The sequence below is a fragment of the Myodes glareolus genome, chromosome 5 (assembly GCF_982192425.1).
Source record: "Myodes glareolus chromosome 5, mMyoGla1.1, whole genome shotgun sequence".
In the NCBI taxonomy this organism is placed as follows: domain Eukaryota; kingdom Metazoa; phylum Chordata; class Mammalia; order Rodentia; family Cricetidae; genus Myodes; species Myodes glareolus.
Window position 1 is genome coordinate 4,754,173 of NC_142030.1, and position 72,089 is coordinate 4,826,261.

At 46.9% G+C, this 72,089-nt stretch overlaps 1 long non-coding RNA gene across 1 annotated transcript; it reads left to right on the forward strand.

The window, feature by feature from the left end:
• The first annotated feature begins 8,756 nt into the window (after positions 1–8,756).
• LOC146894798 (uncharacterized) lies at positions 8,757–59,414 on the forward strand. The gene is made up of 3 exons (XR_015737789.1): positions 8,757–9,188; positions 57,046–57,120; positions 58,873–59,414. It is a non-coding gene; the product is annotated as an uncharacterized LOC146894798 (long non-coding RNA).
• Positions 59,415–72,089: the final 12,675 nt, after the last annotated feature.

Sequence of the window (72,089 nt, forward strand, 5' to 3'; positions counted from 1 at the left end):
GCCTTTACCCACTGAGTCATCTCACTGGACCAATACCATATTTTGAGCACCCACCTGTAGAGGATGTTTCTGTCCCACAATGAGTACACGGTAAGGTTTCTATGGGAAACGTGAGTCCCTTCTTAGAGAAGCACACAGTCGAGGGCTTTCTGAGGAAGCAAAAAGGAAGCAGTTTTAGGGATTCCTGTCAAGTTCTGACCCCCAAGTTCTGCGACTGCTTTCTTGGAAGCGGTAGTGAAATTTACAGACTTTGAAAGCCAACCATGTTGAAATGTGAGCATAGTAACCCGTGCTGGTATCACCGGGACTCTTATCCCAGTGAACTCAACTTTGGAAGGTGCTTCAGAGTTGCGCATTTGCCATTTCAAATGCCCAACAATGCCTGGCCTTTGTAACAAGGAAAACAACCCCGTGTGACTGGAGAGATGATCCATAGGTAAGATCTGCACAAGCATGGGACCCTGAGTTCAAATTCCCAGCACGCATGTAAAAATCTGGGTGAGATCACACAAGCCTGCGACTTCAGTACTGTGCTGTGGCGGGGTGGAAACAGCTTCCTGGCTGTAGCCTCTCCTTGGGTTCGGTGAGAGACCCTGTCTCAGTGGAGTAAGTTGGAGAGGGATAAGCAAGACAACCAATAGCTTCCTCCACCCCATCTCCACATGGGCATGTGTCTTCACACACAGGTGGACCTGCACCACACACACACTACACTTGTACTCACACAAACATATATATACATATATACAGTTTTAAAATGGCCCTCCCTCAGAACGAAGCAATGGTGTAATTAATAGTGAAGGTGTGCTCATCTTGCCCACTTGTGACACATGTAACCTGGCAATGCCAACAGCCAATGCCAGACTCAATCTCCTGCACACTCAGCCTGGCCCTAGCGGTGACCTCACCTTTTATTTCTCCTCATCAATTACCAATCCACAGACCAACCTGTGGTGCCAAAATCTGTTACTGGAGAGATGTCTCCAAGATAGACCCCGGTAGATCACAGTAGGCACAAGGGTACCTCTTCTACCCTCTGCCTGGCTTCTGCTTCTTGCCTGTGTGAAGGAGTCAGAATGGAATTATGGGATGCCTGCTCCAGTGTGACTGCTTTGCAGTCTTGCCTGTCTGCTGTTCATTGCAAGCTGGGACTGATTTCTACCTGTTTGTTTTAGTTTTGCTAACGAGCTTCTTGTGAGGGATATTTGGTTAGCATGTTGTTTTGCTTTAAGCAAATTGCTAAGAAGAAAAGAAAGCCCTGGTGGTTTTTCAGAGAAAGGAACAGGACAAGTTCTGACCCCCTAAATGCACACATCCCCACACCCATTTCAACAGTCTGGAGATACTGACGTACAGCCATACTTGATTTCTGTCACTCAGGATTTCCATGTCTGCCCCCTTAGACTATGGTGAAAATGGAGTGGGTTTAATCTCGGGACGTTTCCACAGAGACGGCAGGAGTGGCTAGTTGGTCACCTGGGCAGGTGGGGATGAGCAGAGATGACTGGGAGGGCTTCTCAGGGGGAGACACGGAATCATATCTACCTGTGGGAACAGTGGGGCGTCACCTGCTCCAGGTCTGCTCTGAGGTGCAGAGGCAGCTGGACCTCAGCCCCTTCTCAGCATCCCGCACCTTCTATCCCCCTCCTTTAGGGGGTTGGGAAATGTCCATGATTCTCTGAATGTCAGCTCCCCATGGCCCCCACTTTTTCTTTTAAGATCCTGACCACAGGCCTCAGACTCATTTTAGCTCAACTGTTCCTGCACTCAGATTAAGAGGACTCATTTCTCCCATCGGGCTACTGGTGGGTGTTGGGTGGATGTCGACCAGTAGCTTGGCTCTCCTCACCTAGGATCCCAGTCCCCAGCATGGAGACAGCTAGTAGAAGTGACTGAAAGCCCAGAGCAGCCAACGCTCCAACCCCTATCTGAAGGTGCGTGCTTCTGAGAGGAGACATGAGGTTATGTTGTGCGGTTGACTATGGGATGGGACAGGACATCTATTCTTGAAGACACTGCACATGTTTTTGAAGATTATGTGCTCCCAGCCCATTTTTTGTTTTGTTTTGTTTTTTTCAAAGCCATCAGAAATGGCATCAGCAAGGTGGTAAAAATGAGGTGCAATTTATCACGCAGGCCGCGGAGACCTTTCTAGGACACGGCAGGTGTTTCTGTTTGGGTGCAAAGATGTTTAGTTTTGAAATTACTAAACAGCATCACTGTCGTCTTGGTGATTTTGTCCTTTTGGTAATCTGGCAGCACACATATGTATTTGTGTCTGCAAATTACCTCGGAAAATGCATATTATTTACTTGTTCTGAAGAGGCTCTTAGGCTCTGCTGTCTAAATAGGAAATTTGGATCTAATAAAATGAGCCTATTATGGACTCCTGGACAAGTAATAATGGGGACTAATACCCTCAAAAGTCAGAATTTAAAGAAAGATAGTCATTTTGTTAGATATTGGTAGAAAGTTCAAAACAAACCCATACATCTCATCTCTTTCTCCATTCTCTCCCCTGAATGCAGGCAAGGCAACACCCCAGATACGAGACAAAGTATTTTCCTGAGCTCCGAGGGACAGTGGGAAGAAAGGGGCGTTTGATTGGATGGGTAGATCAGGGGAGCCTAACTCGTGCCATCTGGGATGAACTCACAGCCCTGCACTGTAGGGAATGGTGTGGCGGGCACACGGTGCCCGTGACTTAAGATCTACCATGGGTCCTATCTCATCAATTGTCAATTCGGGCTTGTCTTTTGCATTTAGTCACCTATCTCGTACCAGTGTCCAGAATCTAACTTTTCCATTGTCTTTCTTCCTATTCTTTTTTCCTTCTCATGTGTGGAGGTACATGTGTGCATGCATGCACACACATTCACACAGATGCGGACACAGACACACACACACACACACACATTTGAGAGGACAATGTTGAGTGTCATTTCTCAGGCACCATCCGTTGTTTGTTTGAAACAGGATCTCTCACTGGCCCGGGACTCTGGGAAGTAAGCCAGGCTAGGTGGCCAGTGTCCAGGAATCCTCCTGTCTCCATTTTGCAACATAAGGCTTATTATATCTCACTATCCATCATGGTGGGAACAGCATGGCCATCGGAACACAAGGCAGCTGGTCAGTTGCCTCCACTGGACACACAGAGAGGTAGATACTGGTGCTCAGTTCACTGTCTCTTTTTTTATTCAGTCCAGGACCCTAGCCTTTGGGATGGTGCTGCCCACATTTAGGATGATGTTTCCATTGCAGTTAACCTAAGCAAGAAGACATCTCATAGATCTATCCAGAAATCTTCAAGTGATTCTAGATCCTATTGACGGTGCAACCATCACATCATGTAGCCATGTTTCTTTATGAAATTCCTGTAGCTGGGTTACACATTTAGCCTGCTGGTATCTTCTCGGGATCTTGGTTTTGACATCTGTAAAATGAGTATAGGCAGCTTTTCTCTCTCCATGAAATCTTACATACACTTTCAGTCGATGGAGTCACTCATCAGAGGTGGCTTGTCTGAACAGGCTAGGGAAGGAGCCTCAGTGTTGCTCCTTCCCATCCGTCTCTGGGGGCTCCTGAAAGGCCTAAGCACAGGTTTCATGGGCTGCAGGTTTACCCTCAGGACTAGATGAATAATAGCAATTTACTACATCAGTGGCCACTGCTGGCTCTCAGGGTCTGGTTGTGTATGAGGAAAGAGTGTGAGTTCTGGCTTTTGCCCTCCTAAGTTTTCCCACTTTGGATGAAAAGGCTCTGTCTCTTGTAGTCTTCCAATCCACTCTCAGGAAGCTGAACCTTTGGGCAACTCTTCCCCCAAACAGCATAACCCCAGCTGAGTTAGGTGGCTCAGAGTCATTTCCCTGATGATAGCCACCAGCACATGGTCTGGGGCTCCCAGAAATGGGCTGCTTTTCTGAGTGTTGGTGCTGAAAGAGCATAGCACGCCTAGCATAAAAGCAGATCTCACTTTCTAGAAGCTTCCTTGGTAAAGTTTCCTGAAGGAGGGTGGCTTGGCCACTTCTATCTTCTCTGAACAAGTCCCCTTGTGAAGCACGATTAATAAAAACTTAGGGTCAGAAATTGGAGTTTAACCTAAAGATCTGAAAAGTAAAACAGCCAGCCACTGGCTCTTACCTTGACCTTAGTCTGAAATGGCCATCCGGCCCTGTGGAATCTCAGAAGGAGCTGTCTGAGAGCTATCTTGCCCTGTCCTAATATTCCTCTCTAGGGATGGGATCAAAGGCGTGCACCACCCAATTTCTATGGCAACTAGTGTGGCTACTTGGATTAAAAGTGTCTGTCATTGTGGCTACTGTGATTAAAGATGTGTGTTACCATAATCTAATCTGTAAGGCTGCTCAGTGGAACTCTTTTACTCTCAGATCTTCAGGCAGTCTTTATTTATTAAAATACGTTTGAAATGCCACTACATTTCCCCTTTTTGTCTAAAAAAATAAAAAAGAAGGCTATAACTAATATAAGAAAACTATATACAACAAGTAAAATGACTATATACAATATATACAGGTATAATAATGTATGTATAATAAATACATCAACAATATCTAGTTCATTTGCATTTGACATATTCTTATCTATCCTATCTTGGTGAGTCCAAAGTCTTACACCTAATTTACTTTGTATCATAACTTGCTTTCTGTTGTCTGGTAAATTATAACTATAACTATCTAATCTTCAACTCCCTCAGAGACCCAAGGAAATAATATCAACTGAGTAAGCAGGAAGTGCAAGCAAGAGATTTCCAAAATAATGTAATGACAGAAACAGCTGGCTGCCTGGAAAGTCACCCAAAGTTCCTCTGCAATGTTGGGGCATCCATCTTCAGTCTACAGGCCTAGAATATTTGACAGACTTTTCTGAGAAGCAGGATATTTTGTGTCCTGCTTATCTAATTAGGACAGCATAATGTCAGCAGCTGAGGCAGGGGCATTTTCTTACTCAGTAGCTTACTTTTGCCACAAAGAAAGTAAACTCCATGTGTAGTTTCTTTGATGATCATTATCTTCTGTGAAGTAGATTGGTGCTGCCAGGAGCAGAAATGTCTCATTGTTATAAGAAAGAAGAATCTAGGTTATCAAAACATCTTAAATGCCATATTCTGTAGATGTCTGAAGTGTTTGAAGATGATTTATATACCTAAATTATATCTTTGTTTGATCTTGAAAACATACCTAATATGACTACAAGTTTGATTATACTGGGCGATTAACTACTAACCTGTATTTCTTTACTATCTTAAAGAGTTGATAATAATAATTTTCAAAGACTAGAAATTTGCTTTACATTGTTAAATGAGCTACAATACCTTGAACAAGATTAGAAATGTATATACAATATGTGTTAACAAAATTAATCCCAAATTTGTATCAATATGCAAAATTTTCAGACAATATACAAAAGTAAAACCAATGTAAAATATTTAAAACTAATAGTTGCTTTTAAAAAGTAGATTCAATAATCTACCTTTCTATCTTGTCATATTTATATCCCCTTTTTGTTTTTCCTTCCCTCCTTCCTTCCTTCCTTTCTTTTTTCTTGGTTTTTCAATACAGGGTTTCTCAGTAGCTATGGAACCCATGCTCTGTAGACCAGGCTGACCTTGAACTCATGGAGATCTGCCAGCTTCTGCCTCCTAAGTGTTGGGATTAAAGGTGTGCACTACCACTGCCTGACCTTTTTTGTTTTTTGTTTGTTTGTTTGTTTTTTCAAAAAAAAAAAAGGAACCTTGAATCTATAATCCATTTTTTGGGGGAATGTGGGCATAGTTTTCTAGGTTACTTCCTGCCAATTGGGGGCACTGATAATCTTAAGGAGTCCCAAAGTAAATTTATGGTCAAGTTCTTACTGGAGTATTCTGTGAGACTGGATCATTTCAGCCAACAGTCTTGATGCTGTTCTGGATGTAGAACTCAGGGGAAACGGAAACAACTGTGCTCTGAAATGTTGGATCATATGAGTCATCTGTTCCCACTGGAGAATTTTCAGGGGATCTTTCTTGATCAAATCTTTTTTTTTTTCTTAACCCAGAATGAATCCATAGCCTCTCACTTTCTTTGAAAACAAAAGCAAAATCTCTTCTCCAAAGCAACATATCTTTTGACTTAAATTTTGAAGTCAAGGCATTTTCAAAATATATAGGTTGGATTAACCCAGCAGCATTAATAATCAAATGTCTTATAGCAGTTGTTACTCTTTTTCAGTAGTCAATTCAAAGAACAACATAATAACATACAGTATCTGATTCTCTGTGTATTTTCTATCTTGATGTGGCTTTATTTTAAACTATTTCTTTTATTGATATTTTTAATTTTTGACATTGGCTGCTAAATGTAGCATGATTAATAAAAGCACAGGGTCAGAAATTGGGGTTTAACCTAAGATCCAAATAGTAAAACAGCCAGCCACTGACTCTTACCTTGACCTCAGTCTGAAATGGTCATCCTGCCTCCTGGAATCTCAGGTAGCTAATGTATCTAAGAGCTGTCTCTCCCTGTCTTATATTTCTGTCTAGGGCTGGGATTAAAGGCATGCACCACCCGATTTCTATGGCAACTAAGCTGGCGACTGGAATTAAAAATGTGTGTTACCATAACTTGTAGTGAGGGGCTGCAGGCAGGCCTGCTTTTCGCCTCACCCAGCTCCCGCATGGCTAGCTTAGTCCCAGAAATAACAACACACAAATTGTATTCATTTAAGCACTGCCTGGCCCATTATCTCTAGAGAGTTAGTTACTGACTAACTCTCATATCTTGATATTAACCCATTTCTAATAATCTGTAGCACCACGAGGTGGTGGCTTACCGGAAAAGATTCAGCATGTCTGACCTGGTGGCTGGCTCCAAGGCTTCTGCCTCATAGCCCTCTTCCCAGCATTCTGTTCTGTTTTCTCCGCCTACCTAATTTTCTGTCCTATCAATGGGCCAAGGCAGTCTCTTTATTGACCAATGAAAATAACACAATAGACAGATAACCCTCCTCCATCATTTCCCCTTTTTCTATTTAAACAAAAAAGAAAGGCTTTCATTTTAACATAGTAAAATTACATATAACAAAACAGTTATCAAGCAAGAATTACAGTTACAATATTTATAACTATATCTTTATCATATTAATGGAAAACTATAACTATGACTATCCATTCTTCAACTCCATCAAAGACTCCAGAAGGATATATTACCTAAGTAAACAAGAAGTAAGCAACTTCCAAAACTCTAGAAATGACAGAGACATCTCACTGCCTGGACAGTCACCCAAAGTTCCTCTGTATCGTTGGGGCACCCATCTTTGGCCTTCAGGCCCATAATATCCAGAGACATTTCCATGAAGCAGGAAATTTTAAAGGCAGTTCAGTCACTATCTGCTGTGTCCTGTAGAATGTCTCGCAGACTCTTTCATGAATCAGGAACCCCGAAAGATCATCTCACCTTTAGGCAAGTTTAGCAGTCCTCTCTCTGTGGGTTCTCTGTGTCCAGTTTATATAACAGTCCAGGCAAGAGCAGTTTCTTGCCCAAATGGCTAACCAACTCCATAAGGAGCCTCTTCGATGCCCATCTTCCTCTTGAAGTAGATTGGTGCTGCCAGGAGCAGACGTGTCTCATTGTCATGAAAAGTCCTAAGTTATTAAAACATTAAATGCCATGTTTTGTAGTCTTTGAAAGATATGAATGTCTATCTGAAATATATCTATGTACTTTTAGAAAATCAGACTAACATTACTACAAGCTTGACTATTATCGATGATTATCCATTAACAACCTATATTTTTAATTATACATTGCATTTTTAAATGAACTACACAATCAAAATCAGAAATATATACACATATAACAAAATTGACCTTAAAATCCATAACAAAGCAAATTATTCATATCTATATCATACCCCCTATAAATGTAAAAGAACATTTATAAACAATATTTGGGAATATGGGCGTCATTTGTAGTGAGGGGCTACAGGCAGGCCTGCTTTTTGCCTCACCCAGCTCCCGCATGGCTAGCTTAGTCCCAGAAATAACAACACACAAATTGTATTCATTTAAGCACTGCCTGGCCCATTATCTCTAGAGAGTTAGTTACTGACTAACTCTCATATCTTGATATTAACCCATTTCTAATAATCTGTAGCACCATGAGGTGGTGGCTTACCGGAAAAGATTCAGCATGTCTGACCTGGTGGCTGGCTCCATGGCTTCTGCCTCATAGCCCTCTTCCCAGCATTCTGTTCTGTTTTCTCTGCCTACCTAATTTTCTGTCCTATCAATGGGCCAAGGCAGTCTCTTTATTGACCAATGAAAATAACACAATAGACAGATAACCCTCCTCCATCAATAACTGGTCTGTAAGGCTGACCAGTGGGACTGTTGTACTCTCAGATCTTCAGGCAGTCTTTATTTATTAAAGTACATTTGAAATGCTGCTACACCCTTGGCCTTCTGATAGGCCAGCTTGGAGCTTCCAGAGCCCTGGGCTTTCTAAGTGATAGTGGGTGAAATGGCAAACCTTTCCCATACAGGTAATTTTTTTGCTATCTTAATATTTGTTAAGCTTTTTTGATTTATGGTGGCATTGGAGTCATCTCAGGTCACAAAACTGCACATTAGATCTGCTTCATGGAACACCCGAGTGAACAGTTTAATCATTTATTTCACCACCTTTAAATCAATATAGTCGAAGAACTGTGCCCTCCCCTTTATAAATCTTCCTATTTATTCTGACTTGGGTTTATGGGAGGGCTCAGCCGAGCCTGTTCTGCCATTTCATGCATGACCATAGAAACCTGACACGCACTGCTCCTCACAGCGAGCAAACCCAGACCAGATAGGCTAAATCAGCCACAGAGACATTTTGTCTGGGTGGCTGGGGTGGTGTGCTCTGCAGACGATACTTCCTCACACCACTGAAGATCACCTCACCCTCATCTCTCCTCAGCTGTTCCCTTTTGTGTGTGTTCCTGTTGGCCCTTTTCATACTGAGTTTAACTAACAGGAAGTAAACCTTAGCTAGCAAAGGAATCTATTGAGAATCCTTATGAGCTGCCTGGACACAGCCTTTCCTGAGAAAGAACATGAACAGAGCTGACTAGGGAAAAGCTGTGTCCAGAGATGGACACAAAGGCCCTGGCATTTCATCTCTCAGGACAGAAGGAAGGGCTCTGCCCTTGAGGTAAGTCCAAGAGGTGTACTGACCTTTAATGCTGAATTTAGTAAGGGGGATTTGGTGACCAGAATGAAAATGATCTCTATAGGCTCCTGTATTGGAATGTTTGGTTCCCAGTGGTTGGAACTGCTTGGGAAGGATTAGGAGGTGTGGCCTTGGTGGGGGAGGTGTGGCCTTGGTGGGGGAGGTGTAGCCTTGGAAGTGATATGGCCCTGGCAGATGAGCACTGAGGCTGTAAAAGCCATGGCAGGCTCAGTTAGCTTTCTTGCCTCCTATTTTTGAATGAATGGGGATACAAGCTTTCAGCTACCGCTCCAGTGCCATGCCTGCCTGCCTGCTGTCGTGCTCCCCACTGTGATGGTCTTGAACTCACCCTTTGAAACTGTGAGTTTAATGGACTCTTTTCTTCTGTTAGTTGCCTTAAGATAGGAAACCATCTTTCTCACCTTTCCCTAAAGTAATCACCTTTTAATGTAATGTCAAGACATCATCTTTGTGGCATTTTTATGCTTTAGGTATTTCCAGTTTTACCTGTGGTCTAATGTGTGTGTGTGTGTGTGTGTGTGTGTGTGCGTGCGTGCGTGCGTGTGTGTGTGTGTGTGTGTGTGTGTGTGTGTGTGTAATTCCAAGGGTATTTGAAAAGTATAAGCATTCAGTATTCTATTATAAAGTTCAAAAATCTATTTACTATGTTGGGTTTTTGATGTTGATCTTCAAATTTGTTATATCCTTATTTATCTTTTTATCTATTGATTTCTTCTGAAATGTAAGTGAAAATCTCCTACTATTATGGCAGTTTTCTCAGTGTTTCTCTGTGTTTTTAATGGATTTTGTTCTATAAATTCCCTTGGATTTTTGTAAGTGCAAATGCTTATGATGGTTGTGTCTCCTTTATGAATCAGACTTTTAGTGAATATAAAATTTTCTCTTTTATTTTATTTAACCTATAAGTGCAGATATGTATGTATGTTTCACATCATTTATATTAAACATTTTATATGAAAATGAAAATCACAGATGATAAAATAACATCACCCAAAATGAACAAATACTAACATCTTTCATATGAAATTCATATTTTTTAAAAAACATTAAAATATTATGTATGTGCATATCATGGCACATTTGTGGTGGTCAGAGGAAAACTTATAGAAATCTGTTTTCCTTCCACTTTGTGGGCTTTGGGGGATAGAACTCAGATTGTCAGGTATGGCAGCAAGCTTCTCTACACTCTGAGTCATATTTTCAGCACCAAGTAGTACTTTTAAAAGACCTACATTTGGATTTATTCACTTCAGTTGGTGTGGAACATTCTATCAGGAGAGTATCACACATTGTATACCCATTCTCTGTGCTGGACATTTGAATTATTTCTGTTTTTCTTGTAAACAAAGCTTCAGTGTTTTGCTATAATTTTTATTTATTGCTATTATTTTTTTTTTGTTTTTACATCCTAACCATGGTTTAGTTTCTCCTAACCATCCACTTCTCCTCCATTTCTCTTGGCCTCCCGTAGATATCAACCAGCCGTTACATTTCCAGTTGCAGTTAGACTAGGTACCTCCTCTCTTAAGTAGGCCAGATGAGGTAACCAAGTAGGAGGAAAGGGACACAAACAAACAAACAAACAAACAGGCAACAGAGCCAGGAACAGCCCATGCACCTGTTGTTAGGAGTCCCACAGCAAGCTACATATCTGTAACATATATGCAGAGGGGCTAGGTTGGTTTCATGCAGGCTCCCTGGTTGGTGGTTCAGTTTCTATAAACACTAATGAGCCTAGGTTAGTTGATTTTGTAGGTTTTCTTGTGGTGTTGTTGACCCCTTTGGTACCTACAATCCTTCCTCCTCCTCTTCTGCAGGATTGCCCGAGCTCCACCTAACACCTGCTTCCATCAGTTGCTGGGTGAAGCTTCTCTGATGACAACAGGGCTAAGCACTGATCTATGAGTATAGCAGAATATCATTAATAATAATTTCACTGAATTTTTATTTTGCAAGTTGTGTTTGTTTCTAACCTACATCTCTTGGGCCCTGGCCCTCCAGGCAGTGCCAGGGGTGGGCTCCCTCTCATGGTGTGGGTTTCAAGCTGGACCAGTCATTGGTTGGCCAGTCCCACAGTTTCTGTGCCGCCTTTACCCCAGCACATCTTGTAAGTAGGACAAATTGTAGGCCAAACGTTGTGAGGCTGGGTTGATGTACCAATCCCTCCACTGAAAGTCTTGCCTAGTTACAGGAGATGGTTGGTTCATTCTCCATATCTCCCTTGGCTAGGTGTCCTAGCTAGGGTCACCCTCATAGATTCCTGAGAGTTTCCTTTGCACTAAGTTTCTAGCTAATTCCAGAGATGCTCCCAATTCCAGTTGTCTTTCCCAGTACTCTCTGCCTTCATCTTCCCCCATCCTGATCCCTCCTGTTCTTCTCTCCCCCCCTCCCATTTAGACCCCCCCTCTGACCACCAACAATGTTTATGCTACTTCCCCTTGGCAGTGAGATTCATGATTCCCCTCCCACTGAGCCCTCATTGTTATTTAGCATCTCTGAGTTTGTGGAGCACAGCGTAGTTTTCCTTTACATATTTACAACTAAATCTGCTTTTAAGGGAGTACATACCATGTTTGTCTTTCAGAGTCTGGGCTACATCACTCAGGATGATCTCTTCTCATTCCATTCATTTGCCAGCCCCTTTGCTTGCCCTGAGCATGCTAAGACTGTGTCTCTCCACCAAAGTTCCCTGCATGCAGGGAGGCAAATGCTGGAAGGCAACAGGTATCACTTCAACAGTCTCGATACCCTTAGAAGATGACAAGAGCCATCCACCATCATCCTCTCTCCATGGTACCACCACGATCCAGGGAACCAGGCCACATACTGTTGCTTCTTAACTATCTGTGGGGAGAATGCAAGTTGCTGGTGAGGGTGGAGGAACTCCCAGTGCACAGATAGAGGCTGAAGTTCACAGCACAAACCATAAGGCAGCCAGACAAATGCCGTCCTGTGGATATTCCCATGATGCTCTCAGTCTAGGGCAGCAAGGGCTAACTCTGCCGGAAGGGAAGCAGGAGGCTGGAGAAGGTTGTAGTTGAGCTAACTATCTGAGCTAAGGCTTGAATAATATATAGTATTTTGTGATGGGATTTTTATGGCTCATAAAGCAACGCATGAGGAGAAGTCTGTGTGTTAACGGCATCTGCTATTGCTAAGGAGGAGTGAGCATCCTGACAACTGTGTTCAGGTGATGCTTACAGTGCTGTAGTGCTTTGGTGTGCCTGAGGGTTTGTGCCAAGTAAGTCTGTGCCTAGTACTCCACCTTGCCCATGACATCATCACTGGTTTGGTAGTCTGAACATGTGCCTGCTCATTCTCCTCCCTCTGCCCCAGCAAATACACACAGCAGTGATGTCAAGTCTTTACGGCAAAGATAATCTTTCCATGATCTTTGAAAAGGCAGGTGCATAATAAATATTTTCCTTATGTATTTACTGTTTGTAGGAAGGCTACCCTAATCCATCGTTTATTAAAACAGGACAGGATTTATTAAATTGCTTCAAGTTTATCAAATATGAACAGATCTTTACATAAATTAATTTGCTTGTTAAATATTTGTGAAATTCATTAAGACTCTGGAGGAACTTAAATATCTGACGCACCCAGCTTCATTTGTCCAGTTTTTAAAGCCTGAAGGACTGAGGAGGCTGTGAAGTGCGGACAGGACTTGGGGCACTCGAGTGAGTGGAGGCAGTGAGCCTGTCCCCAGCTGGGTCTGTTAGGCAGGCGAGCATGGGTGATACGTAGGACTTGAGGGTGAACACTTTGGTGTCTATGGCCGGGAAATCCTGGTGGTTGTGAGAGCACAGTGGATCTGCCCAGTGTGTGAGAAACAATTGTCAGAGCGGGGAAATGCAGTCTGTGGAGTCCTTTCCTCATGCTCGTGAATGCCACAAGTTCTAGAGCTCATGCCACGTCCCAGGCATGGGCCCCAGAGATACCCAGGAATCCAGGAGAGCAAACTCTAGGTGCAGTGTTTAACACACAGTGTTTGCATTCATAAGGTTGCAGCCAATATAAGAGAAAGCTATATATAATAAGTACAATAACTACATACAATGTATACAGACAATAAGTACATCAACAATGTCTATCCATAGCAATTGACAAATCCAGAGACAATACTCTGTATCTGTCCTATCTTGGTGAGTTCAAAAGATTGTACTTAGTTCACTTTCTATTCTAACTTGCATCATCCAAACTATCTTTCAATGTCTCTCAACCTTAGACACTTACCCCTCATTAGTGAATTTCACCGCAGTGCAGAATGAAAGACCCACATCCCAGGAGTACCACATAGCAGAACTTACCAGATGCAGCAAAAGCAGCAACAGAATTTAAAACATATTGTCTTGAATTCTTTTATCATTAAAAACTAATGAAAATGGGGGCCACAGAGATGGTCCAGAAGTCGCGAGCACTTGCTTTTCTAGAGGATCAGAGTTTTATTCCCGGCACCCACACTACAACTCAACTGTCTGTGACTTCAGTTCCTGGGGCTCTCACACCCCCTTCTGACTCCCACAGGCATTAGGCACGCAATTGGTGTACAGACGCACACGTCGGCAAATGCCTATACATGTCTGATAAAATTTTTAAAAAATCTTTACAAAAAGAATTAATGAAAATAAGTAGATTGTATTTAAGTTTAAAAACTCAGAAATACGATAAAGGAGCCCCAGAAAAAGCAGGCTGAGGTAACTAAAAAAGGTAAAAGTAGAATTTAATAGTAAATTTACTCCTTTAATAGTAAAATGCAGAGTGATTAGAAAGAAGAGCCACAATCTAGGGTTTGATGAGTTTCTATACTTCCTACTTAAGACTTAAAATGTCTTCAGGGTCTCAAAGACAGAATCAGTTACATGGAATCTTAGTTACTGTGCCCCTCCCTTCTGGCATTGTGTCTGAAACGGTTGTTTTCTAGATGGCTGGCAGAGCCATGGGTTGCCTTACGCCTGTCTCTCCTGGGCTCCTCCTCTGTCTTGCTGGAATGGGCCCTCCAGGAACTCCCCAATCTGCAGTATACGAGAGACGCTCTCCACAGCGTAGCTGAAGATGACACACTTGCTCAGTGTCCCGGGTGCGCATATAGCCTCCTGTGGATCCTAAAAGCCATTTTCTCCTTTGTTTTATGGCACGGGTGTTGCATGGGTGGTTGTTGACAATCTTTATTTTTTACAGAACCTTTTCTTGATTCTCACAGATCTGAAAGTTCACACTGAGAGATGCCATGATCACTCTTTACACGCTGCTTGTCCCATTCTCATTCATTTCACACTTACCCTCCTTTACTCAATCACCATTATTAGATGCATCTACCAAAGGTGTGTGTCCTTCAGCGCAGGGATGCCTTCTTCTAGCTCTCAGACCATACCTGTTAAAGCTGCTGGTGCATTTAGATTTGTTTCTCCTAATGTCTTATATTTTTTCTTTTTAAAGTCATTTTATATGAGTTTGCTGAGTTTACCTTTCAAATTTGTTTTGTCTTTTCCATCTTATATGGTGTGTGTATGTGTGCACGTGTGTGTGTGTGTGTGTGTGTGTGTGTGTGTTTAGTTCCCAGAATTTCCTCATGTCTTTTCCTATGAAACAGCACCTTATTTTAGGATCATCTCAAGCATTTAAATACATCACATAGGGTTTTGTCTTATTTGAATTCCCCGTTCATCCCTCAGCTGTCTCTTGTCTTCCCTATGGCTGTCTCTCTGTAAGTCCTCTGTGGACGTCTGGTTGTTAGTGGCACCCGGGAGTTCTCACTGCTCTCTCTGGGTATTTGTGGAGGGCATGGCACCCGTGAAACTTCCTTTTCTGTTCAGCGGCTTGAAGCTCGACCTCCACGCTGCCCCCTAAGTGCCATGGTGTTTCCCATCAGCTGCCGCATCTGCACAGCTCATTCACCTAGTTTATTGATACATTCTTGATGTTTAGGAATCTGGGATCCAACACCTGGGCTGGGGAGGGAAAGTGGGGATGGGACAGTGTCCACTGAGAAGCCAAGTCCTGCTCTCTGCATTTTCAGGCCTTCCCAGCTGTCCAGCTGGTTTCTTCCTGGGCCCAGGCAGGCCCTGCTGAGTACTCTGGAGTTCCCACTTAGGTCGGCCATCCCCAGGCCTTGACCCAAGCGGTCCTTTCTCTTCTCCCGGCGGGGGTGCAGTTGTGCTGAGGTGCACAGTATACTCTGCTTTTCTTTCCACATTCCCTTTCATGCATTCATTTATTGATAATATTGCATTATTTGCTGTCATTTCACATGTTTTGCACACCTCTTATATGAGAAGAAGCAGTCTTTGGGATATATAGGTTTTCTAAATTGATGTTGAGTTAGCATCCAGAGTGACCGATTCGTGAGGGCGCTTTCCGCTTTGTTCCATGGTTCCCTCCCTCCTCAGCCCCACTCCCTTCAGCTGCCCCCTTCCTCTCTCCTAGAGTCTCATTTTCTGCCTTTATTTCACACATCCTCCACTACTCTCTAACTCAGGCACTTCTTAAGTTAGTAGAACACGTACTAATGAGTGCAGTCACGGAGTGCCCACAGGTCACCTTCAAGGGTTGAAGTTTGGGCCCTGGATGGTATAGATAGATAGAAGTCAGCTTCTAATTTCGTCCTCACTCCCTGGCTTGGCCTGTGAGCGGGGCTTCTTGCCCCTCCTCCCCTCACGGTGCAAGGCCCACTTTTACCCATCACACCTGTCTTCTGAAGTTGAGCTCTGTGTAGCACGTGAGTTCCGTCCAGTTCGTAACCAATTCATCTTTAGTGAATCTTTTCCTTTCACAACCACCATTGGAAGAGAGCTGGTGGTGCCTGAGGGTGCTTGGTGACAGTCGGGTGTCCTGCCGTTCTAGAGCTGTTGGATGCGTTTAAGTCCCTCTCCTGGCCTTGCCTGCCCTGTCAACGGCCTCAGGCACAGCATGCTCAGAATGAACAGGAGAACAGTGTTTTATGGGGTTGCTGTATACGGTGTCTGTATGTATATTGTGGGGAGACACTGGCTGGTGTGTCACAGGTGGCCTACAACGATACCTATATATCAGCAGGACGCAGTCCCATGGCAGAGGTACAATAAACAGCCCCAGGAAACCTCGTGTCAAAGGCTCAGCTGAGGTTAGAACACAGAGCTGGTGCCAAAGCTCATGTTCTTGACCTCCTGACCCTTCACTGATGCTTAGCCTTCCTAGACGTCCTGCTTTGGTGCCACTGAAGCCTGTTCAGACACTGCGCCTCTGCCTCTGCTTTCTGTCTCTGCAGTTTTGTCTTTGGCTTCACTAGAGTAAGCGTAGGGGGAGGTTACCCCCTCTGTCGGCTGTTCCATCGGCTGTTGATGCTTGTCCTTGGTCATGTGGCCTCTTCTCTACTCCCTGGAGCTATCACCACTGCTGCAGTGGCTATGACCAGGGACCACGTTTGCCAGGCACCATCGTGTCCTGCAGGGCACTGAAGATCAAATGTGGATCTCATCGTTCATCCCAGGCTTTGAGCAGGTGAGTGTGAGAGGAAGGAAATGGATTTCACATGTGGGGGATGCTGGGCGTGTGTCTTTGGAATCTCAGGCTGTAGTTGAAGGGAAACTAAATCTGAGCAGCCGTCCGTGCCAGTCAGATGTGCTCACCCATTCCAGAAGCAGCTCCCTTTCTTCAAGGGCAGGAGGTGCAATGAGTGTCCTAATGAGCCTCAGAATGGCGTAAATGACAACTGGGTTTGGTTAATTGCACTTTCCCTCAGCCACTCACTTAAGGATCTAGAGGCTCTGCCAGGTCTCAGAGGAGGCAGAAGTGCCCCCATCACCCTGTCATGGATGGGGGTGACTTCACTAAAAAGGAAATCAGAGAATAAACACCTTGTTTTTACCCAGCTCAGTCCAGGAGAGAGGGAGTAGGGCAAGGAGAGACGGAAAGGAGGCCAGACAGGGAGAAGCAAGAGGCCCAGAGATAAAGGTGAGAGAAGTGTGTGTGTGTGTGTGTGTGTGTGTGTGTGTGTGTGTGTGTGTGTGTGCGAGAGAGAGAGAGAGAGACAGAGAGAGAGAGAGAGAGAGAGAGAGAGAGAGAGAGAAGGAGGAGGAGGAGGAGGAAGAGGAGGAGAAGGAGGAGGAGAAGGAGAGAGAGAGAGAGAGAGAGAGAGTGAGAGAGAGGAGAGCGATCTTGTAATTATCATTGTTATCATTGATCATCAACTGGATTTGATGCTGTGGTCCAGCATCTCCGTGGCCTCAGGTTAGTCCCTTGTATTTAAAGTGCTGTAATAATTTAATCCCTGGAGGATTTTCCAGGAATCAGTTGGTGACGGTTCTCCTGCCTGGTGCGTGCGGAGTGTGTTACTTCTAGGCAACTTTCCTTGGTTCTCTGGCTTTCACTTTGCACTCATTGAGCGACTTTCTTGCGATGTGAGGTTGAGAGGTCCTTTGCTCCCGGTGGCCATTGCTCAGGACAGAGTGCCCTGAATGGTCGGTGTGGCATCGCCTGTGAGCTGGAGCTGCCATGGTAAACAGACAAATTAATCCACCTATCAGCATTTGGGCTGGTAAACTTGGCCGCATGAGTAACTTTCCCAAGTAAGGCCCAGGTTCCATCTCCTCCTGGGATGCTCAGATCTGAGGACTATGGTGGGTACGGAACTCCCGCTGGGTGCTCTTTACCCACAAAGACCAGCTTGAGCAGGGCAGCCAACCTGGCAGTGCTGCTCTGTAAAGGGGCCCTGGGGTGCGAGGGGAGGTGGGCTGTAGAAACAGAAAGCCCGTGGGAACAGATGCCCAAGTTTGGCCTCTTGTAGACTTACTGCCAATAGGAGCCAAAGCTGGCTAAGGAGCGTCCACAGCTTCAGAGGACCTGGGATATACGAAGCTAAGCTAGGGTAATTGCTTTTATGACTCTGGAGATGCCCCAGGCCAGTTCTCTCGGTTTCCCCCCATGAACCACTAGCCCTGATGTGCTCTGGGTGGGTAGAGAAGGACCTGGGTGCCATCCACCACCCTAGTGGACACAATGCAGGGTGGGCCACCCCGATGGCTCTCTTATAGCTTCCTAGTGCCTTGATAAAACCCACTACACAATAGTAATCTCAAGTGTGCCCAGGCATGGCTTGTGCGGGACTATACCCCCAGTGTGTATTCATCAACCTTAATAGACCTCGATGTTTGAAACAATGCCTTCATCTTTTTTTTAGAGCCTGCACTAAAGTGTGGCATTGTATGGCGAATGGAAGTGTTAATACAAAGCCTATGAATCAGAGCCCTAAACTACGTTTCAATTACCCTTCTATTATCCAGCTGGTATTTAAGCGTGTTTATTATTCAAATCAGCAGTGGATGTACTGCCTGTTGTGTAAACAACTGTCAATTGCTGAAACAATGATTAGGAGGCAGTGTCCCTTTCAGGTGTAGTTAGTGGTACTTACGCCCCAGCCACTTGTATTTAAATATCATGTAAACACAATGCCTGAGTGACTACTTTCACTCCTGTTCCCGGCGCGGCATGCCAATTCTATTACATTAAGAGGGAAATCTATTAAATTTTTTCATTTATACACATCCGGACACTGTTCTCAGCCATTGTGTCATTAAGGCTCAGATTAATAGAATAGATATGCCGAGAGATACAGGGTGCGCCGAGAAAGCCTGTTCAGAAATAAAAGCCAATTTCTCGGCATTATTTGGGGTGTTGGAAAGCTTTCATGCAAACAATGCGAAGAAAATTATTTTCTGAATAAAAAGGAAGACATGGAGAAGGGAAATTGGCCCCCGGCAAGAACAGTCTTGAACCCTTATTAGCTCCATTACTGATCCAGGGCAGAGGAAAAGGGTTGGGGCGGGTGCTAGAAAATAGGACATTTGTAAAATGACTGGTTTTTTTTTTTTTTTGAAGATCCTTTGCTGGCCTCAGGAAGGTATGTGTTTGCATGTGACTATGTGTACACTTGTTCATGCACATGTATATGTCTATGTTTGTATGTGTGTGTGTACATGCATGCATGTGCTTGTTTGTGGGTATGTGAGTGTGTGTGTACATGCATGAATGTGTGTGCTTGTTTGTATGTGTATGTGAATGTGTGTGTGTGTGTGTGTGTGTGTGTGTGTGTGTGTGTATACTTCTGTTGGTACATGGTTTGTGAGTTGCTAGGCAGAGTTTGGACTTGCCACTAGGCTGTGCTCCCAGTGAGTGGGCTTTGACTCTTTGATTAAGTATCAGTCCTCACATGCGAAAAGCAGATGTATTTTTTCCAGTCCTCAGGGCTGTGTGAAGGTGATCCCAGCCATGATGTCACTACCAGGGATTTGTGCATGTTCTCAGGTATGTTTTCAGGAACCAATAACTGCTTTTTGTTTGATCTCACCTGTTAACTTACAGATAATCTCTACTGTGTCTACTTTTGTCTGGTGAAAAAGGTTGTGACTGCCTGACAGAGGGAAGTAGTCATAGGCTTTGGTTTGGGACTGAAAACACAGGCTTAACCAGCTCACAGATGGAGGCCTCAGTGGACCCCTACATCTGGGGATTCAAACGATAGCAGATGCCAAGACTTAAAATGTAGAAGTGGGTGTGTGAGAATGCATTTAGGTGATGTGGAAGCCTGTGCCTACTTAAGTAGTCTTGAATTTTAGAATCTGCAGGGTGTCCTGGCACCTGTCCCCACAGAAAGGGACAACTGAAGACTATACTCAGGATGCCTCCCAAGTGAGCAGCAGAGTCCTGGGACCTCATGCTGGCGATGATGCAGCTAGCATACTAAACACTGCCTCAAAATGACTTTAAAGTACAATATAGCCTTGGTTCTGTAAATTATCCTCGCTACAGGGTTTCCATGTAATTTATGATATAATTGGAAACATATTGAGAGAGAGGTATATTTAAGAATTATGCCACAGAACTAGTAAGATGGCTCAGTGGGTCAAGGTACCTCCTGGCTTGAGCTCAGTCCCCAGGACCCTTATGGCGGAGGGAGAGAAATGACTCCCACGGTTCGTCCTCTGGTTTCAATGGGTGCTGTGGCATGTCTCCCCTAGTCTTTCTCAAATAAATAAATGCAAACAATTAAAAATGAATGATGTCGGGATATTAGGTATGCCCTGCCCTTTCCTGGCAAGCCTGCATATCAGATGATGCTTTAATCGGGTCACATGGCTAAAGGCTGAATCTAGTGAAGGCCCAAAGCAACAAAAGATGGAAAGCAGTGACCTGGGGTCCCCCACACCCTTCGTTGGAAGTTGCTCATTGTTTCATCTGAGAGATAGCTGATCTTTTTTTTTTTTTAAATCCTATTTGTGAAAGTGGAACCCTCAAAGGCAAATGAAGTGAACTCGATAGTCGGAAAATACAGCAGGTGGAAGGCAAGCTTTCCATAGTCGATAAATACTGAGCGCTTCACTTTTCAAAATAATTACTCTGTAATGAAAAGGCTGGTCAGATTCCTAGCCAGAAACCTGTGTGTCTGTGAGTCCACGCACTGATGCCTTAACTAGGGTATTTGTTGTTCAACTTGTGAGTCGAGACACTCTATACAACTTTAGTTTCTCAGCAGAGATTCTCAGAGTCAAAGAATGACATTTAGCAGCTACCTTTGCCGCTGCAACCCGGAAAGTGCTAGATCTCGGGCACTAAATGGTAAGCAGTAGGGATTGGAGAGAGGGCTCAGTGGCTAAGAGCACTAGCTGTACAGCAATGCACACCTGAGTTCAACTCCCCAGCACCCACATCAAAGTTGGAAGGCGTGCCTGTAAGCCCAGCGCTGTCGTGGACAGAGGTCAGAGAAGGAGTGGGGCTTGAGAGACGTCAGCCTAGCTCCAGGTTCTCTGAGAGACCTTGGCTCAGGGAATAGGTTGAGAGTCATTGGTGTAGGAATTTTATCTGTTTGTGTGTTGCTTTCATTGATTAATGAATAAAGAAACTGCCTTGGCCTAGTTGATAGGGCAGAACTTAGGTAGGCGGAGAAAACAGAGCTGAATGTTGGGAAGAAGGGCAGAGTGAGAGACGCCATGGATCTTCCGCCTGAGACAGATGCTGGTTAGAATCTCTGGTCAGCCACTGCCACATGGCGATACACAGATTAATAAAAATGGGTTAAATTAAGATGTAAGAATTAGCCAATAAGAAGTTAAGGCCAGGCAGTGTTTAAATTAATACAGTTTCTGTGTGGTTATTTCGTTACTAAGCAAGCTGGGCAGCAGGAATAAACAAGGGGCCCGGCTCCTTGTAACAAGTCATAGACAGCCTCTTTGGGCCTTCATATGTACACGTATGAACTCACCTGCGTACCACATACCACAAACATACTGCACGCTCATACACACACACAAATGACAGTTGAATGAACTGTAGAGTGGTCTGACCCGCAGTGGACATCATTCGGGCACTGCAAAGTTTTATACTAGCACATGAAAAACTGTTTCCATGGTTTGTATAACCAGCGTCTATACAGACATCCCAGGATCCCACCATCATTTTTAGCTTGTTTATGGCTGTAGACACCTTTCTTTTATTGAGTGTGTTAGTAAGTTTGCTGGTCTATGTGTACATCAAGCATCAGATGCGTAGCCTCATTCCTTTCTGTGAAGAGTTGTTTCATTGTCTCTTATCTTGGATTGTCTATCTCCCAGGAGCTGTTTGGGTTCTGACTTATAATGGGACACTGATTCATGTACTGACCAGTATTCAAACACCCTCCTTCCACCTCCTAATGAACAGTGGCTGCAGTACTGGCTTTTCATTCACAGGCTATCTTGTCTCCTCAACCTTTCATGCTCCTGCTTCTGTCTGTGAACCTACCATTCCCCAGTGTTGCCCCTGGTGACCCCCAGTGCCAGCCACCAGATCCCGAGTTCTTACATTGCAGCCTTCTGTAGCCCCGGATGCCTGACTGCTTTTACCTAAAATCCAGATGCATTTTTACCTTTAGCACATGAGCCCATTTGGTGGGAGCAAGTGTCCTGGACTGTGATTTGTTATGATGAAAAATCTGTACAGTTTCTGCAGATGCCTGTGCCCCCTCTGCTATCTAATGCTGTGATACTCCAGACTGCTCCGCAGGCTGATATTTGTTCTCTGTGGATTGGTTAAATGGTCTGCCCTGGTTAGTCAGACTAACTAGTCACAAGCTAGAGTCATTTGAGAAGAGGGCAGCTTAACTGAGAAAATGCCTACTAGACTGGCCTTCGGGTAAGCCTGTGGGGCATCTTCTTGTTTAGTGATCCATGTGGGTGGGCACAACCTACAGGTGGGAAGTGTCATCCCTGGACAGGTGGTCCTAAGAACACAGGCTGAGCAAGCCATGATGAGCAGGCCAGTAAGCAGCACACCTTCATGATCTCTCCCTCAGTTTCTGCCTTCATGTTCCTGCCTTGCTTGAGTTCTTGCCCTGGCTTCCTTCAGTGATGGGCCAGGGAGTGTTAGATGAAACAAAGCCTTTCCTCCCCAAGCTGCTTTCGGTCACGTTTTTTCCATCACAGCAATAGAAACCCCGACTAAGGCAAGTCCCCCTCAAAGACCCACATGAGAAGGCTCAGTCTCTACCCTCTGGGGAGACTCAGTAGAAGGAAGTTATGTCACTGGGGACAGGCCCTGAGCATGTGTGGAGACCTGCTTACTCTTCCTTTTCTGCTCTTATGAGATGAGCCATCTCCTCTGCCACATCTGCTACCTTGAGCTTCTGCCTTTAGGACCAAAAGCAGTGGACCAACCTCAACAATGGACTCCAACCTCCAGAATGGAGCCAAGGGTAAACCTTTTGTCTTTTTAAGTTAATGCCAGCGGGTATTCCCGACACTTTGCCATGGCAAGGGGAAAGTGGCAAACGCACTCTCTAATGCCCAAGAAAGGCACGTTCTTCCCATCACCTCGCTTGTTTCTGCCCTGTCAGTGGAGCCTCGTAGCTCTGTCTTGTTAGGGTCTTTTCATTGTTTAGTGTCTCCAGCTCAAATCTTGCTTTTCCCTCGGTCTCGTTCTGCTCTTTGACTCCACCCTGCTGAGTTTATGGGACCCACTGTCATAATGACCAGCTCTCTTACTTACCCAATATTCTACTACTAGGAGATGCTACCCAAAGCTATCCTGGCCTACCAGACATTATGTCCATATACATGTGTGTGTACACATGCATGAGTGTATATGTGAGTATATATTCATATGCATATATGTGCATGCATGTATAAGTATGTATATGTGTTTTCATACATGCATTGTGCTGTGGAACATTTGTTTAATGATGCAAAGATGTGTTGCATTAGAGAATGCAACAAATTATGTTGAATTTGTTTAACTCTGTGAAGCTGTGTTACTTTGCCTGTCTAAAACACCTTATTGATCTAATAAAGAGCTGAACAGACAATAGCTAGGCAGGGGAAAGAAACAGTTGGAGGTGTCAGGCAGAGAGAATAAATAGGAGAAAAAGAGAAGAGAGAGGAGCAAGAAAAGGAGAAGAAGAGGAAGATGCTGGGGGTCATTCACTCAGCCACATAACCAGACACAGAATAAGATGGAAAGAAAAGATATACAGAAATAGAGAAAAATAAAGGCTCAGAGGCAAAGGGTAGGCAGGACAATTTAAGTTAAGAAAAACTACTAATAAACCAAGCTAAGGCCAGGCATTTATAAGTAATAATAAGACTCAGTGTATTTATTTGGGAGCTGAGAGGCAGACCTCAAAGACCAAAAAGTAAAGAGAAAAACATTTTTAAAAACCAACTACAGTGGGGTCTATGTATGTTCATATATGTACATGTGTATGGATAATTGTGCACATTTGTACATATGTATATGCCTGTGCATGCATGTATGTGTGTGCCTTTTATTCAATGATTATTTTGATGCTCATACTGGCTCTGAGATGGAAGAGAATTAACACTCACCAGGCCAGCCAATACCTACTGCACAGTTGCTGTGTGCAGAGTTTGGTGCCCAGTGTTGGGAAACAGCGAATGGCTCCCGTCCACCGCAGGAATTTCCAAGACAGAGTCCATTTAAACAAGAGATTTGAGGCCATAGAACAAGACACCAGATGAATAATGTCCTGGTAGAGAATGGAGCTTTGGATGATAGCAGCAAGAAAAACTTCAATTACAAGATGAACAAACCCATTAGGAATGCTCAAATGTTGGGGAAATACTGTTTTTGTTGAGAATTGCTTTAATGAATATAAAGTGTTTTGGTCAAATCCAATCCCCCGTACCCTCCCCCCTCATTTCCTCCCTTATTCCCCCCCACACTTTTCACTTCCAGCTTTATGTGCTCTTAAAATAAAAACCAAGACCAACACACACACACACACACACACACACACACACACACACACCCCAAAATCGTTTAGTGCTGCCCTATGTACGTGGGTGTAGGACCACCTCCTGCAGCATGGGTTCAGGGGCTACATCCCTAAAGAAAACTGGCCATCATCCCTCCTGCCACCATCATACAGCTTCTGGTGAGGGGTGGGACTCTCTGAAGCCTACCATATAGGAATTTTTGCTGGCTTGATCTTCTGCAGACCTTGTACGTGCAGCCATTGCCGCTATGAGTTCACATGTACAATGGCCAGCAAATAGTTTCACCACCATATTTCTGCCCCTGGGTCCACAAAGATGATACTTGAGCCTTGGTGTGTGTGTGTATGTGTGTGTGTGTGTGTGTGTGTGTGTGTGTGTGTGTGTGTGTGTGCGTGCGCTTATGATATAGGTGTCTCATTTAGAGTCAAACATTGCACAGTCTCTTCTCTGCACTCTGGCAGGTTGTGGGTCTCTTTCTTAATCTTACCATGGCAAGAAGAAACTCCTTTGGAAATGCCTGTTTCAGAAATAGAGGCGTGTTGCAAGGAGCCACTTGTTTGTTTCGGCCTCCCAGAACCGAAATAATCACACAGAAATTGTATTAATTAAATCACTGCTTGGCCCATTATCTCTAGCTTCTTATTGGCTAAATGTTACATCTTAATTTAACCCATTTCTATTAATCTGTGTATCTCCATGCGGCTGTGGCTTACTGGCTAAAGTTCCGTCTGTCTCCGGTGGCTCCATGTCTTCTCTCTGACTCTGCTCTTCTTCCTCTCAGCATTCAGCTTAGTTTTTCCTGCCTAGCTAAGTTCTGCCCTGCTATAGGTCCAAAACAGTTTCTTTATTCATTAAGGGTAATCAAAACGCACAGAGGGAAATCCTACATCAGAGGTGGATACCAACTGACACCAAACCTCACAACTGCAGGAGCTATTCCCAACATGCTCTGAGAGTTTATGTGGAAGCTTTACAGAGAATAGACTCTTCAAAGGCAAGGAGGCCCTGCCCCATGCCATGCTTCAGCAAGCTGAGGCCTTGTTGAGGAGTCAGGGACCAGAGGGCATGGTGACTTCCGGGGCATCCTGGGCTTCAGAATGAGATCTCCCCTCAAAAACCCAACAATAGCAAGGAAAAAATAACAGGCTGATGTAGGTGGTGGAGGCGAGGAGGGGATTCTTCGTGGTGGTGCAGGGGTTTGAACTGAGAGCCTCTAGGAGCTAGGAAAGTACTCTGCTCCTGCAGGCCTTCCTATACAGAAGGAGAAGGTTCTTGATGAGGAGGAGGGCATCATGGGAAAGCAAACCAACTTCATAAACATCTTCCAGAAAACAATGGCCATAAACTCCACTACTATCTGGGGCTTCCCTAGAGCAACTGGGGAGACTTTTAGCACAGAATGTGGTTAAATGAATCCTTAGAAATCTTCTAGGAGCTTCGTTCTTGGAACAAAGACTAAAGATCTTTGTGATATTCTACCAGGATCACATGACCCAGGCTTCTGACCTCTGTGTGTCTTTTACACTCTCTAGTCACAAAGCATCTCTGATTTCTTTAAATAAGAGAGATACCATCCTGCCTCAGGGCCCCCACCCGTGCCTTCACCCATGCTGGATTTTTCTGGCTTGCATCTCTCTTTCTTCAGGCCTTGTTCAGATGTCACCTTCTTGAGGAATTCTCCCCTTTATTCCCCGCATTCCTGAGTCTCCCTCCCTGGCTCTACCCTTCTCCCCGTATGTGGTCACCTCTGAGGGACATTCCGCCACTCGCTGGCCTCTGTTTCTTTTCCGTCTCCCTGCTCATGTGAGCGCCATCCACAGAGGCACAGAACTTTGCCCAGGCGCTCTCTCATGTAGCCCAGGGTGAGAGCGCCACCTCCCATGTGGTAGGCACATCTAGTCAATGAGCCAAGCAAGCAGGTGCGGCTTTGGTTGTGGATGCGGATAGTGAGAGCTGATTTCAATGTTACCCTGATGTCGTTTGCATTCTTAGCTGGCTGTGCTGGGGGACCTCACACTCCAGATGAAAGAAGACTCGACCTTCATCTCCTATCTGTTTTTAAGGAGTAAGCCTCTAGGCCCCATTTTAGAATTTCTCAGTTTCTTACGTGTCTAGAAGAAAGCCATGGTGTGTAAACCATCTCTTCAGCTCTGCCAAGGTAGAACCAGGTAGGGAACTTTGGTACTGCTTTTCACATACGAGAAATCCGCTGGTAACTTGAACAGTGGTTCCTTAATGTATGGAGTCAAATCATTAGCGGAGGGGCAAACACTGCTGCCCCAATTCACACGCCCCCCCGCCCCAGACCAGGAAGACTCGCTTATCTTCAGTGGCTGTAAGCACAGTCAGGAAGCTCCCCAGTCCCGCACTTAAGAAGCTGTTAACAGCCAAGTTGTTAGCCATTAGCGGCTGCACGGGCTCATTAGTGCACAAGTCAGCAGTGCAGACGGCTGGAGTTCAGGCTGGCTTAGGGTTGACTGGCTTGGGCTTTGTGATCTTTTGGCTGGACACTGTCTAAGTGGGCAAGACAAGTTTCCTTACACTGCATTTTACTCTGCGAGGCACACCTTTCCTTCACTTCCCCTGGGGAGGAGTTTTCTGGTTGCCATTTGGGAAGGAGTAGTTTTATTATCGTTGTAATCTGCAGACACTCAAGTGCCTGTGGCCTGACCTTGAGCAACCACCCAGAGGGCTAGGGTGCTACTGCTGAGGTAAAAAATGGATTAATACGCTTATACCTGAGACAGGTCTTTGACCATTGGCCCCTTTTTGGCAGATTTGGTGATGGCAATGCATCTGCTGTCTTGCTTCTCCAGCGTGACTTTGGCTTGCTGACGTCCTCCTCCAGTGTGTGATTAGTCCTCGGTTACCTTGGGCTACCCCAGTCTTTAGCTCCTTCACTGTTCTAATGCATTGCACTTGGGGAAGTTTAATGGGCTTGGAGACCTTTTCACAGTGCCTTACCTTTCCTTTGCTTACTGGGGCAAGTATCTGAGACCATCTCAGTTGCTGTTTTCAGGACTTTAGCAGGGAGTCAACTCACTCACAGGGTTGGCAGCATAGTGCACCCCAATGAGAGTGTGCACATGGTGTACCCCAGTGAGAGGAGTGTGCACATGGTGCACCCCAGTGAGAGTGTGCATTGGAGGACTTCTCGCAGCCAGGCCCTTGGGTAGGGAGTGGGGCAAAGGGAAAGGACTCGGTATGCTTGCCAAGCTCCGTCCTGTGGACCCTTTCTCTCAGCTAGGCCCTGCCTCCTTTAGTCTGTACCACTTTCTAAGAGCAGAAGCAGTTGAGGACCAAGTCTCGGTCCAGCCCCTAACTTTGGGAGCCATTTAGAGCAGAAGCCATCACACCTACTTGATGATGTCTCAGAATTCTCACACGCAGTCCCAATTTAAATCAGACTTTTAAGATCTGTGTAATCAGTAAATGCACAGAAGGCAAGCATTCTTGTAAGCCGTCTTTAACATACTGTAAATTTATCAATTGGGGGTAAGCACTGGGCACAACATACATGCATTTTAAACTCTGTAAAACATGCAGTTCTCAGAATTTACCCCTAAGACCTTGCGACTGTGACCTCTGATGAGGTGGTTAGATCTTGAGGTGAGGTCACTCTCTGTTAACTAATGCAGCAACAGCTGTTCTCACGTGACTCAGGTGGAGTAAACCCAGGGATGGAGGCCGTTGTCATCACATGACTCAGGTGGAGTAAACCCAGGGATGGAGACCGACATCAGAAGGATGCAGCTGGAAGCTGAGGTGCGCCTGGGTAGCCAGACAATGGTTGAGGTGAGACCAGAGCTTTCTTCAGAGCCAACGGGCCTGGAGTGTCAGGGTGAAGTGGGGATAGTCTCCCCACACTTTGTGTGCCAGTATCAGCACACAGCCTTGGCTACAGAGTAAGACCCTGAAAAATAAGCTAGTAATGATAAAATTCACTGGGGACAGTGCTTAGAAAGACGAGAGACAGAAAACTAGGTCCCTGGTGCCAACCAAGCTAGGAAAGCCAAGGAAATACCCCGGAAGGAACTGGATAGTCCTGCTATCCACGTGGATGGCAGCAAGGGACATGGGCTTGTTTCTGATAGGGAGAAAGTTTGACAGGGCTCATTCTATGCTTTTGTACCCATGTAAACTCACAGAACCGGGGATCAGTTAGGAAGTGATAGGGGAGGTGAATTCTGAATAAGACTTGTAACTGCATTCGTCATTGAGGAAAAGGAGGAAAAAATGACTCAGCCATTCTAGAAGAATGTTACTGTCTCCAGCAAGCACTTTCTAAGGATTCTGTTTGAGAGCCCAGCTCTCTGCAGGCAGGCCTTGATGTGGAGATTCAGGTAAAATCACCTATACGGTGTATTTATGGGGTGGGGGATAGGGCAGTGAGTGAACTGCTTGCTATGTAAACATGAGAGCATAGTTTGGTCTCCAGAACATACTTAAAAATGCTGGGTGTGGTGGTAGATGCGTGTAATCCCAGGGCTGGGCAAGGGAGATAGACAGATTCCTGGGTCCTGCTGACCAGCCAACCTGGCTTCGTTGGCAAATTCTAGGTCAAGTAAGAGACCTTATAACAATACCCAAAGCAGATGGCACCTGAGGAATGGCATCTGAGCTTGATCTCTGACCCCAACATGGACATACATGTACATACACATGTATCCGTCTGCACATGCACACCACACATGCATACTGTATGCACAGCGGGGTGAGGCTGCCCGAGACAGAGAGCCTGTCTCACATATGTAAGCCCCAGGTTTCATCCCAGCACTGCAGAAAACAACAAAATAACAATAACAGGTAAGACAAAACACCAAAACAAACGACTGATAGTCCACTCTGGAACTTAGCAGAAACCCTTTGACTATTGTTCTACCGTCAACAGGACTCGTCTAATTGGTGACCATGGCAACAAAATCAGGTCACACGAGGTTTGTGCTGGGATCAAGCATATGCAGATCTCCTAGTTCAAACATATACAGAGATAAGAACCTGTGGGAGAGGGCCTGTAATGGAAGGTTGAAAATGGGCTCACCTACACTGGGCACACAACGCTGAGAAAAGCGACCACATGTTTGTGGCTGCCATACATTTGCAGAGAAGGGAGAAGCTTTGCAAACTCACAGGGTGCAGGGAGATAATTCAAAAATGTGAGCCTGGAATGGCTGCATCTATGCTGCCTCGCAGATCTGTGTAATTTACTCCCTGGGGTTTGTAGTGTGTCTGACTTATATTTTAGACATAATTAAGTAATCAGCAGTGTACATTGTAAAATGAACGTTTAGGCTGCTTGAGGTTAAATTTTCACAGCCATAGCAGCTGCGTGGTACTAGCGACCACCCCTCCCCATAGCCGAATTCTCTCCCCTGCATACAGTCAGCGATTTAAAAATCTGTGAATGGGACTGGAAGGATTCTCAGGCACCATTTTCCAGCAGCTCTAAAGAGCAGCCACAAGGTAACCACTGGATATCAGGATGGGATGACAGCAGTTCGCGCTGGGAGCATTTGTCTGCCCTGGCTCAGGAGCAGGAGCAGCAAGGATAGCATCAATTATAATCTGATTTAGACTTTTATTTATGTGGGCTCTCCTTCTGGCCTCATGAAGCTCCATGAGCAGGGATATTTTCTCCACGACACAGATGGAGACGCTGAGATGGTGATGGCGGAAGGTTCCGTGAGTTCCTGTGCTTTCCGCCTCTCACATGAAGAAGTGCAGATGAGATCCCTGTTTGGACCACGTGAAAGAGGAAGTGCCTGACAGTGGGAGTCGTGTGGCTGTGGCTCCAGAGCTCATGGACAGACCTTCAGTGCATGCACAGGGGAAGACAGGAACTCAGACCTCCTTTAATCTGTCCTTTTTTTTCTTTTTTGTTATATTTCCTGTTTCTGTGACTAAAACCTGACAAGAAGCAGCCTCAAGAAGGAAGGGCTTATCTTGCTTGGCTCACAGTTTGAGGAAATACAGTCTACCATGGTGGCAGGAGTGAGCGTGAAGCCTGCTCATCACAGTGCACCCATAGTCTAGAAGCAGAGGTGGACAGAAAGTAGACCTGGGCTAAAAGAACCTCAAGACCCATTCCCAGTGACTCATCACAAGGGAGACGCCACTTCTGAAGTGTTTCATGACCTTGCCAAACGGCCACCAGCTGGAGACAGGTTTTCAAATGCATGAACCTGTGGGGGGACATTTCATATTTAAATACCAGGCTTCCTCCCTTCCTATTAAACTCAACTCATATTCAGTTCCTTCTTTACCACTTCTCCCCCACCAAACCTAAGAGAAGACCAGCAAAAATGGGGGAACAGACCAGAGGTAGGGTAATGTCTAGTTTACCCTGCCAGAGGGGCAAATGACAGCTTATGCTGGACTGATGAGGCATTTCTAAGAAAAGCTGTCAGTCCCCCAGATTTCCCCCTTTGTGTACACATCTTTGTCATCCTCAGCCTAGTCTCCAAGTTTTTTGCTTTTGCCAGAAAAAGTCCAGCCTTAGTTAAGTTCAGTTCCCTTCTTTTTCTGTGTTTCACAGTCAGGAGAACTGGACTGGAAAGCAAGATCAGTTATAGTGATGGGCAGACCACTTGCTCCCGGGAGTGACCTACCCCTCTGCTGCCCCTTGGAGCTCCCCAGGCATGCTGTTTAGCGTCTGCTGCACTGATCCACCAAGTACTTGCTCTTTCTCCTAGTGAATAAGATCATGGGCACTGAATCCATCCGCTTTCCGACATCCCTTTGGGCTCTGGTGGTGAACTTGCTGTATCCAGGAAACAGAGCCTTCGGGCCATCTCGCCGGTCCCTGACCCTGTGTTTCAAGGGAAAGTTGAGCCCTCCTTTCTTTCTCTTGCTGTCTCTCCTCTTTACTGGACTGATCTTGAAAAGAACCAAACATGTCGTAATATCTACCAACACTACAGGACTCTTTCCTGGCCCTGAATCTCTCAGGAAAAGATCCCATTGTTCCTGTCTTACTAGAAACAGGGCTCTTTACTGAAACCCATTACTCACTAGTTCTTCCTGCCCTCTTGTATTGAATCCTAATTATTGAATCCATTATATTTGGAGTTTTTCTATCATTATTCCAAAGAAAATGGTAAAAACTAACCAAATCAGCCAGTCAACCAATAACCAAACCAACAAATAGCCAAACCAACCAAACAACCAAAGGACCCACAAAACCAACCAACCAAATAAACAAGCCAACAAACTAAGCAACCAACCAAACCAACTAACCAACCAATTCAACTCAACTAACCAACAACCTACCAACCAAACCAACAATCAACCTAGTTGAACAACCAAACGACTCACCAAACCAACCAACCAAATAAACAAACCAGCAAATAATCAACCAACCAATTCAACACAACCAACCAACCAATGAACCAATCCAACAAACATCCAAACCAATCAAATAACCAAATGACCCACCAAACCAACTAACCAACCAATCAACAAAATCATCCAATCAACCAACCAAACCAACCAACTTGCCAATCAAACCAACAAATCAACTCAACCCAACTACTCAAACCATCCAAACAACCAATCAAACCAGACAAACCAAACAAACAAAGAAACCAACTAACCAAACTAATCAACCAAATAAACCAACCAAACAACCAAAGCAGCCAAACTAAACAACAAAGCCAAACAACCAAACAACCCATCATCTGGTGGTTCCTATCCTTGGTCCTCACTCTTCTTCCTCACTCAGTAGCCCCACATCTTTTCAGATGATGGTCACTTCCCTTTACTTTCCTTGTAAGTTGAGGTGTCTTCTCTGCCTTCCACAACCAGACTTCTGCTCTTTATAGATTTTCTGACTTATAAGTGTGGAGAGGAAGAGGGCTTTCTCTGAGGACATTTCATCTACCCCTACGTCTCTTGGCTTTATACATACCTCTCTATACCCAGTTGGGTCTTCTCTCTGAACTCCAGACTTTACATGCAGCTTTCTACTTGAGGCTCCAGATGGAGGGCTAATTTACATCTAAAGTAAGAACTCCTGTGCCTGCTTTGTGTCTGCTTCACCAGCTTCCTACTGTGATTTGTATTTGTCTCGGGGACTTTCTGCAAGTCTCTTGGGATCTGCATCTCCCTGCTGATGCTCTCTGTGTTCTAGACATACTGCTGAGGCTTCTCTAGGGTAATCCTGATACAACACCTTCAGCAGCGCTGGGGCTGTGAGTTACTGTTATGACCATGTCACAGATGTGGAAACTGGGCTTTCTTGTTTTACTCAGGTCCGCCCAGCTCCTCAGTGAAGCTGCTAGGTTATAGGCAGGATGCCTTGACCTAGGAACTGACTTTCAGCTAGGGTTGTGTTTGTGTTTAGTTCACCACAGATCCCTGGGAGGAGGCTCACACTGAGAACATAGTACACATTTTGTGAGTTGGATTGGATTGGTTTCTAGGAGGTCAATACTCCTCTGGGTCTCCTGTGAACCCAAAGTTTGGTCTTGGGAGTTCTATCCCATGTACTCTCTTTATAAGGGTCTAAATGTAAAAAGCCTTTCATTGGCCCCTGCATCTGAATGCTTGGTGTCTGGCTGGCAGTGACATTTGAAGGTCGTGGAACCTTTAGAAGATGAAGTCTTGATGAAGGAGTGGACTGCTGGGGGTGGCCTTCGGGTTTCAGTTCACTCTCTGCTTCCTGAGTGTGATGGTGACCAGCCAGTCTTCTGCCCTTGTCACCGTACCTTTCCTGTTTACTGTTCTCCCCATAAAGGTGGCCTCTCGCCCTCCCGAGTGCTGAGCCCAAGCCCTCTATCCCTGAAGTTGCTTGTGCCAGGCTCTTTCACCATGGCCATCAAAGCACAATCACAACAGCACTGTTCGGTGTCTGGGAGGCTTCAACGCCACTGGAAGTTCTGCGTGCCCATGAACAGCTCCTGCAAGAATTCCCTCACCTCTAAGACTTCTTCCTCCGTGGTCCCCGCATCCTACCCCACATCTTTTTCTCCGCCCCCTCCACCTTAGGAGGGTAGGATTTTGCTTGTGAGTTCTCTTCTAGCATGCCACTCTTTATCACCTTCTGCACCTGCCTTTCCCAGTCCTCAGTCTCCCTTGAGGGAGACCCTTAGGGCTTATGTAAATTCCAATTGTCTGTCAGCTTTCAGCTGGAGAGTTCGGATCGACTTCCCCATCCGGCATCGCCATCGCAGCAGCTTCCAGACCTGTTCCAAGCATGTCACAGACTCTGACAGTCTAATGGGCCACCAGGAATTCTACAAACCCAGCGGTGTCAGAGCACTGCCCAAAGAAGCTGCCCGTGGCCACTGATGTGTCCCTGAGCCCGGTCAGTCAGTATGTCCCAGAGTGCGGTGCCCCTCGCTGGGATGTGGGTCGGTCTTGTTCTGGAGAGCCTGACTGTTGACCAGAGCCTAGGCACTGGCCACAGGCGGAAGGGCAAAGCTCCAGTAGTTACAGCTCTCCAGAGCTGTTTGTTTAGGCCTTTGCAAGGAGGTGTCTGGGCTGGGCTCTTTATGGTGATTTGAGCTCCTTTTGGCTTCTGGGCGAAGAAGCTGAAGAGCAAATGTTACTGTCCCTTGTCAGGACCAACAATGGCAATGACACTTTGCTGACACTGGAGTGTCTGGGGCTGGGTACCTGGAGGCTGAGAGCTTCCTGGATGATTTTTATCTTTCTGAACAGCCCTTGTGGAGGAGTTGGAACGAGAGGGTAGAGAGATTCTGGTGGGCTGAGGCAGGTACTGCTCCTGGGAAGAGGATTTGTAGGGGGCATGTAAACATGAGGGGGTTTCAGAGAGTCCCAGTTCTCCACTTCCTGTTCCCATCCCGTCCTTTCCCCTCCTCTCCTCCACCTTCTGACCTGGGGATGCTCCTGGTAACATGACTCCCAAGGTTTATTCCTGAACCGATGTCTGCCTTTGCACTGGTTTCTGGTAGACTAAAGAAAGAACTGGGGCGGGGAAGAGCAAGGTGGGGAGGGAAGCCCGTGTGTGCCTACCTGTGGAGGTCAGGCACTCCTTGGATTCCTAAGTTAACCCGTCTCATTTCATATTGGGAATGATCCAAGGACACAGGCATAGCTACCTCCATTTTAGGCCTTGGGTCCAGGTAAGTTCAGTGACTTCCTGGAGGTCAGTTTGTCCGTGTGTTGGACTGAGCCCTAAAGCCAGACCTGTCTGACTCTAGAGCTGAGCCGTTGGTGGCTCTCCAAGATGGGTGGGCTCAGACGAGTAGAAACCTCCTGGTAACTTGGACGTGTTGCCAGGGGTCAGCACAGCCTGGCTCTCTCCTGGTCTCTCTCCTCGGGCTTGGCCATAGGGTTTATGTCTGTGGGAATTGTACCTGTGCCACCGCAGTCTCCCAGCTGAGCCCCTTTCCTGAGCATTACAGATGACTCTAGCGAGGGACACACAGGCACGAGCCCCATTGACTGAACCTCTCTGTGACCTTCTGTGACACAAGGAAATCCACGGAGCCTGGGACCCTGAGTGTATCCTTCCTCCTCCTAGGCCCCAGCTAAGGTACACTTTTCTTGGCACCGAAGAGTCAACAGGTGTGAACAAGTACACGGAGACCTGGCTTGCCAGGGCTGGCACCGCTCGTGGCCTTCACTCACAAGAGACGGCAATTGCCACCTTCTGCAGGCTGCCCATCAAAACACATTGTTGCCTGGCACTTCCACAGGCTCCTACCAACTTGTGAGCAGGCACTGTGCCATCGTAGCAGATGGGCAGAAGGGGTGCGGGGTGGCCGAAGCAGACCCATCTTGGAGGTGTGCGTATAAGGGAGAGCGTGAGGGTTTGGTTTCCAACTGAGGGGGTGCCAGCCAAACTCTTTTCACCTTGGATTTAGGGAACAAAAGTTAAAGGGGAAAGAAGCCCACTACAAGCAGGCTAGCTGGCGATTAGTTCTTTGGGGGATGGGATGTCCCGTAAAACCCATCAGGATTGTGTGGCTATGCTGGATTTTAAAGGAACTTAGGAAGTTAGAGAACATTACTGGTAATTGTAGGAGATAAAGGACAAGAGAAGGTTCTAGAGAGAGATTTTTGCCTAGAGTCACCCCTTTGCCACCCTTACCCTCAACTATCCTGACTGCAGACTGACAGAGTCTGACTTCCACCATGTAGAACTCTATCAGGGTAGAAAACACGGCCAGAGAAGCCTTCCTACCCTGTGGTAGGTATTAGGAGCTGGGTCTTTGCAAGCCTTCAAAAAGAAAAAGGCAACGTTCCCGTCACCCAAGCACCTGTGTCATTACCAGTCACATGTAAACATCTTGGAGAAACCACTCATTACTGGCCAGTAGATCTATGGATGTAGCTGTCAAGGTGAGAGTCCCGGGAAAGGCTTGTAGGCCATTTGGGAAGAGCGAAGGCCAATGGAGGGCAGAGGAAGAAAGTAAAGTCCATGCTGGGGCTGTAGCTCAGTGGTAGAGCACCTGCCCAGCATTGGTGAGGCCCTGGGTTCAAATCCTGTGCAACCAATAAATCAAACAAAAGAGGAAACTCTGGAGTTGGGGAGAAGACTCAGTGGATAAAGCATCCGCTATGTAAGTGTGAGGGTCTGTGTTCAAATCCCCAGATCCCATGTAAAACTAGACACAGTCATGCATGTCTCTAATCCCAGCACTCGTGGGTGAGATGGGAAGCAGGAGATAGGAGAATTACCAGAAGCCCGTGGGCCTGCTGTTTGTAGCAGCGAACAGCAAAATAGAGAGCCTGCCTTTAACAGGGTGGAAAATAAGGACCAACCACCAGGGTTGTCTTTTGCTTTCTACACATGTACTGTGGCATTCACATGCACACATGTGCACACTTATACACACACACACACACACACACACACACACACACACACACACACCACACGAGATGGGGGAGGAGAGAGGGACAGAGTCAGAGACACAGAAAGAAAGAAAGAGAGAGAGAAAGAGAGAGAGAGAGAGAGAGAGAGAGGAAGAGGAAGAGAGAGAGAGAGAGAGAGAGAGAGAGAGAGAGAGAGATGGTTTTAAAAGGTGAATGGTGTCCTATGATTTTCAGGGTCCTGGATGACCTGGACAGGCTCCGGCTCCCCCATACAGGCAGAGGACCCTTGGAAGGCTTAGGACAGTGATCAGGGTTCCTTGAGAAATCAGAAAGCTCAGAAAGAGCTACAGTCAGGAAGCCAGGGCTCAGCACTGCACTGCCATGATTGCCCACGTCTTGATGAGTCCGGGGGCAGAGCCTAGGGAAGACAGGGACAGAAGGAAGTCCTTTACTGGGCTCTCCCGAGAAAATTGAGAACCTGGAGGGAGAGAAGACAGAGCAGCTGACAGAATGGCTGTGCTGCTCACTAAGGGGAGCCAGTCTCCCACGGCAGCCAACTCCAGGCACGTTATTCTATGTTCTCACGAATGCTCACCATCCAGACCACTCCTTTCCCTCTAGAATATGGATGACCGCGAGTTTCTGGAGTCACTTATCATTTCCCAAGGAAACCAAAGTCCCTACAGATGAGAGCACACAGACCTCCAGAGCCAGCTTGGAAACTGTTTCATTTTTGCCTAAGGTTCAATCTTCGTCTCCATATAAAGATTTTTGGAATCACCCCTCCTCCGCTCCCCGCCCCCGTGCTCCTTTCAGCTTCTTGTTGCCCTGAACCACCCTCCCCACTTCCACACATTGCGCTCATCTTTGGGTTATCATGTTGAATAATTTACAGTCTCTGCCAGTCTGAAATTGCATGTGGGGTTGCTCTGTTTGTGGCTTATCCAGCAATTAGGCACACACGACTTCATCACTGCAATTACACTGCAGAGGGGGAAAACAGCTCAGCCATCGTCCCGCGGTGGGGTGGGGGAATCTCAAAGCCATGCGTCTGGCAGGGTTCTGATTAAGGATGGACCTGGAATGACACAGGAGGCTTTAGGCAAGCAGACTCCTCTTTCTCATGACTCTCCTGCCTGCCCCCCCAATCTTTGATCTGTTCTTTGAAGATGATCTCATTCCAGGATTGAAAAATAGTTTTCAATTCCCATGCTATGTCTGGAAATCCAGCAGCAGCTGCCTAGAGTGTTGTCCTAGAAGGGGTTTTTAAAGCAACAGTCATACCCAGTGGAAGAGAGTGCTGTGATCAATTAGTGATGTCTGTCACGGGTAGAGACTGTGACAGTAAGGATGGATGCTGCCTGTGTATCTGAAATCGCTCATTAATTCTAACTCAGCCTGTGGAGATACAACGGCATAGTGCCTTGTTCAAGATACCAGGAGCTGTGAGTGTTTAGTAGGCCCCTGGAAGGACTAAACATCTCTCACACAGTCCTCATCTTACAAAGGAGGGAAGAAGAGGCCTCCTTTAAGATAGCAGGCAGAGGAGTAAGTGTCCAAATAGACTTGGGAAGACCTCTGCTTTCTGTCTGTCCAGATGGCATAGTTCCTTAGTAACAGGGCCCAAAGGCTTGGTCTTCATAAGTAAATATATAGGGTCTGGAGAGGTGGTTCAGTTGACAAAATGTTTGCCACACCAGCATCGAGACCCGAGTCTGATTCCCAACACCCATACAAAGACCAGGCATTGATCTGCAGCACCCATGTACAAGTGAGCTCCAAGTTTAGTGAGGGATCCTGCCTCAAAAACTAGGACTAAGGAAGACATTCTGCACAACAGAACACACACACACACACACACACACACACACACACACACACACACGCACTGCATGCTTTCCAGCTTTCATGATTTTATGCCTCAAATTCAGAAGGAAATGAAGTCCAGAATTAAGGGAAAAATGTTTTATTGAATATTCAGGGTGTGGTAGGTGCAGTGGCAGCAGGATTCAAAATGAGTGTGTCCTCAGGTGTCTCACACTTTACACGAGGGTGAGTCAATTGAAAGCCCTGCCTCCTTTCTGGGTTCTGGGCCTGTCATGGGCCCTAAGCTCAGTAAGATCTGTGCTCTTGAGCCCCGTGGCTAGATTCTCCCCTGTGTTCTCAGCATCATGGCCCACTGTCACATCTAATCCCATGGTCAAGTTCACACCGAGGGCACAACTCTAAGCAGCACCCCACATCCCTCTGACCCAACAGCCCTGCATGGCTTCACCTCAAAGGGATTTGTGCATTTTGCTTTCAAAAGCTGATCGGCTTAGGTCGGCAGGCTCCATCTGGAGGCTTATCTCGTTAATTCGTCTTTAGACACTGGCCCTGTGGTTGTGGGACCAGGTTCTACATTCTCATCCCATGTCAGGAAGACTCTGAAGTGACCATGTGGAGTATGGTGAACAGCGCATAATGGAAACAGAAAGTGTTGACTGAGACAGGGAGAGAAGGGAGTCGGTATTCAGAGTCTCAGCTGTGAGATGGCGCTGGGCTGGGAAGTGGGGGGCTGGGGCCGGGGGTGGGACAGGGCTGTGCTTCCTAGCAGCCACAGGAGGATGGAAAGTGAAGTGACAGAAAACACAGCCAGTCTTCAGGGATCTCACCTCACCTAAGAGAGCTGAGCTGACCGTTTCGTGGTCTTATTTGTGTTGACCTCAGTTCTTGTTTGAAAGGCGTCTGCTCCCACATCCACTTCACCCACTGAAGGCACCAAGTTCCGGAACAGAAGGGACACTCTCATTTCCATCGCCGTCACCCAGATGCCTGGATATCTCTGGGCTCTCAGAAAACACATTACTTAACGTTGACTTTAAGCTGAGACGTTTCCCCCGCCCCCGGGGCCTTTTTCTCTTTAAAGGGATTTCCCCATCCACTTGGTTCATTTACTCAGTTTCATGTAGCACAAACAGATTTACAGATTCACCATGACCCCGACCTTGGTGGACTTGGTCTGAGCTACATGCATGCTGGTTTCTCTGGCTAGAGGATGATTTGTATAATGCAAGGCGCTTAGATATGAGAGGTGGAACTCTGGCTATGGCCCTACTCTTTGCACATGTGCCGTGTGACATGGGCAGATTCTCCGAGACTCAGTTTATTTTCTGGCAAATGGATGTTATATGCACATGCTGAATGTGCTCTGAAGAGTCACTGACATGACATATGACCTGTGTGGATTGGTCTGCACCAAGACCCTTAAAACCAGTACCAGTTTCCTTTACCTGTTAGGAGCCTGAGCTAGGGTTTCAAGTTGGCCACTTCTCATACCATAAAGCCCTATGGAGCAGTGGTAGTTATAACGGTGATGTGCGTTTGTGTGCAGACTGGCTACAGTGTTTCGGGCAGTTGGATCAGTAGTGCACAAAGGTTGCTACAGTTTTCCTGGTTTGGGGCATTCTTGGCGTGTTCAGATCACTGCTGCTCTAGAAGTTAGGGTGGAGTGCTTTGCTGTCAGCTCGTGGAAACGCAGTTAGCATCTGTCCTCCTTGTTTTAAGGATTTAGGAGTGAAAAAAGATACAGCTAAGAGAGCCCTGAGACTGGCCTTCCTAGAGTCTCATGTAAAACATGACCCATGCAGCAAAGAGACATTTAGCTCCTAGGAGCCCTTCCTGGAAGAACTTAGGACAGCTAGTGGGGGAGGCCAGCTTTCAAGCAGGCACCTCCTAGGAGTGAATTCACTCCTTGGAGGAATCCTTGTTTCCAGCAGCAGGGGTCTGATGCCCACTGTGTGATAGTGAATAAAATGGGCAAGAGGGGAAGGCAGCTCCCTGACAAGTTTGCTGAGCGAGTCCTGGACCCCACATCGCCTTCAGCCATGCTTGTCTGAGGATTTGTTATTGTTGTATGATGCTTCTGTTCTAGAACACACTCTCCTGTGCTTTGTATGGGAAAGCTGTCTCTTATTGGGCAACAGTTGCAGGCTCTGGAACCTTGTGCCAGCTTGCGGAGAACAAGAGAAGCCCTCACTCCCCATCCCTCCCCGCTAAGCAAGGAGAGTGAGCATTGTGTAGCTATCAACTGTGTTGAAGTCGGGAAGAACTGCCTGGGAAAAGGTTGAGTGTAGGGAGGAGAGAATAATTTCACAGAGACAAGAAGACTCACAGCAACCTCTCTGAGAAGAATAGGGTTTATGTTGTTCAATTGAGTAATTAACTAACTGATCGGTGCTGAGGACTGAAGCCAGGGTGCTGCAAATGCCGGGCAAGTGTTCTCTCAGTAAGCTCTAGAGGGCTCTGGGATGCTCTTGATCTCTCTAGATTGTTCTGAGGCAGAGCATTTGCTTAGACAGAGTGTGTGGGGAGAGTGAGACCAGGGCTTATAGATTATGGTAAAGTTCTGGGAAGAGGATAAGTAGGGTAATGTAACAGAGAAGAGTGGGTGTCTGGGTGAGAGTAAATTATCAGCTGTCTTACCCATACCATAAGTCTGTCTGTCTCTGTGTGTTCAGGACTGCATTATATTTGTAGGTGGAGGGATCGTATGTTGCATGTATGTGTACACACACATGTAGAAGCTAGAGCTGGATGTTGTGTGTCACTCTCTATCACTCTCCAGGTAATTTGTTGAACCAGGGCCATTCACCAGTTTGTCAAGGTGTTCAGGAAAGCCCCTGGAGTATCCTGTCTCTCCTTCCCAGGACTAGCATTATAAGGGCACAACACCATTCCTGACTTGGGATCTGAACTCAGGTCTTCATACTTATACAGCAAGCACTGCATCTTCTTACCCATCTCCCCAGGTCACACCACGAACCTCTGATCAAGACAGGGCAGTCATCAATATTGCTGCTGTGTAGTGCTCTTCGGCCCCTGTGTGCAGTGTTGAGAAACTGAAGATGGGAAAGGAAGGTCCAGCTTGCCTCTCAGCCTCCTCTGCTAACTTGTAGCTCTGGGGAAGGCAGGCCTGCTTCTCTTTGTTCCACCCTTGAGGGAGCTGCTATTGAAAACCTCATTTCGGTCCTAGAAAGCCATCCAGCTTCCCAGCGATGGGCCACCCCCCAGAAGTCAGGGACCAGCATTTCCCACATTGAGCCCAGAGAAAAAACTCATTTCAGAATTCATGGTGACATTGTAAACAGTGGAAGAAATTGGCCTGGTTTCCTTGCGGAAACACCGGCACATTCTGAAATGACGGCGGCTCCCTGTCAATTAGAGAAATTAGCGTCTCACTCTGTGGTTGGTGCCGTTGCTGCACCCCATTTGCCTGACCCGAATCACAGCAGTTTCTTTTTCATGAGCTGTTCCAGTTGGAGAGTGAGTAGGATTTGGGGGGGGCTCTTCTTTCTATGAGGCCGGCTCCAGATTGGCCCCCGCCTTCTGCCTGTGGTGTCCCCACTGAGTGAGATGGGAAGCAGATGCGCGCAGGGACAGGCTGCGGTCGCACTGTTTGGAGCAGCGATGAGAGACACGGCAGACCACGAATGAAGCATTGTTCCTGCGTGACACGCGTGACCATCTGTAGCGAAGGAAGGGAAGTGATGCTACCATCAATTTGATGGCTGAATCCCTCTGGGCAAAATGATTGGATCCAGGGCCAGGAAGATGTCTCAGTGGGTAGAGGAGCTTGCCATCAAGTCTGGCAGCCTCAACTTGGTCCCTGGAACTTTGGTAAAGGTGGAAGGAGAGAACCAAGTCCACAGAATTGTCCTCTGACCTCCACAGGCACCACGAGAGACATGTGCCCTCTTCCTCCCAACACTAAATGGTGCTAACTGGTTGGGGAAAGTGCAGGGCAGAAGGTGAGAATGATGGGTGTCAAGACACATGGATGGTGGGCCAGCTGCATGGACCAGGGCTCTGTGAGGAGGTGAGCAAACTGACATCTGGATGCTGGAACACATCCTGTCAGCCGCACAGGGAACAGGGGTCCCCATGGAAACGCAAATCCTTGTGGAGGTTCCTGAGCCTAAAGCAGGTAGTGTTCTTGAGACAGCTTGCTCAGCCTTCAGCTTGGGATGCCACCTCCTTCTGTCCCTCCCCCTCCTTTTGACCCTCCCCCTCCACCCGACCCTTCCCCCTACTCCTGACCCTCCCCCTCCATCTGTCCCTCCTCCTCCATCTGTCCCTCCACTACCTTCTGTCCTCTCCACCCCTCTACTTCAGAGTCAGAGAGAAGTAATTTAGTGTAATTGCTGGATTCGGGAGAATAATTATTGATTGAAAGATCCAGATCATAGTAGCAAAATTAGGATCCACGGGAACTACCGCCAACCCAGCACAGTCCACGGCCCATGGTGGCTTCACTGAGCTCTCATTCTGCCTTTGAGCCTTTCTGAACACAGTCTTCTAAGTGAGGGGAGAACTGTTTCCAGACCTGGACTGATCCCCCTTATTTGGTCTCATTGGTCATACTGGTTCTATAGGCGACTTCTTTCCCTTCCTGCCAGGGGAGAGCAAGGAACTACAATAGAGCCGGTGTCCCCATTTTCAGATGAGTGTGGAGAATGGAAACAACGTGGTGGTGTCTTCAACTCTGGCCATGTTGTTTCTCTCTCTCTCTGTCTCTCTCTCTCTTTCTTTTTCTGGGGTTTCTCTCTTGCCAAGTTTCTGGCTTTGGGTTCTTTCCATCTTTGTGGTGTTTCACTTACTGTGGACAATGAAGAAGAAAGAAGAGATTAACTCAGTGATAAGAGTCTCATGGTGGGGGCACTAGGGAGATAGCTTGGTGGATAAAGCCCTGCGAACATGAAGACCCCGAGGTAAATTTTCAGAACCCATGGAAAACAAAACCAAGCAATTGACTTGACGAGATATACCCATAGGTGCAATAGTGACATTTCTGCAAAGGGGTAAGCAACCACTTTCCAGTTGGTTTTAAGGCCTTCTCTACAGTTGAAACTCATGGCTAGTAATGTAAATTTGGCCAAGAACCCCTGACTGGAAAGGTTTTAAGGCCTTCTCTACAGTTGAAACTCATGGCTAGTAATGTAAATTTGGCCAAGAACCCCTGACTGGGAAGGCCCCAGGGGTGAGCCTACTGTTACTATTATGTTGGAAAATGTGCTTAGTGTCAAACTGCCTGTAAATACCTCTCTATACCTATAGATGATGTACTGCTCCTTCCTCGTCAAGAAAGGGTCTTTGTGCAGTGGGTGGTGGTTACCACAGAGAGTCACAGGTGGTCAGTGCACAGATGACAAGCATCTGTGGATACTCGGTCATACATGGGACACCTCTACCACACCCTCTGTGCTGTCTAGCTTTGTGTCAACTTGATACAAGCCAAAGTCATTTTGAAATTTTACTACTATTGCCCTGTTGGGAAGTCTCTAGTACATTTTCTTGATTGATGTGGGTAGGCCAAACTCACGGTGGATGGTGCCACCCCTGGGCTGGTGGTCCTGGGGATAAAAGAAAGCAGGCCAAGCAAGCCACCAGGATCAGGCTGGTAAGGAGCATTCCTTCATGACTCCTGCTTCAGTTTCTGCCTCCAGGTCCCTGCTCTGACTTCCTTTACAAAAGGCTATGATTGGGACATGTCAGCTGAAATAAATCCACTCCTCCCCAAGTTGCTTCTGGTCGTGGTGTTCTATAACATTAGTAGAAACCATAAAGGACACCCCCTATCCATCCCCAAGGCTCAAGAAGCATTGCAGAAGAAAGGGCAAACAGATGTATAAGAGCCTGGGAAGACGGAGGTGAAATTGTCCTCTGAACATAACAGGATGGCTGCATTCATGAACTCAGGGCTGCTGATGGTGTCCGCACAAGAGCAAGCCAGCCAGCATCCCAGACTATACTTGGAAGGGGCTCTGAACCCCACCCCCCACTGAAAAGATAGTGACGTTGATGGCTGCTGCCAAAGGGAGGACAGGCCAGTGTTCTTTAGGGGTGCAGCTCCTGGCAGGTTACCTGTGTGTGTGTGTGGACGGCAGTCAAGGGACTTAGGGACTTAATTAAAACGGAAGTTGTACGTGAAGGTCGGGATGGGGGTGGAAACACTTTGTGGTCATGTGTGAAATTCTCAAAGAATAAATAAAACTGTTGCATTAAAACAAAGCTGACTATACTGGTGCATGCTTGTGATCCCAGTGTCTAGGTGCTTGGGGAGTCCCAGGTCAGAGAAGTTGTCCTCTGGCTTCCACGGGCGAGTGCAGTGTGCTTGAACATGCACACCCACAGGAGCAATCACGGACAGACAGATCACGTCCCCCTAACTCACGCCCCCCACAAAGTCTCCCAGTGTCTTTGGAACAGCAGAGCGAGCAGTCCTAACACTGCTAAGACACTCCCTGACGTTAGTGTGGGCAGATGTGCAGTGAACTATAGCTTCCATAGTAACGTGTCATCCCTCAGGACAGCTACTCTGTTTCCTGTTGATTCCTGGCATGTGTAGCTATGACTCAGCGAGCTCTGTCATTAGGCTTTGCTGTGGCCAAGGCACACAAGTGTGGATCCAGCCGCCGTCCCTGTACTACCCCAGCATCGGCGGCCACATCTTCTGTCATGTCTTCTGATTTTGGGTTGTGACAGTGATTTATACCTTTCTTGATTTAATGATTCTAGTAGGTTTTGAGCACCAGTGGTTGGGGCAGCGTCCTTGTACACCGAGATTTTTTTCATTAACCTGGGTTTATGGTTTTGGGGACAGAAACTGTAGATATGAAATGCCACTTTTTAAAATCACACTCTTACTAAGGGTCAGTGCTATCGGCGAGATGAACTAGTAACACTGACCTAAGCTGTACTATTTAACACACAAGGTAACATGTGCAGACTATTTGATCCTGATTGTCTTTGAAGCCTTATGTATCCATTTTTGTGGAACAAGATGTTTTCTACTTAACTTTTCTGCTTGTGTGTGTAAGTGTGTATGCGTGTGTTTGTGTGTGTATGTGTGTATGCGTGTATGTGCATGTACGTGTGTGCGTGAGAGATGCATGTTTGTGCACGTGGAGTCATGAAGTTGACATCAGATGACCTTTCATCATTCTCCATTTTCTTTCCTGAAGCAGAGTTTCTTGCCTGAACCCAGAGTTTGCCAGTTTGGCTAGTTTAGCCAGCCAGCTAGCTTTAGGATCTACTGTCTCTACCTCTTGGTCACCAGGACGGCCTGTGGGTTACTACACCCACCAGACAGTGAAACACGAAGTCACACGGGTGTGATGAAATGATAGTGAAAAGGCAGGGAAGGGTGAGTGTGAGACATGGAGCGTGGAGCAGGGAAGGGTTGGGATGGGAAAGGCATGCAGGCCTTGGGAATGGTGTTCGGCTGGGTGATGAGCTCCTGGGAGCTCGTCATGATGCTCTCCGGTTTGCACTTAACAATCGTTTTACTGCCTCTTTGGTGTGGGATTCCCCTCTGTATGCTGTGAATACCATTAGCTAATAGAGAAATTATCTTGAGCCTGTGCACTACCCCACGGAGGTAGGTGGGGAAGACTAAACTGAATGTTGGGAGAAAAGAAGCAGAGTCAGGGAGATGCCATGTAGCCCTGCAGGAGACAGGTACCAGAACTTTCACCGGTAAGCCACAGCTACATAGTGATTAATAGAAATGAGTTAAATTAATATATAAGAGTTAGCCAATACGAAGCTAGAACTAATAGGCCAAGTAGTGTTTTAAATAATATAGTTTCTGTGTGATTATTTTGGGGCTGAGAAGCTTCAAGTGGGAACCAACAAGCGGCCTTCTCCAACACCTCTCGACTATAACGGAATGTCCACGCTCATCAACTGAAAAAGAACAGAAGGTTTCTTTTGGTTCTGGAGGTTTCAGTCCATGGGTGATAATCTCATTGCCTTAGGGCCCTGTGAAGCTGTGCATCGTGAGGCAGTGTGGGGCAGTGGAATCTGCCTGTCTTTGGCAGCTACAAGGCAAACATGGAAAGAAAGAAGCCCCATCTCTGAGTCCCCATCTGAAGCACACCCCCACTGGTCTATGACCTTTCTTCAGAGTCTACCTTTCCAAGATTCCACCAGTTTGCTCTAGCACTGTTCTGGGAAGCAAACCGCTAATCTGAGGCCTGCTGGGGAATACATAGCCAAGATCTTAACAAAGGCAGTTTGTAGCCCTTCACAACTGCAACTCATGGGAATCCTTAGTGACAGTTAACTAAAGATAGTTTTCTTAGGCTAGACGAATCCAATCCTGGTGGTGGTGTGGAAATTTCCATGGGCTACCAGATCCCCTAAGCCTGTATGTGGCTCAATTGCCCTGTGAGGTGTCTGCATCTCCTACCCCACAGCAAAGCTGAATGCCTGCCTCTGATGACTCTACTCCCAAAGCTCCTGAGCCTGGGCAGGCAGAACAGACCTACGCTGGACCAGCTGGGGGATCCACCTTGTACCAGCTGGGGGGTTGGAGCTCAGCCTGGGGCTAACTGTGTTCCTTTGCTACCCTTCCCAGGGGAGGCAGGTCTCTGTGGGGTGAGGCTGTGGGTTTAAGGTGGGACCTTTGAAGACGTTTGTTGACTACTGAATGGCTGGAGCCAAGACAGTCTTAGGTGGTAAAAGAAGACGCGGGCCATGGGTTGTCTGAAGGAATGGAAATCAGATCATCCTGGCCAGAGAAGGGTTTAAAGTAACGTGTATACCATAGATTGTTTTAACTAAGCAGGATTGGGCATCAAAATCCTTTAGATACAATCTAGTTCTCTGTCTCCCTCTGGGGCCGTGCTTGGTCGGAAAGCATCTTCAGAAGTACAGCTACAGTTTAGATGTGAAATGTCTCCCACAGGCTTGTGTGTTTGAACACTTGGTCCCCAGTGGTGCTATTTCGGGAGACTGTGGAACCTTTTGAGACATGGGGCCTGGCTAGCAGAAGTGGGTCGCTGGGGGACAGAGCTTGAAGGTGATGTCCCTTTCTGCTCCCAGCCCAGGGTCTCTGCTGCCTGCTCTGCTAACGTGGGAGCAGGTCCCGTCCCAGGCTCCCACCACTGTGGACTGAGCTGTTCTAGCTACGAGCTCCTTCATGCAGAGCCGAAATGAAACTCTCTCCCCTTAAGTTGCTCCTGTCATGTGTTTGGCCATAGCAATGAGAGAAGTAACTAACTCAAATACCAAATAAGAATCTCCTCCCATAACTCTCAGCTCAGCAGAGTCGCACAGAAAGGGGGCAGGTATTTAATTTTGATTAATTTTGTTTGTCCTTTAGGCAGAAGATGGTCGGGAGGAAGCAGAGCCTGTGAGAATGCCCCACCCACCTTCTCTGTGGTCCTTAGTAATAGCCGTAGAAATCTGGTCTCTAGGCCTCACTTCCTTAAAGATCAGAGCAATGTCACTCCTGAGACTCAATGTAAATGCCACCGTGTGTGTGTGTGTGTGTGTGTGTGTGTGTGTGTGTGTGTGATCTGTGTCCCCAAGCCATCACCAGCCCCACAGAAGGCTGATTGGCTTCTTCTTTGGCATTGGGAGGGCTCAGAATAGGACACAGAAGGAGTGGATCAGTGCCTTAGGGGATGAAGAGGGAGGCCATACAGCAGACACCCAAGATTCTGAAGGTCACTGTGGTTTATCCATTGAAATATTCACGCCTATGCTGGATTCACCATGCAAACAAACGTCTTATTTGTTGAATACCTATTTTAGGGCTGTAGTGGCAAAGCCCTGGCATTATCAGGAGTAATGGGAGGCACAGGTGTAGACATTATGAAGCCAAATACATAGGTGACCTGCTGTATCAGACCCGGGGGGAGAAATGCAGAATGGTCTTTGCCTCTTAGGCAGTCTATTCAGCTCTTTCCCTAAGCTGTGAAATACATCACCTTCCTAGCGGGCTTTTCCGTGGTGGTGAGAGTAGCCGCTCCACTTTGGAGAGGCCCTCATTTCTAAACAAAACTGCTAAAGGGCCTTAATTGAGATCATTTCAATATGTTAATACATTGATTCCTTTCTCCGGCGCATCCGAGCTTGGGGCTGAAGCGCGCCCCACCACTCTGTATGCGCCGGCTCTCCACACCCGAGGCTTATCACAAGCAATTATCTTACCCAAATAAAAAATGAAAATGGAAAAGTTAAATAAATAGCAGGACACCTTGATGGAATCGCAGCAATGCTCATCTTGGTTAACATTAGCCCTGACTTTTGGACAGCTCGCCGTGTTAATGCGCGTCCTTTGTTTGGGCGTCTATCTCTGGGAATCTCACCGCTTTCCAATGTGATGGATAGCAGCCATCTCTGCTCTCCCTAAAAGCACACTACCCAGGAATCTCCAACCCTTGCTCAAATGTTGCTTATTCTAGAGAAAACCCTGAAAACCAAATTCACCTGACATGAACAGGAACTCAACAGTAGGCTCAGCCTTTGCCGGTCCACATTTTCCTGTGAAGTAAGAGAGATGTGGGCTCCAGCACTGTGGGCTCCAGCACTGTTTAGCACACGGTGAACCTGACCTCTGAACCGCAACTGGGTGGCAGTCAGGAAGGACCAGGCTGGACTCTGGCAGCAACAGCCCCGAACCTCAGCCACTACGGCCCAGTGGACGCCTGGTTCTTCTTCAAGCACAGTTCAGTGTGGGCACTGCTGATTCCCCAGGGAAGTTGCCCTTCTAGTCTTAAGCGCCACATCTGAGTGACTTTGGCATTTTAGCATTTCCACTTCAGAGTGTGTTCACACAGTGGTCACAGCAAAGAAGAAAAAGTCTGGAGGCTCGGGTACATTGCCTTAGCAAGAAGTGACAGGCTGTTTCCAGTCACATGAAGTTGGCCAGACTTGGTCACATGGTCAGAATAAGCCCCCCAAAAGGGTGGTAATGTGTGCCTGAAAATGAAGGAACCCTGGTGAACAAGAGTTGTTAACCATGGGTGGTTGTTTCTTGTTCACAGTGGTGGCCACAACTCAGTGTCAGCCACCTGGGACTTCCTGTGTCCTGGACTCCTAAGTCATCTTTTGTGTGTGTTCTGTCTCTCCTCTCTCTCCCCCTTCCTCTGTTCCTCCCTCTCTCACATGCATACACACACTTACATATGTGTGAACGTGCATCCACTTAACATACAGTTTAAACATATTGTGTGGACTGTAAACTAGATCACATCCATTTGAGATTCACAGTAAACTGAGCGGGACCTACGGCAAGGAGTTCCCACTCCCCTGACCCACAAGTGCCGGGCATCCCCTGCTGTCAGCATCAGCACCAGAATGGGATATTTGCTACCGTGAGGGAAGCATCACACCACTAGCATGCAGAGTCTGTACTTGACCCCAGTGTACCTCTGCTGTCCCACTTTCTGTGGGTTCGGACAGATGTAACACATGCAGGAGCCAGTAAAGCACAACATAAAATGTGACCATCCCCCAAACCCTCCATCTTTGGCTGTTCATTCTTCTCTCCTCCTAACCCTTAGAAACCTCTCATCTCTTTACTCTCCAGATTCATCTTCTCTAGAATGTCATACAGTTAACAGCATATCATGTAGCCCATTCGGTGTGATGCATTTCACTTATTCATATGCAACTGTTACTCCGTGTATCTTCATGGTTGGATAGTTCCTTCTTCATTGCGGAGTAATGTTCAGCTGTCAGGATATACCACCATGTGTCCACTCGCCTACTGAAGGACATCACGGTTACTTCTGAGTGTTGGCAGTTATGAAGGGAACTGCTGCAAACAGCCACAGGAGGGTCATGGTACAGACATGAATTTTCAACCTACTGGGGAAGCCCCAAGGTTTCCTAGATGCCTAGACCCAAATAATCACACAGAAGCTATATTAATTATGACACTGCTTGACCTATTAGCTCAGGCTTCTTATTAACTAACTCTTACATCTTAAATTAACCCATTTCTATTAATCTGTGTATAGGCATGAGGCTGTGACTTACTAATAAGGGTCCGGCATCTGTCTCTTACAGCTGCTACATGATGTCTCTTTGACTCTGCCTACTCTCTGTCTATATCTCTTCCAGTCTAGTTATATTCTACCCTGCTATAGGTCAAAGAAGCTTTTTTATTAACCAATGGTAATAAAACATATTCATAGTATACAGAGGGATAGGAGTGCCAGGCATTTTAAATTAACCACTCTACAAGGCATGCACGCAGCATGGGTGATGGCTCCCCATGGCTGTGGAGGTGGGCTCGTCTCCCCTCATCCTTTCCCCATATCCTCTAGTTCTTCCCAGAGACCAAGGGGCTATGTGCAATTAGGGTAGAACTCCATACAACCGGCCGGGAGCAGTGGCTGGGTACCCAGTACCTGTGTGCGGATCCCATGACACTCCCCACTCACTTCTTCCGAGAGGAAATTCAACTGACAGCAAATCCAACTGAGATGATCTTTGGCAAGCAGGCTTGGATGGACTCCTGAAGATGCTAACTGTTTGGCTTGGAGGACAGCCCTGTACGATACTATGAAATTGCAACCCAACATGTTTCAAGGACAGTATCCCTAGAAAGTCTTGCTAGGTCCTTTAAATGTAAAGAAAGCACAATTTGGAATGCAGCAACTGTGAGCTAGATCCAGAGTGGGAACCCTAGAGGACGTTGGGAGGCTGGGGGCAGATACGCTGTGACATTGTACAGGCTTTGGAGTTCTGTGAGCTCTGAGGATCGCGTGCTCGTTTCGGTGTTGCTGTTCTCATTACTGCTCTCCAATAGAAGCCCGAGAACTGGCGTCGAGGAGAGGGATTTCTTCTTTTTCTTTCGATAAAGTTGAGCGGCTGTGCTGGGCCCTATGAAGTGTGGTTGCCCCTAAGTGTGTGTGGTAGGATAAAGAAGAGCTAGTTTGGAGTTTACGTAAACTCATTTCATTTGACTCTACCTAAAAACAACTCATGCGCTCTGTGCAAGAGCTTGCTCCTCTTGACCTGGTTCCCCTGCTCCGTTTCCTTTATCCCTTCATGCAGAAATATGTGGGACACCTGATTATGAGGTTTTTCACCATGGTGGCCAGGATGGGGGACAATACTGTGTGTTTCAGTTTTCTCCTCTGCCACTGTAGGAAGCCTTTTGGTTGGTGACGTTACGATGCCATCAGAGGGGGACTAGGACATTTGAAGCCTTGTTATTGCAGGATCCAACCCACAACTCAGCTTTCGTTTCCGGATTAGCTCTACTGTTCTCATCTGGGTTTTAACTGAGATTTTGAGAAAAGAGTAAGCCTTGTGAAACCTTCCCTCCCTCCTCACTCTGGCCCAGAATATGTGAGGGGAGAGCAGAGCTGTCTGGGAGGGGCAGGGAAATTTCTAGAGAATAGCCGAACCCTGTGTTTACTTGGTAATTTCATTTTTATAAATCTCTTGATGAAAAGTGGAGAGAAATCAAATGACAGTATCAACAATAAACTACTCTTGTGTCCGCTAAGTCACCAGCCAAGGGTTGTCGCTCTGTGTTTGCTACCATATACAATTTAGAGAGTTAGGAACAAGGGCTGTGAGGCTTCCACAGAGGGATCCCGTCAGTCCAGGGAACTGAGAAAAAAATCTCCATTAGTGGATGACACTTTGGGGGACAGTGAGATAGCTCAGTAGGCCAGTGTGCTTTCTGCCGTGCTTGGTGACCTGAGTTAGCTCTCCAGACCCCCATGATGGGAGGAGAGAACCGAGTCTTGCAAGTTTTCCTCTGATCTTTACATATCTGTCAAGGCATGAACACATGCCTCACACACACAAACTGAATAAATAAACGTAATGAAATATTTTTTAAAAGAAGGCTGGTATTTCAAATATAAAGAAATGGAGTAGCTCATCTTTGGGGCTCACCCTCACTGTATATGAATGCTACTTACTTCCTGTCATCTAAACCTGTAACAAAGCTCTTTCTAACCCTAGGCAAGAAGACTATGAATGCACAAGCCCAGAATTACGCTTATGTGATAAACGCTGGACTGCCCCAGGAGAACATGGTTTTCTGGCTTCAGGTTTAGAAGTTTGCCTAAGGATCACTAAAAGAATAGGTCAAATACCACCAAACACATTAGACAGATAGAAGGACAGCCATCAGGTTGCTCTCTTCACCATGAGCCACGATGGAGAGTGGGCTTTGGGGTTGCCCAGGCGCAGGACCTTTATCCTCTCAATGGTGCCAGGATGGGAGATCACCCAGAGGCAGCAGATGCTGCTCGCTGCTGCTCTGGATGCATTTGGTCCAGATCTGAGGGGCCAGGGATGGAGTTCAGGTTTAATCAGGGGAAATAGGATGCAGATTGAGACATTCCCCAGGCCTTAACCCTGGGAGCAGGAGGATTGCTATGGGTCTCTGTGGGGGAAGGGCAACATGTGAATTTATCTTCAGAGGAGGTGTGGCAACAGAAGTACCCGGATGAGAATATCACAGTCAGCACCCAGATGGCACCGTCCTCGCCTGGGCCACACGCTTTCTGGGCTTTGCTTTAGCTGCCTCCTCAACGCTCCTCCACGCAGGGTGAGGAAGCTGCAGGATCGGGACATGTCCCTGCTCTGGGATGCAGCCTCACCACCTGCACTTTCCAGGTCACACTCCGAGCCCAGGAGGTCAGAAGTCCCTGTGTCTATAGCGCTGGCTTTGCCTCTATCCTGGACTAGGTCTGCAGAGGCACAGGAGCTGCTCTTGTGTCCACATGAGTCCCAGCTTGCTCAGGTAGCTGTAGGTGGAGGATGCGTTTGGAGCTTGGGTGTCTTGGCTGGAGTGTTGGCATGTGATGTAGGATGCGGCTAAGAGGAAAGGGGAGAGATAGGAAGGGATTAAAGGGAGGAGAGGGAAGGGATGAGGAGGAGGGAAAGTGGAGAGGAGGAGAGGGGAGCAGTGGGCTCTGGTGGGATTCATTCCCTCCAAACCTCCAAGTCTTTCCACAGAATGCTAAGGAGTTTTAAAATTATCATTGTGCAGCAGCCTCTCCAGGTTGAGAGAAGATGGATTCATTAGCTATGAGGACAAACAATGTCATCTCTGTCATTAACTTCATAGGCTCACCAGAGAATGTGTCCCCCATGTGTGCTCTGTTCCAATATCAGTGGTGGTCATTAGACAGTGCTGAGGATGGCCCTTTAGAAGTGTCAAGGGGCAAAGAAGAAGGCAGCCAAGGCATGGTCGTCTCTTTCCACTGAGCCAGCCAGATTTGCTCTGGCCAAAGTGTACTGGAAATCCCAACAAGTCATTCTGAGCTCAGTGGCCTTTCCTCTGTGTGTTTGCAGAGATTTAGCACAGGTGTCAATCATTTTGTGACTTGTATATGAGACGTATGATGTTCATGGTCCCTGCTTCCTCCAGCTCTCAGACAGAAGTGAGGGTTTTAGACGGGTGAATGACAAGATCTCTCCATTTGCGGCTTCCTATGTTGCATACAAATACCATATCCACACATCACACACACACACACACACACACCACATACTATACATATTCCATACATGCACACACATGAATGACACACACATGTACATGTACCACACATCACACACACGTATCATACACAACACACATACACATATTCATTATACATAAACATACATCTATGCATATACACACATCATACACACCATAAATGTGCTCACCCATGTAAACATTCTATACACACATCATATTACATCACACATAACACTCATATATGCACAATACATACACACTCACATTATATACACCACAAAGATGCACCAGTACACTCATATGCACTATACACATTGCACAAGCAAACATATAAGCATGCACATATACAAGCGGGCACTCACATACACCAGTATGCACAGACACACAAGCACACACACACACACACACACAAGCACACATGCACGTACACACACACACACGAGAACACACTCACACAAGCATACACATTAACACAAGCATGCATGCGTGCACACACACACAAGCACACACACACACACACACACACACACACACACACTTGGGGGAGCGTCTCTTCCTCCTTGTCTCACTTGGTTGGCTCTAGCAGGTTTTTCTTCCACCTGCCTGCATCCTCTGCAGATGGGCTTTTCAAGAGTTCCTGTGCTCATCTTTGCAGATAACAAGAGTTGGCAGATGTTTTTTAATTAAAGAAATTCAGGTTATGAAAAAGATGTCATGGGTAGAGAGAGAAAGGGAACCTGCCAGCCGCAAGCCCCTGCTCACATCCACTTAGCCCCAGCTTGCGGCATCTGCCTCCAGATTCTACAGAATGCCACTCTCTGGAGTGGAGGGGAGTGGGGAGCAGATGTGGGTATTCGGATGCTGCCAGCTCCTGATTGTCTACCATTTGGGGTGTGGGGTGTGGGGCTAAAATGTGGGTGAGCTCCATTGTGGAGAACACAAGCAGCACTGTAGCCAGATGTCTGACATGCTTCTTTGACAAAGCACCCCACGGAGCTCTGCAGGACTCAGGGGTTCCTCCTGATATTTCCCCTTTCTTTTTGGCCAAGGACAGCAAGGATAAGACAAAGGTTGAACATCGTGAATCCAAATCTAAAATTCAAAATGGTCCAGAATCTGTTTCTCTCTGGGCTTTGATGTGACTCAAGTGGGAAGTCCTACCCTTGACCTCACGTGACAGGCAGTAATCACGCAGTGGGGACACTAAAATACCATGTGGAGTGACATCCAGGCCACACGTATAAGATGCACATGGAGGGTAGATTAATTTTGTGTTCATATTTGGGGACCATCCCTAAGACCCTGTTTGATTATATGTGTGCACATAATTTAGGCTGAAGTCACTGGTGTCTGAGGCACTTCTGGTTCCAGACATTTTCCGTTAGGGATGCTCAAGCTGTACCAAGGAAAGAGGAGCAAACAGCCTCCGTCCAGCATGCTGACCGACGGGTCAACCAAACCGACCACTGCTGTCTGGTGACTTCTTCTTGACTCTGCTCTTTGCACAGTGTTTCCCTGATCTGCCTCCCACCCGATCTGTGACAAAGCAAGGCCCCACGGCTTGCTGAGTGCCCCTGTTTCTCAGAACCTATAGAGCATCTCTTGACCTTGCTCATTAAAATGGGCATTGAACACTCTTCTTCAACTCCCTCCTGTGTTAGAATCTTTCTTTTTGTGTGTATGTTCATGTGTGAGGAGATACATGTGAGCATGTGTGAACCTGTATGCAGAGATCCAAGGTCAGCTTTGGTTGTTATTCCTTAGGCACTATTCACCTTATTATTCTTAATTTTGAGACAGGAGCTTGCTAATTTGGCAAGGCTGGCTGGCCAGTGAGTCCCAGAGACCTGTCTGTCCCTGCAACCCTCAGCATTGGGCTCTGCTCATTAAATTCGGGTTCTTACGACTGAGCTATTCCCACCACTGCTGTTAGGGGTCTATTCTATATGCCTGATAAAAATATAAAGACATAAGTATAGAGAGATCCCAGTTAGGTAAAATCAATGTACACACGAGCAGATTAACAAACGTTGGGGGTGGTAGGCTTTGTATACCATGAGATAATGTCTTACCTAAATAACTTTGGATTACAAAATCTGGAGATTCCATGGGTCCAGCAAATAATCTGTTGTCCTTGGGGCTAGTGGACAACAGTCCTTGTCTTAGCTCCCAGGAATTCATTGTTGTAGCTGGACATTTGGACCAGTACTGCCTGATGATGTAACAGAAATGCCTTCCAGGTGTAATGTGCATGTTTCTCTAGAGTCCACATCAAGAAGTGAAAAAGCCAGGTGCAGTCGATTTTAATAATATATTTTAGCCCAATAGTCTAAAACGTTCACTATGTCAACATCTAGTTAACATAAAAACTTCTAAAGCAATGCTTTAGATACATGGTGGGGTCTTTGTCATTCGTTTTCTTGCTAAGACTTTCACTTCCAGCCTGTGTTTTGTGCCAGGTCTGGGGTTTGACTTCCGCTTCCTCAGAAGTGGCTTGCACTGTTTCACGGACACTGGCAGAGCAGATGGAGCTCTCGGGACAGAGATACAGGATCCTTGTTACTCAGAGCACAGAAGGCCACATGAATGCCAACTTCTGTCTCTGTCCCCCTATTCTCTGCAGTGGATGGGGCTGCAGGATGTCCTCAGAGGCGCCTCTGCCGGCACGCACCTTCACTGTGCTGCGGAGGGTTTTGCAGGTGTAGCGCCTGCAGTCTTCGTGAGCCTGAATGGGGGATTTAAGCAGGGGAAGCTGATACAATCATCTGGCCTCTTTAAATACCAGTCTGAGGGTCAGAGGTAAAGAAGTCCGACTAAAATCACAGCAGAAAAGGTGGAAGGGTGTATGCTTGCAAACCCAGTTCCAGGGAGGTAGAAATAGAAGATTCCCGGGGCTCCCAGCCAGGCGGTCTAGCCAAATCGGTGAGCTCCAGGCCAATGCAAAACTGTCTCAAAGAGTGTATCCCTAAGAATGATGCCCAATGCTATTTTCTGGCCTCCACACTCTTGAGTAACCCACACTCACGTGTGCACCTGCTCACGCACTCTCTATCTCTCAGTGAGGATTTGATAGAAAGAAAGTCTACATTATTGGCTTCTACATGGCGGGGGCCCTGTGGGCTCTGTGAGCTAAGAAAACAGCCTGCTGAGAGCCAGAGAGGAAAACGGGGGCATCGGTTCCATATCCACCCAGAGCAACCTGAGTGTGCTTGGAAGGAGAGTCCCACCCCTGAGAACACATCTGTTCATTCGCTAGCTGCAGCTTCTCAGACCTGAGCAGAGAACTCAGAGTAGCTACTGTTTTAAACTATTAGTGAGCTAGTGATTGGTTTCTCTGTAATACAAAATGAACACAACCCTCAAATCTTAGGGAGAGTGAGGTAGAAGGCCCAGACAGATGCAGTGTGCGACGTGGGTTTGTGTCATGAAGGGAGCAGACATGGAACTTGGTAATCCATCCTAACAAAGCAAAAAGTAACTAGTTTGTCTCTCAGGTGATGTTATCTTTCCCCTACAGTTGCTCGTGGGGAATCCTTGGAAACACTCCAGGAACGAAGCAGTTTAGGGCCTGGGATCAGACATCCACCAAGAGGTGAATGGGTAAAGAAAATGCAGTGGGAAGACACAGTGGGGTTTGCCTAGCTTCGAGAGAAACAGAATGATGACCTTTACAGAGAAATGGTTGAGCTGGAGGTGGCTGTGTTAAGCAGATAAGTCAGAAGCAGAGACAGACACCAGACACTTTCTCTCATATGTGGGATGTGGGTTTGAGTACATGGTAGGGCATGGAACCAGAAAAGGCACCGAGACAGGGGATAGAGCATTCTAAAAGGCCAGGAAACAGGGGAGTGTGGCAGAATACAAATGGAGACCCAAAACGAGGCCATTTGGGGCCTGGGGGGATCAGAGATGGGGATGGTGGGGCAGAGTGGGAGGGTAGATGAGAAGGAAGTTTAATGACATGCTTGTATGAAAATGCCACAATGTCATCCGTGACTTTGCATATTAACTTAAAAAATAAAACAGATGTGTCATCCAGAATTGGGCTGCGTGTTTTCAAGGCGTGTCAGTTACCTGTTTGGATTTTTAGGCCGTTTTTGATCTGCACCATTATGAAATGAAAGATCACAAAACATTTAAACTGCTGCCATTTTTCCAATATTGTCATCGTTTAATTACCCTTAGCTTGTATATTTCAGACTTGTCATTATTTTAGATCATTTTTAATTCATATTGTTCTGCTCATTCATATTTGTTTTCTTGTCATTGACTTGAAATTTTATCAATTCTGCTGGTTATCACATTAATATTTATTTTCTTGTCATTGACTTGCAATTTTATCAATTCTGGTAATCACATTTTTTTACATTTTATTTCTATTGTTTTAATGTTCTTTTCAAAAAGAAGTACTTTAGTGGTTTTTGCATTGAGAGTTTCCTTGTGATAAATTTTCAGTTTGATGGTGTGAAAAATCCAAGCTTACCTACATGTTACATATTTTCTTCTCTGAGTTCTTTATGATTATAAAGCCCCTCATTTTTAGTCACCATTGTACCTGCACTCTTGAGTGACAGGTTAACTGGGTATAAAAGTCTAGGTTCATGGGTTCATTGTCACCATTGTACCTTCACTCTTGAGTGACAGGTTGACTGGGTATAAAAGTCTAGGTTCATGGGTTCATTGTCACCATTGTACCTTCACTCTTGAGTGACAGGTTGACTGGGTATAAAAGTCTAGGTTCATGGGTGCATTGTCACCATTGTGCCTACACTCTTGAGTGGCAGGTTGACTGGGTATAGATGTTTAAGTTCTGCCCCCCCCCCAAAGGAGTTTTAAGATACCTATACCTAACCCTGAAACCCTCTTCTCTTGGTTTGTGACCTGACCTCTGTAGACTGAGCTTCTCCGCACCTTAGGCTCAGCCGATAGAGAGTACTAGAGAGACTCCGCGAGGCTGGGGCAGGACGCAGGAAGAAGGAGCCCTTTCCTTTTGTTGTTGGGGCACATTTTCTCGTTCATCTGTGACTCCTTCCAGTCAGCTTCTCCATGGCTGTGTTAGAGCATGGATCTCAACAAGCCTGGCTCAGCAGTGGCCAGTTGGTCACCACATCAGCAGGCACTCTGTTGTCATGGCAACCATGGCTTCTCCTCTGTGGTCTGCATCTCACTGCTGACGGCCTCCCACCCACCTCTGAGATTCTGATTTCCTCTCCAGTTCACTGTCCTCTCCGCCCAACAGGCAGTGCGTTCTCAACTGCCGCTCGTTTGTTTGCCCATTTGCTGGCCGGCCACCTTCTGTTAGTTAATTATTTATTACATTAGAAATTTTCTATCTGTCTTACAGGTTTGCCTTCAATTTCTTGATTGGACTCTGACTGATGAAATATTATTCTGCTGCTTGCCTTCTGGGATATTTTATTGCTGAACAAAAGTGTGCTATCAGCAAAAGACCCAACAGACACTACACTGAAGAAGATATATAACGGACTTTAAGTTTATGAGAACGTATTTGGCGATGTTGGTTATCAGGGATGTGCAAATTTAAACCACAATGAAGTGTCACTACACATCCACCTGAACCAAGGCATCCAGGAGGAAGTGCAGTGACAGAGATTTCTTTGAGAAGTATACACACAGAGAGATGTAAACACGTGTGCATGCACACACACACACACACACACACACACACACACACGCTCGCACAACCCCCAAATAAAATAACAACAACCTAAAATAAATGGTTAATGAATAAATCTATGTATAGATAGATGGAGAACTATATTGTTAAGCAAATACTAGATTATTATGGTCTGGTTGTCATAGGTATTTGTCATAAAGTTTTATCACTTCTGCTCTGTCATTAAAGATTTTATATTGAAATGTTAAAAAAAAGTTGCTGGCATTCTAATAGTTTTTTTTTTAAAGTAATCTGTTTTCTCCCTGATTTTAATTGTTTGTGTGTATATTTGTTTGTTCATGTGTCTGTATATAAGTCTGTGCTTTCATTTGTACGAGTACTTGCATGTGTATTTATGTATGTATATGTTTGTTTGTGTTTTTCGTATGTGTGTGTATATGTGTCTATGTGTTTGTGCATGCACGTGTGTATATATGCATGTGTGTGTCTGTATATGTGTAGTATGTGTGTATCTATGTGTGTGTTTGTACATGTGTATGTATGTGTGCGTTCTGCAATTTCACAGTCTCAAGTTAAAGTACAAGTTTACTTCTTGTGCTCAGCTCAGGACTCACAGGCTGGTGTCCAAATTTAGACTCCATTTCTTTGAAGATTGCTCTTCTTCTCCTTTTCTGGATTTCTCCCTAGATCTGTGTGGAAAGGCCTCATTTCACTGTTCTCTTATCTCATCTGTATCCGTATTTCTCTATCCACAGCGTGGTCACCCTCCCTCGAATGTCACAGTTTGCTTGGTCCAGATCCTTCGCCGTTGTGCCCACCTGTCACTTTCCTGGCTCTTCCCAGCCATGCCAGGACCGTTGGTGTTGGTGAGTCTAAGATGATCATTACCCAGAAACCCTTTCCTGTGGGCATCATGGGGGTATTGTTCGAACACTACTTTGCATCTTAATCTTGGTAGCTTATGTGGGCATTCCTGGGATGGCTCCTGCAGCCTGTCAGCTCCTGCTCACTGTGGACTGCTTCTTCATGAATTTGAAGAGTCCTGTATGCAGAGTGGGCATTGTCTGAGAAACTTTTGCAGATTGAGAAAAGTTCTGCGCTTCTAGAGAAGATTTTATTTGTCTCCACCAAGCCTACTGGATCAGGTAGGCCCTGATCACTTTTCTTATTTTTTTTATTGTTTTTATTGAGCTATACATTTTCCTCTGCTCCCCTCCCTTCCTCCCCTCTCCCCTTCTGTCCTCTCCCATGGCTCCACACTCCCAATTTTGTCTTTTTCTTCTTCCTGTGTAGAACCATATATGTCTCTCTTAGTGTCCGCTTAGTTGTCTGGGTTGTCTGGTATAACATGGAAAGAAAGAAAGCATATTCAACCAATGGTGCTGGCACAAATGATCACTTTCACATTAATTTTTTAATCACGCATGCAGAATAACAGAGCTCAAACTCCTGTGAAGGCACGCTGGCTTTCAAGAGTTACAGTGGGGGTAGGGGCCATCTCCTTCTCTGCAGCCTCGCATGAGGCAGCTCGCTCTGAGCTGGCTTCTGAGTGCAAACTCAGGACTCTGAGTGTTTGTGGAGGGCAAGGGAGGCTCGAGGCACATCAGGAGGACATTTGCGCCCAAGCCCTTGCATGACCAGATCCAGCAGCCCTCCCTCCAGCAGCTGTGGCGACAGCTTGGGGTTTCTGTTTTGAGTCCCTGGAAATTTCTCTGTCTTATAACCCCAGTTATTACTTTTCAAAGACTCTTCAGTATAATCTATTCAGCATTTTCTAGGTGTTTCATATTGGGAGTGTCTTCAAGCAATCTGATTGTCTGTGGTACCGGAAATGAAAGCCAGCTTAGCCGTTTCACACAGATTATTTTTATCATCCCTTCATAACAATCCAAGGAGAGATGGTTGACTTTTGCAGGCACTCAGGCTTAGAACTCTTAGCTGCCTCTCTGAGTCTTATAAGCCTGTGAACGTGGAGTCCCCCAGTGTCTGCCTGATTCTTAAGGCTAGGCTTTGCCCTCTGTGTCACAAGGGCACTGAGTGGCACTCTGGGCTGGGAGGTTATTCCAAGTGGGAGTCACTGATGTTAGTGAGTATCAAGGAAACAATGTCACACCGAGATGTGTTTCCATCTTCTCATCCTCCCTATGGAAGAAGGTCTAGAGTCCTCTTGATAAGAAGTAGGTGCCTTTGAATTTCTCCTACTGAGTTTCATCCACCATGTGGACTGGCCGGTGTGTGGGGGGAGGGTATGTCTGATGTGTGGGATGGCTCTCATGTGCCCCTCGGCTGCCTGATAAGAACACTCAGTTTCTGAGCTGTAGGATCCCTTTGTCTCCTGTTTTGTTTTGCCGCCCACTGTTTTATTGAAGTTCTTTGCCATTGTTTGCAGCTAGGAGAAGAGAAAAGCCAGCTCTCTGATAGTGATGCTGCTTGCCCACCACTGCCTTGGTTTGCTGGGATGGGGGCTTTCCTGGGACCTGGATGCTCAGTTCTGGAGATAGGGGAATGCTGGGCCAGCCAGCACAGACACTTTGGGGTTTGGCTAGCCAGTCTCTGGTGTCCAGATTTCCCCAGAGATGAAAGGAGAGGAGTTTCTGGTGGGAGGAGGTTATGGAGGATAGAAGACTCACTTTCGGGGACATGTGGGATGAAATAAAGCTGACCAGGTAGTTCCCAGCTGCTACTACTTATGTCCCAAAGGGAGATGGATCGGTCAAAAGGACAGCATCTGAGCAACACGGGAAGGGAACTAAGATTTATGGAGTACGTTGTTCTGTACCAGGTGCTTGGTTAAAGTCACAGTCAATATGATGTCATTCAGCCTGACTAACTCCATGAGACAGACGTTAGGACAGCTCAGGAGACCGGAGCTCTGCACAGTCCACAGCACGGCTTTGTACCTACTGATGCTCAGCCTCAGACCCGGTGGGTTGCGCTGGTGCTGGGGATGTTTCTAGCTGTCTGTGTTGAGACTGAGCACTGCTCCTCAGCACTGTACAACTGTGGGCCAGGGAGGGAAAAGGGACAGGGAGGGGTTGCAAACTGTCCCAGGCCTTGCAAACACTGTTACTAAAAGGAAGGAGCTGATGTGACCACTGCTCCAGAGGCCGGAGAGCTCCAGGGAAGTGGCTGCCGGATTCAAGTTGTTTAGCTTCTCACAACCTATGTCTACCAGTGTGTGTGTGTGTGTGTGTGTGTGTGTGTGTGTGTGTGTGTGTGTGTCTGTGCACACCCAGCCTGGAGAAGCAGTCTTCCTATACTTTCGGCTCTGCTGTCCAGAGTTCCCTGTAGTTCCAGGGCCTTTGCAGTTTGGTCTGAGGCCACGAGCGTGGCTTATCATCTGCCCACCTGCTCATCTCCTGAGAACCGGCTCCCCCATCACCTGCCTGTCACACTGGAAAGGCTGTATCAATATTAAGCATCATTAGGGCCCCCTTTCTTGATAAGCACATCTTCAGGATCCAGTGATCAAGGCTGCTTTAAAAGCCTCTCCTAATATTTACCCAGCCCACTTCCTTCTGTTCGCTCCGCTGCTGCGTTTTCCCTCTCACAACCGAGTCAGGATTGCGAGGCTTTTGTGCGGACTCCTAAGTCACCTGGACTTATTTTCTGTGTCCAGAGCTGTTATGCTTGGCAGCAAGCTCTTCTTCTTTTTCAAATATGAGTGGGTATTTGATATAATAGATTATTACATGTTTCAGCATATAAATTACTAGGTCTTAGAAGCAAGAAATGAGTAATTTTGCCCCGAGGTAATATAACAGCTACTGGAGTCTCGGTAAAATCAATTAAATAGATCATCTGTGGTCAGGGCAGGAGCACGGAATCACTACCTGGATAGCATTTAGCAGCCATTGCGTCAGTGAATCATGTAACAAACCAGGGTGAGTTTGAAGTATTATCTAAGTGCTGGAACAAAAAATATATATCAAATATCTAGCCCCTAAGGAGAATAGAGACTTTACCCAAACCCCTTTCAGAGAAAGTTAATTGAAGTTGTGGTTTTTGATCGATATATGCAAGTGTTAGGAAGATGGCCGCCCCAGGAAGCCAGTGTACTTGGAGCTGGCTACCCGAGGGGGGTGGCCTGTACTGTTGTGTCCAGGAGGCAGGGAGTGGGAGAAGAGGCAACATGGGCCAGATGCAGAAGACTGCCTTCAATTGCCAGCTAAGCGGCATCCTTTGGACACAGGGCTGTGCAGGCAGGCGTCCATGCCTGCTGCTTCCGGGTGAGAAGGCTGGAGGCGAGCTACGTCACCACCTTTCACTTTCCTCATCCGTGTAAGGGAAGCTCACTGTGAGGGTAAACATTGGTTGTCAGCCTAACAGCACCTGGAGCCACCTAGGAGACAAATTGCTGGGCGCATCTGCAAGGGAGTTTTCACAGCAGATTGGGGTGGGAGGTCCTGTCCTGAGTGTGGCTGAGCTCCTGGTACAAATAAGATGGAGGAAGTGAGCTGAGCGCCAACCTGATCCCTCTGTCCTTTGACTGCAGATGCGTCTTTGCTCATGTTCCCACCACTACGGCATCCCTACCATACGGCATCCCTACCACCGTATGGCATCCCTACCGCATGGCATTCCTACTGTATGGCATCCCTACCGCGAGAGGCTGTACCCTCGATCCAGGAGCTGAAAGCAGCCCTCCTTCCCAAGCTGCTTCTGGGAGGCGTCACCCCTTAGCACAGGGCTACTATTGAAGTTGCCTGTGAAGTGCCTGGCACACAGTAGGCACTCACGGCGATGGCCATGGTCTTCTAATACCATACCGCTTGAATGAATTGAATGCTTTTCTTTCCCTCTGGGGCAATTCCACAACCCAGGCTCAAAAGCTCTGGGGCCCTAATTCTGTCCTCTGTCCTGTGTCCCACCTGAAAACAAGACTCTAGTTTTCTGTGCCCCGTAAAGGAGAAGCCATGGAGAGAGCCATACTCTCTGCCCTGGATGGAAGACCATTTGCCGTGCTGCCATCTTTGCCAGCAGGACCCTTTCTTTTGCCTCTGTAATTCAAAGAGGACCCTTGGGTCACTGGGTGAGTGTCATCTGGCCTGTGAGTTCTTTGGGTACTTGTCCGTTTTTTTATCTAATAAGCTGAAAATGGATTGGCCCTGGTCAAATGGTGAAGGGGTGAGTGTAGGGGTGGGGAGGTGAGATGATCTCCTGAACCTGAGCAATGCCACCCGAGGTGGGAGGGGCAACGCTGCCCACAACACCGACCCCACCCCTCTTCCTTGTCACCAGGAGACCCACCTAATGGGAATGGGTGGATCAAAGTGAACTCCTTTTATGAAAGCACGGAGGAGAGATACTATAAAATAACTCTGTCAGAAACCAAAGCTAATGTCAGCCTCCGATAATTAACACTATCAGGCTTGACAGCAGAATATGCTAAATAAATTAGTCCTTAAACGCTTGTGTCTTCCAATTATAGGTTTTTGGTTTAATAATTGCTTCCCAGAATAGACGGATTGCTTCAATATTCTGCTTACTTTTGCCTGTAAAGATGTGGCCTTCATAAGCTAATATTAAATGGAAGCACTTGCTCATCCTGGCCTCTACCTGTACAATGGAGGACTCTTTTGAATGACATTTAAAGGGATTTGTGAGAATTATTTTGATGTGATTCAACCAGATGTGTGTGTGTGTGTGTGTGTGTGTGTGTGTGTGTGTGTGCGTGCGCGCGTGTGTTTTCTTTTACATCTTTTTGACAGGATCTCATATATCTTAGTTTGGCCTAAAACTTACTACATAGTTCAGAACGACCTTGAAATTCTGATCCCCTGCGTACACGTCCCAAATTCTGGGATTACAGATAGGTGCTATCCTGACTCTGATCCTCTGTGTACACGTCCCAAACGCTGGGATTACAGATAGGTGATTATCTGGTGCTTTAGGCTGAGCTCGGAACTTCAAGCATGCTAGACTGGCACTCTTCCCCTGCGCTACACCACAGACCTTCACCTAATGCCTTCATGCATCTTCTTAGGGAAGTGGGCTAGCCTGGGAGGGGACAATGATGCAATAGTTGGTCTCAGGAGGGGAGGAGTTAGAGTAGGCACACTGGAAGGGCCTGGAGGTATCAGGAGAATCCCACTCTGCCTTTGACAGTAAACCTTGGGAAGCAGGGAAAATGCCAAGGGCAGGTTTTCAGTGTAGAGACTCGGCCCTGGGATACAGGGACAGGGAAGGGCAACAGGACCACAGAGCCTCAGCAGTGACCCAGACTCCCTGAAAGAACCTTAGCACCAAAAGCATCCCCCATGTTCAGAGTCCTTGTGTCCCTTTGACCACCCCTCACCAGCTCGTAATCACTGGCAATCAACAAATAGGCCAAAATCAGTGTGGTCCATGTGATGCTGCTGGTCTCCAGTGCCACACAGTTTCTTCCTAGACCCAGGACACAGCAGAGCCATTGGGGGCATTTTGGAAGCATAAACCCAGGGCTATCACTTCAGGTCATCTCTAGAACCTTGGGTTGGAGAGTAGGGCAGGCATCTCAGACCCCGATGACCTTGTTAAAATACAGCTTTGGATCAGGCATGTTTGTGACACCGCCTGAAATTTCACATTTCCCACGCGCTGCCAACTGACGTGGACTCACCAGGTTCTGGACCACCGGAGCAAGCAGGGCTGCAGCGTCCTCATCTCCCCAGGGGCTGAGAATCTCTGGTCTCTAAGCCTTCTGCTGGCTTCTCCTGATGTGGCTAACATCTGTCTAGAGTGGATGTGGAAGGAAGTCAGCTTGCAGCTGGGCCGTGGAACAGGATCACCAGTGGAGGTTGCCAGGTGGGGTGGCAGTCATGCTACCACAGGCTCCAGGGGCTAAGACCTAAGGCAGGCAGATTGGAGTCATAGTCTGTCCCGGACAGATCCCCACACAGCTGCCTCAGGAGGACTTGCTGGGTGAATGAGTATGCTGATGTGTCTCTCACGCAGGAGAGCCAGCCCCGATTTATAAGCAGTTTCCCCTGGTGCCCAGTAGAGATGCCTGCCGATGTCCTCCAAGGAAAACATGGTGTTTTGAAACAAACCCACACAAAGGAAGTCACAGACGCACCTTTGACAGAGGATACTCTGGCCCACTCTCTCTCCTTCTAAGATTGGGGAGATGTTATTACGTTCCAGTTCCACTGAAATGAAACACATCTTAAAGGTTTTTATTTTTAATAATGAAAAAAGCAGATACTCTAAAGTGACCAAAATCTGAAAAGTAAATGAATTTTTAATTTTTATAAAATCAGGAAATAGTTTCATTGTTTGAATCTAGATATAATCAAACCATTTGATTTAACCTCATTTAAAAGTGAGTCTTTATCAGAGAGGCAGCGGCCTGGTGATTGAGCAGGACACAGGGACAACAACCTACGGATGCTGGGGAGGCACAGGCTTTATGCAACTTCAGAATGTTAATATTTTTACAAAAAGATAAGGATTGGGATTAGTGAGTGGCCTCCATAGGAAGTATAGGGGATGCCCCCTCCATTTTCTAGAACTTTCATCTTGACAATATTGTGCTGCTTAGGAACTAAGAAAACAAGTCTCTCTGCGGCTGTCTCTCCCTGTCCCCATCTCTCTATCTCCCCTACCTCCCTTTGTGCCCTGATATTTTTCCAGGCTGGCAGCTGCCAGGGAAACAACGTGATTTGCTTAGGGACAGTGTCCTGCTCTCAAGTCTGGAACCAAACAGATAAGAACTTGCATGTCAGATACAAAGTTTACTTAGCGCCAGTCAGAGGCGTTTGATGTTGCCTGCCCAATCTGGCCCCACATCTTTGAAGTTCTATGACACATGCTAGGGCTCTGTCAATAAGAAACAGGCCTTTCTTCCTGCTAGCTCACACATCTGCCTCCCGGGAACTCCCTGTGAAGGCGGGACATGATGGCTCCAGGCTGTTACATCAGTAGCAAGAGGGGCAGTGGTTAAGAAACGGAAAATGTTTAAGGAAACCCCTAAAGACCAGGGATGGGGACTGCCTGGGAAAAGATGGGGCAGATCGGGGCTCTCTGACCAGAGAGTCGCCAGGCCAGTCTCTTCCGGAGGCTGTTTACACAGGGCTGCTGAGTCACGTGAGGTCCGCTGCCTTTATCTGGGGCACTGGCTGCGACTCGGTGAAAAGGCACATTGGCGTGTAGTGTCTCTTGCAGTGTCATTTAAACTGCTCGGCAAATGGCTTATTTGTCAAAGAATATTGCTCTTTCCTGGAACAGAACCTAGTGACTGATGGCTGAGATCTCCGGGTATCAGAAATGATATCGAGATGGTGCCCTCTGAAGGGACAGAGGCGGGGCAGAAGGCCTTTATTCTTGGAAGTGAAAGCGTCTAAACAATAGATTACCTGAGGCCCTCAGATGTCAAGCGCTGGGCACCCAGCTCTGGTCTGCAACAGAAATCTTCTCTCTCGGAGTCCTGGGTGCTCCCTTGGTACGAAGGGTATGATGGAATGCACATTTCAGGTCATAGGTTTACCGTATTAATGTACATGTAACCCTTGATCTGTGCATGGGAACCCACTGGGTCGGTATGAGAGCTCAGTCTCATCCAAGTAAGAGGAAAGATAATCCCTATCATTGCGTCTACCGGAGTCATGCAGGAGAGGCCACCCATGTCACCTGTAAGTGACCTGCCCTTGCACGTGGAAATGACATGGGGGCTAGTCAAGGAGGCAGGGATGGCAGATCTAGGACACTTCATCCCATTCACCCCAGTAGACGCTCCACCGAGCTCTGGGAGTGTGTGTCCTCTTGGCTCGTTCAGGGAGAGGGAGAAGTGGTTAGGCACAAGAAGCCTGGTGGAAGAGGTGGAAAATGGCAAGGTAGACAGTGGAGGTATGGATGGTGTGGGGGGGAACAGTGGAGGGATGAAGGTGGCAGGAGGGATGTGGGGAGATGGGCAGTGGAGGGATGAAGGGTGGCAGGAGGGATGTAGGGAGATGGGCAGTGGAGGGATGAAGGTGGCAGGAGGGATGTGGGGAGACGGGCAGTGGAGGGATGAAGGGTGGCAGGAGGGACTGTGGGGAGGTGCATTGTTGGAGAATGGATGGTGGGGGCTGGAAATGGAGGGAATGGATGGGTGATGGAGAAAAGATAGAGGCAAGATGGACTGTGACGGCACAGACAGTGGTGCAGTCAATGAAGCGAAGTGGAAATGGCGGACCCTCCGTTCTCAAGGCCACACGGACTAAGTGACTAACCTCCAGGAGGCCGAGATGAGCAATTGCTACAGGGCAGAGGACAGGGCCAGCCCGGCTGTCCTTGGCTTTGTTTTTCAAGACAGGTCCTGGTGACTGGGACTCAGAAGACAGTTCTGACACCAGAGACTCAGCGTTCTGCCCACACTTTCACATCGCCAGGGTTCAGACCCTCTGGGAAGACACAGCATCACAGGACGTGCTTTTACTACCCCTGGCCTGCTGTCCCCACCTGTCACCAAGATGACATTTTGAGAGGCTTGGGTTAGATTTTGGTGGGGTGAGTTTTTGTGTATGGCAAAAAAACCAAAAAACAAAAAACAAAAAAACCACCCAGCATTTGGCCTCAAGCGTCATATAAAACAGCCATGTAATCCTTTTTTACAACAAAAACAAAAAGCCAAAGAAAAATAAAAGCATTCCACTATTTTGATACCACATTGCCAGTGCCGGCCATGCAGGCTGTTCCATCTGCCCACATCTGCACTTTGGTTTGGTTCACACGGCATTTCTGTGGGATTAAAGTGCAGCAAGAGGAGCTGCTTGTCCAAGGAAGGAAATGCTCTTTTGATGTATCTTTTCCAGTACAGGAGAGCAGCGTTTTTTGCCAAAATATGGACCTGGGAAACGATGAGCTATACTAGGTGATAGCAGGTATTGCACGTGCCCCGAATGTAACTAGCCAGGTGTGTCTTGATACCAGCCAGCATCATGTACATTCCCAGAACCACAGAAGAAGAGGTGAGCTTATCCCCACTCCATAAACGTGCCTCTTGACTTAGAGAGTGGCTGTCTTGCCCGGCTAAGCCACCGTGCGGCCTCTGGCTCACCCCATAATTCTGTTCTGTGGTTCTCAAAAGGAAACACTGACCGTAAGTCTGGACCAGTGCAGTCGAGTGGTCATGTGAATTGACTCTGATGGCTGTAGGATGCCGGTGGAGCTTAGAGGGAAGAAGCATGAGGCTGGAGGCTTGCTTTGGAGAACCGGGGAATCGCGGAATCACCTGAGCATGCTCAGTGGACAGCAGGAGGATGGCCCAGAAGCAGGTGCCAGAGCAGACATAGGGCCCTCCACTGTGATGGTGGTGGGATGGCAAAGGCATGGAGACAGGGGGCTGCAGCGAAAGCCCAGGAAGCTGAAGTATGCAGGGTGCGGTATCGCTGAGAGTCTGGAAGGCGGAAGGGGGAGCAGAGGCTGCACAAGGCTGGAGCTCCAGCCGCGGGACTGCTTCCACAGAGGGGCGGCGCTCTCCGCAGAGGTCAAAGGGGAAAATGAAAGCAAAGAGTCAGCCCTGTAGTGATGGCAGCCGTTGATGCTGAGGCGGTGCTGCGAGGGGCAGAGCTGCATTGTGCTATTTCTGCTGGAGGAGGGAGCCCGTGGTCTCTGCTGGAAGTCTTAGCCTGGGTTCACCTGAAGCAGGCCTTGGGATGAATAGTCTCAAACAACTGATGTCCAGGTCTCAGGAGATACCGTCAGGGTGTGATGGAGTGCAGTTCCTATACAATTCTGGAGTAAGGGTCCAGACAGCTCCATCTGAGGTAGCTCCAACCCTGAGGAAGAGCGCACATGCAGCAGGTGGCAAATGGAGGCCTGTGCCCTAAAGGGTGGTGCTCTTGTTCAGAGAGCTTATCTAAGCTGCTGCTTGCTCAGGTCCTAACCTCAGCATCTCAGGTCTGCACTCCATTGCTTGCTGCCTTCTGTGAGGGTTCTGTGCTTGTCCACCCATTTTTCCTTCTCCTTCTCCTCCTCCTCCTCTTCCTCCTCATTTTCCATGTTTCCTCTGTAGGAGCTTCCTTAGGTCAAGGCCAGAAAAGGCCCGCTGCATTGGTACCTGCTTAGAGAGTAACATTGGAATATACGGCTTTTAAGCAGGCCTGGTGGCGGTGCATCCCTGTAATCCAGCTCAGGAGATGGAGGAGAAGCACTGAGAGCTTGAAGCCAGTCTGGGCTGCAGAGAGAATAGATACCGCATAAGAACGTGCTGAACCCAGAAGTGGGGGGACGGTGACTGTGAGTACAGAAAGGGAAGAGGACCCCCATTTCCTATAGATGGTGCTACCTGCCTGAGAGACTTGGGGTTACAGCTCCAGTTCTCTGCACACCTCTGTGTTAGACACTAGACTTCTCCAGCTGAGCTCTGCTCTTCCGAGGCTTTCGAGGGACACCCACCAAAGAAAAGCAGAACCCAAGCAAAGACAGCCTATGTGGGCTGTTCTCTGAAGTCATCTACATTCCTTCTTGAGCGTATTGCTTTATTCCTGTGTCCCACCAGCCTGGATCATATTGCCTGGTGAACATGTCTGTGACTCTCCCTGGGGTCCTTGTGCCGTTTACCCGGACTAACAAAGCTAGGTTTATGCAAACAGCAGGCTTCTAGATTTTCAGAGTTGGGAAGGAGGGAGTTTTGGGGTGAGAGGCACAGGGGCTATTTGTGGTCCTGTGTTGCAGAGCGAGGAAGGAACAGGAATATTAGGGACTCGACGAAAGTCACTTAACTCATCAATGAGACAACAATAAATTTCAGAGAAATGTATAAAACAAAGTGTTGCTGAGTTATAACTTATGCCCAATAAAGTGCCCCAATTGGAGTGGGCAGTTCAGTGTGCTCTGAACTGTACCTTGGCAATAGCATCAAGACAGGGCATTTCCATCCCCTGCACCAGCCCCTTACTGTCAGCGTCTGGCTCCGATCTTAGTTTACAGAGATCCACCTTCTGGCACTGTAAATTAGGTTTTTTCTTTTCTTTTCTGGTTTTGGTGTCTGAGTTTTCCCACTTAGGATGCCACTTGGAGAGTCAGCCCTCCGTGTGCATACGCCTTGTTTATTTACACCATTGTGTCCTCCTATTCCAAGATGGCCTCTTCACCTGGGCTCACTCTATCATGCCGTGGGCTTTGGTTCCTCTCCAGTCTGGGACTATGATGAATAAAGTTGCTATGAACATTTGTGCATACATCTGTGTGTGACCTCGTGTGACCCTGTTTGTGCATACATCTGTGTGTGACCTCGTGTGACCCTGTTTGTGCATACATCTGTGTGTGACCTCGTGTGATCCTGTTTCTGTGCTCTTGGGTAGATAAATATGTAGGTGAGGCACTTGCTCTCAAAGGAGCAGACTCTTTGGGCCGCACAGAGTTTGGTTTTATAAAGATTCGGTCAAACTGCTTTTCAGAGAGATTGAAACATTTTGCTTTCTAAACAGCAGCGGGAAGGTCCAAGATGTGGAGCTTGGTTCGACACCACGGTCACCATGGTTTGTCTCTTGAGATGACTGGTGCCCAGGGTACCTGGTCTTACAGGAGAATAGCCCATGAAGCTTACTACAGCAGACTCTGAGCCCTGCCTTCACTGTCTGTTCAGTGGGTCCAGAGGAAACCTGGAATTTGCTATGTGAGGGTAGAGTTCATATCACAGTCTTTGGGAAACTGCTCTGTGGTTCACTAGACATTTTTATTTTCCAGAAAAAAAAAATCCCCCAAATAGGGACATCTGGTATTCTAACAGAGAAATGGCTGCAGTTAACAAATGCCAACATCTGGCTGAGCCAGCTGTTTCTATCTCACCATTATCCGTGGATGCTCTGGCTGCGCAGAGACAAATGACGTGGAGTGGTGGACCACGTCCAACTCTTTCTGAGGTGACTTTGAAATGCGTGTTTATTCTTACTTTCTTCTAATATTGTGTTCCAGAAATATATGTCAAGCAAACAGAGAGAGCATGTTTTTTGGTAAAG